At 42.3% G+C, this 72089-nt stretch overlaps 2 protein-coding genes and 1 long non-coding RNA gene across 6 annotated transcripts; 2 read left to right on the top strand and 1 right to left on the bottom strand.

Moving 5' to 3' along the window:
* Positions 1–20228: 20228 nt before the first annotated feature.
* On the bottom strand, positions 20229–24825 carry LOC119034408. Its single transcript, XR_005079559.1, has 3 exons — positions 24691–24825; positions 22809–22900; positions 20229–22404 (listed from the first exon to the last, which is right to left on the bottom strand). It is a non-coding gene; the product is annotated as an uncharacterized LOC119034408 (long non-coding RNA).
* A 17039-nt stretch (positions 24826–41864) lies between these two features.
* aipl1 (aryl hydrocarbon receptor interacting protein-like 1) lies at positions 41865–48194 on the top strand. Its single transcript, XM_037125335.1, has 6 exons — positions 41865–42137; positions 43926–44105; positions 46194–46382; positions 46507–46683; positions 46769–46910; positions 47292–48194. Exons 1-6 carry the CDS (start codon positions 42033–42035, stop codon positions 47489–47491), a joined length of 993 nt encoding a protein of 330 aa, XP_036981230.1. The 5' UTR covers positions 41865–42032; the 3' UTR covers positions 47492–48194.
* Positions 48195–49444: 1250 nt separating this feature from the next.
* On the top strand, positions 49445–69971 carry trarg1a (trafficking regulator of GLUT4 (SLC2A4) 1a). 4 transcript variants are annotated; one of them, XM_037125354.1, is made up of 4 exons: positions 49445–49542; positions 50459–51553; positions 67806–67932; positions 68458–69971. In XM_037125354.1, exons 2-4 carry the CDS (start codon positions 51134–51136, stop codon positions 68466–68468), a joined length of 558 nt encoding a protein of 185 aa, XP_036981249.1. In that variant the 5' UTR covers positions 49445–49542; positions 50459–51133; the 3' UTR covers positions 68469–69971. The 4 variants fall into 4 exon arrangements, with proteins under 4 accessions (XP_036981249.1, XP_036981258.1, XP_036981251.1 ...); XM_037125363.1 differs by lacking the exon at positions 49445–49542 and having other exon boundaries at positions 50148–50825; positions 51125–51553; XM_037125356.1 differs by lacking the exon at positions 49445–49542 and having other exon boundaries at positions 50151–50825; positions 50937–51553.
* The last annotated feature ends 2118 nt before the right edge of the window (positions 69972–72089 follow it).

Genomic DNA, 72089 nt, shown 5'->3' with positions numbered 1-72089 from the left:
AAGACAAACACAGCGTCTTGTTTCAATACGCAGCAATGAATACATAACGACTCAGTGAAGTCAGTAATTAAAGCAGATAAATCAGCCAAACAGAAACTTTTATCAGCACATTATAATTTCCTGCTGCGTCTTAATTGACCTCACTCAGCGAAATAGTAAGGGACTGTCATGCTATAGTTCTTTCCCCGAAACCCCATTTATGATATTGCTGCTCCTTCATGTACTATAATACCTTGATTCTGAATGGCCAGGGTGGTTTTGGTAATATCCACTGCAGTCTGTCAGCATAGAAACCCTCTGATTTATGGCTTCAGGCTCTTAATATCATCTGCGGGAGTCGCCCTCACTTACTCGAGGAAAGAAAGTCTCCCACCTGTTGTAATGTATGGCTATGCTTTGGAGAGCTGTGAACTGGTAATGTCTTGGCAGAGGTGTTGATTGCTTCTTGGCCGCGTGTCCACCACAGAAACTTTCTCCAGAATCTAATGAGGTACTATTTTCCAAAAATGATTGGTTGAGCCTTTTGCTCCCGCCTCCCATTTTCAAAAACCTGCAGATGCAAACCAATCCACCCACCAGCATGGGGTTACAGAAGCAAGCATATATGGTAGTCGATGTGCAAAAATGATACAGAAATACTACCAAAAAGTAGTTCCCGGTACTAAAAGGTGCAGGTACTTGGGTGCAGAAATGCTGCTTATTTTAAGGAATTTATGTATTGAACAGGATCACAATTTGGCAAGCAGAGGAAGAATGAGAGACTGGACACAGTGAAGAGGCAGAAGAGAGCTGCATGTATTGATGGGAAATGTGTGGCTGTAACTCGCAGGTTGTACTGAAGCACTTAAATCAAAGCATTGCTCTTGAGTCTGTGCTGTGTGGTTGTGAGAGACACAGGAAGTAGCAGCATAATGTTTCCACACGTCACACCGAAGGTTCACTTATTCTGTGATTCGAGTCTTTGTCTAAAGGAAGGAAAGCAACGCATGCTGCTCTCTTCTTTGTTGGTAAAAATGCTGATTCTCTCAGGGTACAGCGTGTTTGTAAAATCAGTTTTGCTTGTTTGCATGAGAAGGTCTGAGGAAGTACCCACTTAGGGAAATTAATGTTTCCAGGAATTAAAATTGTGCCCCTAATAATTGAACACCTTGTGAGTAAAGGGTTTTGCAGTCACACTTGGCTGATTTGAGCTGGTGCAGAAGTTGACTCACAACTTGTTTGCATAGACAGAAATTCATCATGTGATCATATATTTCAGAAGAGTCCTTCAGTAACCCAGAGACTGAGGGAGGTACACTGTGTACTGTACATTAAATATACGATTATCAGTATTTGATCATGTATTCTAATCTATTTCAATCAACCTCATGCTACACTTTGGAGCCGCACTAGGCAAGAGCAGCCGTTAAACGTGTTACAGGCGTGAATGTGTGCAGCTCAAAGGCTGCTGATCAGCAATTCAGATAATCACAAAGCAAAGCAATCTGATCTTCAATTACATTTTGCTTCATGCTGCAGTTGGTACATTTGTTCTACACTGTCCGTCTGATTCCTTGATCAACAGATTTCAAAATCAGAGTGAGACTGAGTGAAAGTCTTTCATGGCCAATTTTCATCTAGCTAAACCACAGCCAGTGTGCATCTAGATGAGCAACACAGAGCTTCTGGTTAGACACAGGTTTCCAGTTATTCAGAGCAACTTAATCAAAATATCCACTCCAGTGAAAGAGCAAACCACCTTCAGTGTGATGCAATTAAACATGCAAGCCAAGGTCTCAAATATTACCACAGAGTTCAGCCAAATCCTCTGACTTAAACATGTTGTGTCTCACAAATGTACCGCAGAACTCTTCTGTTTGACTGCATCATACAGGGGCTTAAATTTGACTTCCGGTTTACCAAGATTAATTATTTAGAAAAGACGACGCCACTCTGTTTGGCAGGTGGTGATCTGAAAATTGAAAGTGAAATTTAAGACAAATATTTAAACCATTTGCTTTCGCACAGCTCTGACTGAAAGTACCACTAAAATGTCATAGCACAGAAAAATCATTGCTGTCAGCACTGAGGTTTAAGGACTTTTCGAGTGCAAAGCGCTTCATCCAACCGCACTCCTCCTTCAACCTACATGCAATGCAGCAGATTTCACAGGAGTGGGTCTGTGGGCAAAGTGTATGTAAAGGGAGGAGGAGATTGATGGACATTTGAAACATTTTGCAAATTCCTTAGTTTCTTCCACCCCTGAATATATCGACACTGTCAACTAAGAGATACCATTTCAGAAACTGTATGAAATACCTACAATCATGATAAATCTCAGTCATACTCTTAGATTGACCAAATAAACACAGTGCAGCTTGGCTCAGTACTAGTACAACTCGCCTACGGCAGGGTTCAGTACTCAATAGAGAGGTTTTACTAAAATTCTACAAATGGTTTTTTTTGTGTGGAGCTAAGCTGACCTCACAAGTTCAGGCTGCCTTTAGAAGTAAAACATTGATGAGTGAAGATGTTGTCTGACTCTGTATGAAGTAAAATACCCCCAAATAAATCTGTTTATGAGTGATGAGAGATTAAGCACAAATAAAATCTCTCATCTGAAGATAAACTCAAAGCGACACTTACGAGGGCATGTTACCTGAGATATGGTAAGTATTTGGACATGAGGGTCATGTCCTCGATGTATATTTACACAGGACTCCAGGATGTGTGTGTGTGTGTGTGTGAGTGCATCAGCCATGACATGTGAACTGAGTGCTTCATCCTGCCTTAAGTCAACAGAGACAAAGGAAGGGTGAGGGGCAGTCAAGCCATCCGATTGCAAATGAAGACAAGTACAATACAAGTCTTGAGTATGAAGGATTTGGATCCAACAGGAACTACAGGAACTTTTTTGTAACAGGAACTTTGAAAACCACTCATGTTACGGTCTTCCTCATTGGCTGAGATATTTCTGATTGGCTGTGAATTAAACATGTGATTATGTGCCATTACACCTGGAAACTTTGTGATGCAGAGTTACAGGACACACCTGTCCGCTTAAACCTTTAATCTAGTTTCCCGCTGGAGGAGTCTTAGATACATAGATACACTGAGTAACAGAACACCGATAAACAAAACCTCACTGTTGCCCCGATTAAGATGGCTTCCTCTTGGTTTTGTACCTAATATGTTTGCGTTGAATCAAATATACTTATCTAGGATTTAAAATTGATCATGTAGAAAACACAACTTCCTTTGACGGCGCCTGTGGCGCATTCCTGAATCCTTGAATGTATCACCATAAATTGAGGCAAGGAATAAAAGCTGTGTCATTGTGCTGAGGCGGCATTGTGTTCCTGCCTGTTTAAAGTATGTTACGCCAAAACAGTTGACAGGTTGTTGCCTTTGATCTGTGGAACTTCTCTGTTCTGTGCCTCAGCCAAAATGGCCTGATACCGTGCCAAACAAACTGCTTGTTTGCAATTGATTGTCCTCTGACGTGAACATGCACAATTAGAATATTGTCCATGGATATGTGTAGATTCATACAACTGAACGTAAATCTAAACATCCATCCTGTATGTGCACAGGAATCTAGAGCCAGCAAGTGATCCTGACCAGCTGCCAGGATAAAATGTAGGTAATTAATGTTTCTGCAAACCACGGATGTGTCTGCACATATGTGTCACAGGTCATGTACCGCGCTGATATTTGTCCAAAACATTCCACGTGTCGGGGATAGACTTGAAGTGGGAAGACTGCGTTTGCGTCATTTATAAGTATGAAACCACACGGCCTCGTGGAAACCAAAACTGGTATTTCAAGCCAAGCCAGGTTGTTTTCCTCTCCCTAACCAAGTGGTTTTTGTGCCTAAACCTAACCAGCATGTAAACACAGCGGTGTGAGAAGTAGACAATACTCGGGTCTTCTCATGCATGCATGGCTTGAGAAGACTCCAGGTATCTTCACTTATGCGGCACTGGGCACAGCTCAGAGGTATCAAAGACCCTTTAGACTCTATTTCAACAATAAGCCTGCTGTTCATCTCTTCATGTCATATTCAATCCTCATTCTCCACTGCTTCGGACAGAAGCATGGCTACTCTTCTCTACGAAGGTCTTCTCATTTAAAATGTGTATTTTTATCTTACCTCGTATCCTCAGCGCAGAGTTATCTCCACAGCTGGCGTACTAAACTTTTCTATTTCTTTCTCAAGTTCGAAGGGAAAATGTCGCACTCTCAGTTCTCTCTTCCAGAGGAAATTGTAGTGACTTCAACAAACAAGCCTCCAATTGAGGTTTCCGTCCACGATAAGTGCAATCACTTATTGGTTAGTAGAACCTGATTCTTATTCCACTCCAAACCACAGGAATGCTGTGTTTGCTTTAAAAAGATGCTAAACTCAATCCTGAAAAAAAAAAAATGCGAAGGAGCTTTGGTTGCTTAAGCTTTGCTACTGCACTCTTTGGATTTTAAGGAGACTTTTAAGGAGACCGTGGCTGGGCAATGCACTAATGTAGAAGAGTTTGACAAGTCGTCTAGCAGCCTGCTGCGTCTGTCTGACGTAGGGCACCATTAAAGACCAGAAAATGCATCTGTATCTCAGCTTTAAATGGACTTTATCTGACTTCGAGGTGACGTCTCACTGCTTCATTTCTTCGAGTGTTTGCACCTTTTATCCACTCTGCAATAAATGTCAAGAGCAAAGACCAATGAGTGCGTGTCGTAGTCCTGCTGCCTTATGGGACTGAATAAAGTAACATAATGTATAGTAAGACCCTACATCTAGTGGCACTTTTAATACGTAATGGTAAGCATTTGAATTTGCTTCCAGTTGCAGAAAACAATACGGAGTGAATCTGTAATGTGCCTTTGAAATCTTTTTCATGCAAGAAAACACTCATCTGTGCCAAAACCTTGACACTGTTGTTTGTTCAATCTGATGATAATGTAAGGTCATTTTTAGATTTTTTTTTTTCTTAGACTTGAGAGGAGGGAACCAGAAGTGCAAAGATGCTAATTGATTTCCAGGTTTCAGGACTACAAAATCCCTGACACCATAGGGTGAGATATGTGGTTATATGATGCAGCGTCAGGTCATGCAAGGCCCGAAATGTCAACTTGACTGCGGAGAAGATCACCAGAAGTCCGCCGCCCTCTCTGCAGAGTCCACCGGAGAGCTGCCTCCATCCAAGACCCCACCCACCTCCAGCATGGACTGTTCCACCCTCAGGCCGGAGGTACAGAGGTGAAAGAACTCTTTCCTCCCCACTGCCATCAGACCCCTAAACAGTAGATAAGAGTTTATTCTAGTTCCCAACTGTCCCTACTGTTTACATTTTTGCACATGCAGGCACAGTTTTCAGATTTGGACTGTTTTATTGTTAATATTATTACAGTTGTTGCTGCTTTCTCTATTTATCACACGCGCCATGTGTAAAAGTGCTTTGAAAGTGCTTTACTTTATATATTGTATATTTCACATGTTCATATTTATTTATTACACCGTTTCTTTGCAAAGGAAAGGAATAATTTCTTTGCATAATTGAGAACATGTTTCTTCACTGTGCATATGACAACTAACACTGAACCTTGAATCTTCAGTCTGAATCTTGACTCATGGACGTTAGAAAATAACAAACTGAGCCTTCGATAGAACAGAGTAGAAGAGAACTGAGGAAAAGACAGTGGCATATACTGCACAGACAGTAAAGACCTCTGAAACTAATTTAGAATAAAATGGATTTGATTTGAAAAGAAGTGAGTGTAAAACATTTGACTTTGACATTTTGTGTGTTGATTGGTGACCTGTCGTAACCCACAGCAGACATTCTATTACTTCAACCCTTTATGAATATTAAATCTCATTCTGTGCAGTTTCATCCTGCTGGTGTAGAAAAGTTCCTCACACTTCACACATAATACTTCCCGACACCTGATAGGTCAGAGGATGAAACGCCTCCCATGGGCGGATGTAATGCCATTGGCCAGCGCTGCCAGTGCCCGCCTTGTTTCTCACAGACATCCGCGCTCCCATTGGCGGACGCACTTGATCGTCATCGTGCGTGCACGGAGGGCGTCAGCGGGGATTTTTCCGGTGCGTGTCTGATTGGCCGCTTGTCGGCGTTGACGTCACAGCCCTGCCAGCTGATCGGAGTGAGAAGCCGGTTTGAAGAGAGGAGTTGGACCGGAGAGAGAGACCGGGGAGGGAGCCCCGAGGAGCAGCGAGCGGCACGGGGTGGGACCGGCCAACCGGATACTCGCATTGGACCGTTTTTACATTTTTCATGTTTTTTTAGACGTTTAGACGTGATCACCGGAGCGCACCGGGCGCGCAGAGCGACAGTCTCGTCGGGGTGAACTTGCGGGGCTCCGCGTCTCGTCGAAACCACTGGAGCTGTCAGAAAGAAAAAAAAAATTGATTGAGAGTTAAGGTGTGGCTGAGGGTTTCTGTGAGGCTCCTGCACTGAAAAAACTGCTACAAAACCGACTGTTTCTACTCGACAGACAGCAGCCAGGGCTCACATTCTTAAACCAACCAACCAACCGCTTTACACATTCAGTCATTTTCATCAAGGAACATATTACATAACAAATGTATTGCCATCTTGACGTGCGCACCTTTTTGGCTGACATCCCTCGCAGTAGCCTAGATTGATTGGGACTATTACACAGTTAAGTAAGTCGAAGCAGCTCGGCAGCTCAGTTTTGTTTTTGTTTTTTGTTTTTTTGGTTTCATAAGTCTGTGAATTGTAACGGACGTGGCAACTTTACAGTAGCCAGCCCTGCTGAATGCCACAGGCGAACTGGGCGTGGGGGGAAACAGTCCGAACCAGAGCCTAATAATCCTCAAATCTCATCCAGGCACGGCGCAAATTGCGCATATTTGAGAGAGTGTGAGCGCAGTAGAGACGAGCGTCTCGGCGGAGCCAGTGGATTTACCTGAAGCGAAGTAAGTAAGTGCGACTGTCAAATGCATTTTGCAAACTTTTTTTTTTTTTTTTTTTTCTTTAGCGGAGGTGACATTTGGAGGCCACAGGAGAGGGCGTGCTGCGTGTTATCACCACAGGCGTCTTTATCTTTATGTATTCAGAGGAAAACTGGATGATTTGGCACTAATGGTTGTGTCGCTCGGCTGAGGCCCTTATTATATTTTTTTAAAAAACCTTTTTAATCTCTGTATTCGTCTACGATCCAGTGAGAGGAGGATCTGACTATGGGATGGGGCGGGCGTGTCTTTACCAAAGCAGACGTTTGGGGCGTTGAATGAATCTATAAAACCCAGCGAGGAGAATGACGAGGGGGGAGGATGTGTGAAGAGTTGGCTCTATATTACAGCACTTGTCAAAGAATACCGAGGAGTCATTCCTCACTCTCGCGATGCGTTCAAAGCCCGGTGACTCAATCATAATTGAGTGCATGGGCAGACTGACCCCGTATAGTCTAATTAAGATAAGCTTTAAGTCGAGAGGAAGGCAGATAGAGTGAATTCCTCAAGGCCCCACCCTTTGTAGCGCAACATGGATGTGGAGAGTGGCCCCCACCTCCTCCTCCTCCTCCTCCACCTCCTCCTCCTCCTCTTCTTCTTCTCTCTGTCTCTCCCACCGCGTCATTCATTTCCCCTTTCAAGCTTGTCTTATGCTGTTTCTTCCCCCCTCTCAGTATCTCCAGGTGCCCACAGTAGACCTCCTCCTCCTTTTTACCCCAACTTCCACCAGGATCTACTCTCCAGGAATCTACACCAGGTGTTAATTGGTGGAGGTAAGTTGTGTTTGAGTCAACCTGTGGAATGCTCACAGCTCTGATGCGACAGCATAGAGCAAAACGGTTATTTTTCTGGGGTTAAATGTTGGTGCCTGTTTTTTGTTTTTATACCTCAAAGCTTCTTAAATGTTCCTGTTTTTCTTGTGCTCATCAACCTGTTGCAAGTTCAGACAGTCTTTATACTCTGCCCCCCATTTTCTATCTGTCCTAGCAGGGGGATTATGTAATTTTATAGGCTGCCCTCAGGGGCCCCTTTGCTTATGCAGTCCCAATTTTAAAGATTTCAACATTAAACAAGGCAGCGGGGTTTAAAATACAAAAAAAAACAAAGCCTATCAGAGTTCAGGTTCCAAAGCCAAGATTCTTTGGTAGAAAACAGCATCGAGCCTGGTTTTAATTCAGAGAGGACTGGCTCCTCTCCCCGTTTTTCGCATTCTGTTTAGCAAACGCTGGCTTGCTTTGGCTCCGTGTCAGCCAAACGACAGCCCAGACCTTGTTGTCTCTGATCTTTGCAAGGCATTAAAAGCCCCTAATGGATGACTTGACCTTGTGCAAATCACGGACATTTCTGCGGGCCAATGACTTGCCTTTATTTCCCCCGAGACTGCACTTCTGAGCGATTCATAAGAGTTTCCCATTGCTGCTCATTTTCCGAGGGCCTACTCGATCCTGACAATAAGTAATAATGCCTATGTCTACACGATGTCTCACAGTAAATGCACTTTCCAGGCTGGAGATGCTCTAAAAATGCTTGTTAGTTGCACAGGGCTGCCCCTTATTCCTCAAGAGTGCCCGGCCTGCAGTAATTACCTCCACTTTGTGTATGAATGGTGAATTATACATGATGCTGCAAGCCGGTCAGAGCCCGGGCCACTGGACACATCTGGACTATCAGGATGCTTCCATTTGAATGACCGGGCCCAGGGTTGTTTTAAAGAGAATTAACCATGGTGGTAACGGTGGCCTGACCGCCTTCCGTACAGGAAGCGCTGTATCGGGACTTTTTTTCACATATAGGAGCGCGATAATGTATTTACAAGGCCTCATTGACTTCGGTCACAATGACGCTCTGTGAGTGTTAACAGACTGGTATGCGGAGAGGATGTGATGTTGTTGCTATTGTCAAAAGGGTCACAGGGAAGTTGTGCATGAAATCCTGGCCAAGTTAGAAATGTGTGCATCAGTGTCACATTGTTATTAAATCTGCAGCCTTCGTAGTTGCATTCTTGTGATCGGTGGTGATTTGTGGGGAAATGAATGACTTTATTAGTTCTCACTTGAATTGCTTTCCATCATTCACCGTTGAGGTACAGTGTTCCAGAAGTTCCTCCCTTATGTCCTCTTTTCCGCCCTCTGTCTCTCCTTCTCCCCTTTGCCATCTTGTTGGAGTGTTTGCTTTGTCTGGGCTCTGATTGTTTAACCACATTGGATTGACCTATGTGTGTGTGTGTGTATGTGTGTGCTAGTGTTCAGCCGGCACAGTCGTTATCTCCGCGTTGCTTGATGTGATTAATACAGCCGTCCAGCGGTGACGTCCATTGCGCCACTCCCCACACATAGACACACACAGAGAAAGGGCACGTATGAGAGGAGAAAGACTGGAATCTGAAGCTCGTGCCAGGCAGTTTTGTGTGCTTGTGCCCTGTAATCTAGAGTCAAATGTCAAGTCATGCTGAAAGTCATTATTTTGAGTGCATACGAATGCATTTATCTTCGTGTGTGTGTGTGTGTACCATATTTCATGCAAATAAGTGTATATTTGTGGGTCTGCAAATTGGGGATGGCTGAGCCTGACTAACGGGCCCTTTTACTGAACTTTCCAAAATAACCACAGAGAGATCTGGAAGCGTTTTGACCCATAAGGGCTGCTGACATTGATCGGAAACCATAGAATAAAAATGTGTTATTTGATGACTCACTCATCCTCCGCTAACTCAGTCTTGTGAACCCATCAAGTGAGTTAGTGTAACCGAGCGAGGCCGAACATTGACCGTTATTGATGGCCAATCAAATAGGGGAGGATCTGCGGTGGAAATGCGGTAGCTGCAGTGAGGTTGCACATTTTTATGGCCACACCCAGGCAGCTTCAGAAAGCTAACTTTGACTAGCTTTGGCTAATTTTTTTACATTTTTTTTTCCCCCAAGCTTTCAGATGAAACCTGCCGTGTTACTTCAACATTTAAAATGCTTTTCCTACTATCCATACACTGTGGCAGGAGGTCAATGAGTTTAGAGAGTGTGAGTGCGTCTGGTAAAGTCGACCAAAGCTATTTGGCAGGTGCTGTCATAGGTGTGTGTATGATGTGATGGAGAGGTCTCTGGGTTTGCATGTGCACACATGCACAGGGCAGGGATGCGTAGGCGTGTGCAGCGTGGCGCAGTCTGAGATATAGTAGTCAGTGATGCAGCGCTAACACACTATATTGTATTTGCCTCATATGGTGTGGGATGGCGGCCACTCCTCTGCAGGCCTGCGTGTGGTTTTACCAGACCAGCCCCATACTCATATGCACAACACATGTTGCATTATGTGCTCCTGCCCACTGGAAAAAAGTTCTCTCTGGCAGCAAAAATGCAAAACTGACAACAAACGACTGGTTTTATCTGCTAAATACAGGCGTGGTGAGTTCACCTGCACCTGCATGTTGTAAGTTTTCCAGATGGACAGAAAGTATTTGAGCAATGAGATGACTACCCTGGTGTGTGTCTGTAGGTGATCCGGTTAAAGAACAGGGTCTATTGTGAATTGTAGCATTTGCACACATGCACAGATAGAGCTAGTAGCCTGAGGGAACAGATATACAGAAAAAGAAGCGAGCCAAATGAAACCTCGCTGTGGGCTCAGGTTGTACCTTTTAGTTCTGCGTTTTGATTTGTGAGGCTGCATGCGCAGGCTGAACTGAACTAAAGCTGCGTTGAGATTATTTTAGACTGGAGCAATGCCGTAGCACGCTCAGCATTGGGCTGGTCTCTGCAGGGCCAGCGGTGAGGAGCGGTGGGCCTCTCAGCAGACCGGCTGGAATGTGGACCATATGTAGCAGGCATCCCAGGAATGTAACTCGGCCTTGCTGAACTGACCAACCTAAAGACACAGAGAGAGCGGCGCAGGATAAGCAAGGGTGGAAGGGAAAAGATGGAGGTAGAGCGAGGGGGATGACATTAAAGGACGAACTAGATCGCGGCGAAGGAAAATGAATGCTCGCAAGGCAGAAGAGAGCTTAACGAAGCGCATGAGAGACGAGTGTAGGAAGGATGGGAGGGTGGAGAGGGAAAAGGGCTAATGGAACTAACTAAAAGGAGACAGAGTAGTAAAGACAGGGAAGACGCTTACTCCTTTACTCTAATATTTTATTAGGTTGACGTGAAAACAGAGGGAGGATGAAAACCTGACATGTAGCTCAATACAGCCTACAAGTGTCATGATGGTAGTAACTCAAAATAAAGAGTATTTAGACTCCAGCTAGTTGGTTTTACTTGATTAAATGTGTCAGTAATTACCACAATCTAGTCACGTAGTAACCTAGGCCGTATTTAATATCCAATAATTGCTGCACGGTAATGTTATGTCGTATTAAATGTATTCAGTAAACACCCGTGCACCTGTGCAATGTAAGCGAGGAGGACATTTAATAGGATGTGACTCCTGTGGATCGGTATTATTGTGTGTCAGGCCACAGTGTTCTTCCAGCTCACTAACTCCGGGTGAATGTCTCTGTCTCGTCTCTGTTAGCTTAGCACACTGTGCTCTCAGGCCATCTGGGTACAGCTGGGGCCAGAACGGCAGGAAACACACTCACTCACAGATACACACACTTATACAAACATTTTTTTTTTTTTTTAGTCTAACATACCCCAGCCATGCCCTGTACACACACACACACACACACACACACACACACACGAATACACACCTCGGTCAGTGAAATGTGATGGCAGTTCGCCACAGCTTTTCATTGACCGCCCAAACTCTCATCAAATCTCATCTTCTGCCGGGCGCAGTAGGCAACAGCTCTGTCATCCTGTTTCGATCTAATTAGAAAGTTAGCTCATAAAACCACAAACAAATAAACCAAATTACGATCTCTACATTGTTCGGGGACCCGCCCACATCATCATGGTAACCCTTTATGGGTGCCAGGCTGCAGCTCCACACAGATGTGAAAGGCAGAGGTCAAAGTTCAAATCAGCTTAGCATGGCTGGCCAGGTAGATTTATAAATTAAAACTGTCAGGAGCAAAGACAATCATTGCAAAGACGGATTTTAACTGACAGGAGTAGAAAGGATTCATAATAACTTAATTTGGACCGTTGCTCCTCTTTCACCGTTCCTCCTGTAGTCACAAGTTTTGAAGTGACTACAGGAGCAGTTAGCGGTTGTAGCGGGACAATAGCCATGAATCCCTGCAACATATTCTCTCCTGAAACACCACCTCACATCATCAGAAAATCCATACTTTTTTACATTTTTGATCCAGTTGATTTCCTCTAGGATGTCTGTACCCCCCAAGAGTCCTTTCTGCAGTGGCCCGAGTTAGATTCCAACTTTCTCCTATTTCTCTAAAGGCAAAAGCCGATAAAAAAGTTAAAATATTAATGAGTTCACGTATTTACCGTGATAAGGCATTTTTTTCTCCTTAAAGAAAGCATAGGTAACTGTTAATACATGTAAAGTTAAGTCTGTCTTATTCTTAATTAAGCAATGAAAAATCTATGTTAAGGTAAATAACATAAAACACAAGTCAGTTTAACACAAGACTTTACCAGTGTTCTTGAGCGTCTATAAACTATTGACACATTTCTTTTAAATGCATATACATGTCAAACTAACTTATCTAAACTTTATTTCTCTTGTTAATGTTAGTTAACATCTTGTAAGGATTTAGAAGGGCCTTATTACCCATTAACTAATGGTTAAGACAAGAACTTTCATGTGTAGCTTTTACATTTTAGGATATATGATTTTACTGCTCTGGTTGCACCGCACACTACCTGCCTAACAGCAAACAGCAGACAGACACAGTTACAAACCAAATTCTGAACAGTGCGAAGCATCTGTATGCACTGTATGTCTCCCTCAAGAGGTGGTGGAGACCAAAAAAGGAGCTAAAAGAAGACAGGTTCTTCAGGTGGCCAGAAACACGACGTTTGATGAACATGTTTGTTAGCAAGCTAAGCCAGATTGGTGAAGGCAATAAAGGATCAGTGAATTTTCTTTTGGAAACCACACATAAAAATATTTCTTATTTATTTTGTCTTCTTATTTTGTCCACTCTCAGTCCAGTACTTCCTTCAACTGTTATGCTGTTGTTTGTATATGGAAGATTGTGCTCCTTGTAATGTAAAGCACAGTGGTGTAAAACATTTGAATGCATTTGAAGATTTGAAGTAAGGTGTGACGTCACCTCACAGAGGTTTACTGGGTCAAACAGCTGCCACTTCTATTCATTTACCCTACAGGCATTTCCTGTCTCTCAGCACCCTAACTAAACTGCTAGTTAGAGGGGGAGGGTGACAAAGGATATATATATATAGAGAGAGAGAGAGAGAGAGACAGAGAGACAGAGAGAGACAGAGAGAGAGAGAGAGAACACATTTGTGGAGACTACAGGGGCATTTTGCCAGAGCAAGGGATGGACACGGACAGATACATAGAGGGAAACAATGTACTCTTTGACACACTTCTTCGCAGTGGTAGGAAGGGAGATGACAGCCGGAGGAAGCGCACAAATCTTTTCTTTATGTTGGGCCTCTTTTCCCGGCGTTCACACCCCGGCTTCCACCCCTCTGTTTCTTGGTCTCAGGAGCTTTCTCCCTCCCTCCTGCTCAGTTATATTTTCCAAAGAAGGATTTGATGATTTGATATGTGCATGCGTTTCCCTGTCCTTCACAGGGAGCTTGCATCTCTCTCTCTCTCTCTCTCACACACACACACACACACACACACACACACACACACGCACACACATCTGCAGTTTCAGAGTCATGCTGCGTCATTGTCTCATCTGAGCGTGGTGGGAACACCGGGATCAGGTTGTCTGCGTCTCGCTTCGTGACATCACAGAGGCGGATACAACCCCTTCCTACACACACACACACATACACACACACACACACACACACACACCATACTGTTCCCATGCATTCCTGGCTACAGATGCTTGGTATCGCTCTGCAGGACTTTACTGGAAGGGCCATTTCCTCTTCCTCGTTCCCACCTGCTGACTTCCTGCCCGTTGACATCACGTCTTCCTTGAGCAAACAGCATCCTGCACATGAAGAAAAATCAATGCGTTAACAAGCCGTGCTCAGCGGATCAAAGAGTGCCGCAAAGTTTCACACGTGTGTGGATAATGACCGGGGCGTAATTGTTGTCAGGTTGTCGTCTTTGAATGTGTATTTTTGGGTCGAAAAATGCCTTGTTGAGGTACAATGGTATGTGCATGCATGTGTGTGTGTGTGTGTGAGTGTGTGAGTCACTTGTTTGTGCTGTGTTTCAGGGCCCCACCCTTACTGCTGTCTTTCTCTGCATCCCTCTCCTTCACCCCCAGCCCTCCAGCTTCCGCCCCCAAAATTAGAAGAAAACCTCTTATTACTGCACGTTGGGGCATTACTGGATGTTTCCTACAAGGGGAACAGCTGGACCAGACAAAAGCTTTTATGAGGAACACATTAGGTTGCTGCAGAGCTTCAGCTTTACATTTTAAAGAGCGCCTCGTGCACGTTCCTGTTTTCTACCACTGGAAGTAGTTCTCCCACCTCCACTGGTTCCACTTTGAATCATTAATTCGCGTGCAGATAAACATCAGCCGTGGGCACAAATGCAAATTACACAATACAGATTCGCGGCGCTCGTGCACTCGCTCATTTCTCTGTCAGCGGTGTCAAGTGGCGTTTCATAATTCACATGGCGTGAGCGTGTGCGTCGCGAGAGAACCGAGCTGGTTCCATGAAACAGGGCGTGGACTTTTTTTTTTTTCTTCTTCTCCCCCATCTCCCCACGCGTGCATACATTTGCCTGCATGCATACTTCATGCATTCACATTATTTCACCCGCACACACACGCGCGCCCGCTCACACACACTCCCAGTGATCGGTTCCAGTCACTTCCAGCTCGTCCCCTCGTTCCTTTTGAGAAGCAAGCGGTTCGAATGATGAATGTGCTCTGACAGGGTGCGAGTGTTAGCGTGCCTCTCTGCTGGAATTACTCCTCAGCAATGTTTGCTTGTCTATGTATGTGTGTGTGTGTGTGTGTGTTTGCGTGTGCGTATATGCCTCTTGAAATTCACTTCCTTTCTTCTCGCTAATCCCATTCAAGGCTGTAGGAGGAAAGCACTGGCAAATATATTGATCCACTCTTGACTTGAAAGCAATTTGTCAATTTGGCCTTGGGTAAAGGATTATGGGGGTTGGGTGTATGTTGGCACGTATGATCAAGTGCAGATCAGCCAAAGTTGGGACAATGATAGGATCCAAACACATGTACATAATGAAGGGATTGCAGGGGTATCGAATTTTAATAATAACACAGTTTTGATGGAGTTTTCGCAAGGCGCATAATTTAAAACCTTGAATGTGGCCATGAATAGAGATTCTCAGCGCAGGATTAAAACGAACATGCATCCTGGATTGTGCCTGGAAGCATGAATGCAAATGATGCTGCGTCATGTCCAGTGTGATCGGAAGTGAAGGAGAAATCTGATCTGTATTTAACTGTAAATGAGCTGCTCATCAGGCAAGAACACAGGAAGTGTGTTGATAGTTTGGGACTGGATTGAGAGATGGCGTTTTTTCTTAGATAATACAGAATTTACCTTATCAAAGGTGTGAGAAGTCAGTTTGAATTGTTTTTGGAGCCCACAAAAGCTGCATTTACATCTGAACGCAACTTAATATTCTGACTATCGAAGCGTTGATACATTTGACCATGTTTGAAAAAGAATGCTGCAGAAGTGCCCTCTCAGATGCTCTCATGGAAGATACAGCATGATGAAGTTGCCCTTTCAGTGCCCTTTTTGCAGGCTGGTGCCCTTTAATTTTTCTCCGCCCTTGCCCCTCAAACATCTTGAGTGCACCACTGCTTCTGCCAACCTTACCACATAATGTTAACTAGGCACTAAATGGTAACTTGTTCTGTCCAAGGAGCAAGCAGTTTTTAGGATTTGTCCCTGTATCACTATGAGCGTCCGTAGAACCTACCGCCAGATGAATTCATTTGACGTATTAACAGTTCTCGGAGAGGAGATTTGACATGGGACAGACTGGATATGTGTGATCACTATGCTGTTATTCAACTAATCACTCTTGGGTGTGCCGTCAGGTTACCATAATAAAGCTAACATTAGTTCTGCCAAGTTTGTGGCTTTCAAGGGAAAATAATTCAGATTACTGCGATACCAGAAAAGACGGAGGGCTGGGTGCCACTGCTCGTAAAGTGGATATTGTCGATGCCCGATGCGAGGCTTGCCAGAATCTGTTGCAAAGCTGCTCTCATCCCCGTTACACAGGGAGCACATATGTAAGCTTATCCAGCCTGTATAGAGAACGACTATGCTATAGTCAACTGTGGTATTAGCCCTGCATTTACATACAGCATCATGTGCAATCCAGCTTAAGTCTTTGTGTGGTGGTTTCAAGTGTCTCCACCAAAGCATTTTGCTGTGTCATGCTGCGGGAGGAGTGTTTAGCTTATATTACCACTTATTCCCATGATACTAAAACTGTACTAATGTCACAATAAACTACTGGAAGGCAGTTCCTGCAATCGATTTTGGATTTTTTTTTTTCTTTTTTTTTTAAACTGCATTCTCGGAATGATTCACAGGGCTTCTCATTCTTTTCGCATTGGCCAAGTCATTCCTTACACGGCCCTCCGAGAAACAGTATGTTGTTACTGGCAGGCATTCCTCGACGTGATCCATTCTCCATCCTCTGTTTTTAATCAAGCTTCAGCAGTTAGAGATATCAGTCAGATTTACTGAGAAAGACCATTACAGTTCAGAGCAGACCCACAGCAAGTTCGGTTGCACGGGAAAAACAAATGAGGGTGTTTCCCATCCCCCCGGAGAGAACGCTCTCCGTTCTCTGAAGTCAAATCACCGACCGTGTGAGGGTAAGTTGATACTCGGCTGTTTTGCAAAGTGTCAGTGGGCCATGATTGATTTTTAAAGTCTCACAGTGACTTTGCATTTTTCCAACACTTAGGTTAAAGTGTTACTTTTAGTCCTCACTTCAGTTTAACATTTACCCCTAATCAAGTTAACCACCGCCATAACCCCATCGCCACTAAACACACCTTTTTGGCCTATTGTTGCGTTCCAGAGCTTTATTCTTTTCTTTTGGAGCTTTACCGATGTTTAGTCTCCAACGCGGTCTCTGTGCTGCCTCAGGAAAACCCCTGTGAGCACCTGAAGCACAAACACTTAACAGGATGTTTCTCTGTGCATGTGCAACCTTAAAATAAAGACTGAATTTGGGGACAGGGGGCCTTGTTCTCCACCACCTAAGTTATCGGTCACGCACAGCTTGGATCTGCGCTTGAATCCCTCATGCACATATGCCCCGTGTTCGTCTTGTGTTTGTGCATACACACTCCGAGGAGCCATTTTCAGCCTGTTGCTCAGGCTGGCTGTAATTGTCCTGGGAATCGTCAGCTCTGTGTAATAAATCACTCCTCTGGTACACTGTGTTCTCCACTCTGGGATGGCCTCTGTGTGTGTGTGTGTGCGGGCTGTGCAGTGTGCATGCTTAACATATCACAAGCAGAGAAAGAACATAGCTAAGGAATAATAGGGGGAGAAAATTACATTAAGTAGGAAAAAGCTGCAGCTCTCTGTCACAACAGGTTTTTTTTTTCATCCGCCAGAGGCACAACTTCATTTTTTATGCCATTTGAAAAAGCAACCAATGGGTGTAATTGGACTATAATGAGGATGTAAATTAATTTCATATAGCCTGCTCTGTTTTGCACCTTTTGGTGCTCATTCGCGTGTTTCCTTTTCAATTTCCCCCTTCAGCCCTGCATGTCCAGACAGTATGGAGAAACAGGTTTCTCATTTTTAATTCATAAGCACATTAAAGAGGAAGCTGCAGCAGCGGCATGTGACAGCGATCTCAGATTGTATCAAGCTAAAATAACTATAATACAATTTAAAGGTGCACTACGTATTTTTAGGGGAGACATTGTAGTAGAGCGATTTGTTTATGCCTCAACAAACTAAATAAACAAGCTGTCTTTGTTTTCATGACTGAATAAACTGAATAAACAAACTGACCTTAAAGGACAACACACTTTCATACTGTTTAACTTTGTTTATATTTGGCGGACCCTGCCACCTTCAAACAGCTATTTTCCTCTGAGAACAGCTTGCTTATTCAGTTATGGAAAATAGAATCTGAATTTGTATTATTACCTCCTTATCTTCCTCCTTTAGTGTCACTTTTCCCGCTAATTCACTCCACTCTTTGGTGTGCAGCAGATTTCCCCTCTAGCTTGGTTTAGCGAGCAATTTCAGTCTAAACATGAAGCTCTTCTTTGATTGCGCATCGTGTTTTGAGCCGAAGCTGCCAGATTGGCCGGAGGGAGGCTCGTTGATTCATCGTGTCATGCTGGGGTTATTACATGGTCACCAGCTTGTTTTATCGGAGCAGTGCCGATCTCTGACCTCGCTCGTGTTTGCTGTTCTCTTTTCATCCTTTTCCTCTTCCTTTTATCTGTTAACCTCTTGCTCCAGCCTTCTGTGGAAATGTGGTTCTTCTTCCCAGTTTAAACACACCAGAAAAAAACTTATCTCCTCACTAGTAACAAAGGCCAGAGGAGCTATCAGGTGCCTCTTTACAAATGTACTCACAATGGAGAAGCCTTTGACCTGGATCTCATATCCAAGAATACACACCCACAATGGATCCCACTGGATTCAGTCGGACCGCAAGCTCATTCAGAATTCTTGCTTCAGTGGAAGGGGACCGTTCGGTCTCATTGAGAGGGTGTGTGTGTGTGTCTGTGTGTGTGTGCGAGCGCAGAGCTTTCCACTGTTGCTCAGAGCAGCGTGGGGTTCGTTGAGTTTCCAGGGGTTGCTGGGTTCGCGGTGCTGCTGAGAGCTGGTTTGCCCAAAGTCCTGTCCTTGAACTGTGAAAGAATATGCTGCTAGGGAAAGGCTTTTCAGACCGACTGACTGCAATAGTTGAAGCCAGGCCAGCTGAACAGAAGCCAGGCAAGACAAATCCTGGGCTACTCGTAAGTATTACACAGTAGCCAGCTGAGAGCTGAAAATGTTTAAAGTGGTACATCACATGAAGGGTTTTCTTGTCACTTCTAATTTCTGACACTTGATTGGACCATGGTTAAACTCTCAAAACCATTTCATAGCAGAGGAGATGATGGACCAAATCGGCTTTGTTTAGTCCTCTTAAGGGCTTCATCCTTCCACCGAAATTTCTCAAACTGTCATTCACTGGGGTGGAAATTTGCGGGGTGTTCTCAAGGTGAAATAACAAAATACTTGACATGTTGGTGGAGCAGTCACACACCCAAGGGAGTGGATGTGTCTAAACTGCAAGGAAAATTCCTTCATTCAGTCCTGCATGGCTGCTGTAAACTGAACTGCCCCGCAGGACAAGAGCTGTTTTCTATCAGGAGTTCCAGGCTGTAACCAGAGGCCGAGATATCTCGCTAGCAAAGACTTCTGCATTCAATTAAAGCAAGAAAAAAAAAAAAAAGCAGCGAGAATGCTAAAACAGTAGGCTGGCATGTCTGATGCAGGCGGGCTCGCTCCGCGCCGGTACGTGCACGCAGCTTGTTTGTTTATGCGCGCACGCACACTTAAACGCGCTGCAAACCGCAGTATTCACAAATAAGGACAAAAGAATGTCATAAAGTTTTCCTCTCTGCCATCTTTCTCTCTACTTCCTCACCTCTCTCCCACAACCAGGTCCCTTTAAAGCCAACAGAGAAAGAATGAGAGTGTGTGTGTGTGTGTGCGTGTGTGTGTGTGTGTGTGTGTGTGCCAAGCAGCAACCATCATGGCCAGAAGCTGAAGCCAATGTGGAAGCGCCTTAAGATGGAGCACAAGCAATGGTTGATAGATGCTGCGGCTCCAAAAAGAAATGGTACAAAACAACTTATTTAAATGCTAATTTGTGCCTCGCTGGTGATTTTGAAAATGAAGGTTCCATTAAGGAGACACTAGGACTTTAACGGGAGTATGTTTAAGGTTTGCCTCAGGTGTCTCATCCTCTTAGCCTCAGTTAAAGTCACAGATGGCAGCAAATTAAAATACAAGCTTCTAAATGGTTGACTTCACCGGCTTACGTCCGTACTTTTCCTCAGGTTGTGGTACGTACGAGGGCGTGTCGGGTGCTCGTTGGCCGACCTACAGCAGTTCTTCACTGGCAAGCTTTATGTCCTCATGTACCAGCTAAAGCTGCCAGCTGAAGAACTGTTGTGGTCGGCCCCTTGCTGCACTGAAGACCCGTCCACCCGGAGGCACACAACGATAATGACCAAACGCATCCAGCCTCTCTGCACAAAAATCCTGTTACTTATGCGGCACGTTCATGCGTTGAGATTCATACCATGACACTTGCTGTATCATGTAACAAAAGCATTGCATCATGGGGACTGCAGACTCTGTCATTTTGGGTTAGTTTTCATGATAGCTGTGCAGTTTAGCATTTGTATTTAATGACATGTTATTATGATGTCGTTGCACAGTGTCGGTGCACAGTTTCACCTGGCTTGCATCATCCTTAAGAAAGAGAAAAAAAAAACACACATTTTAGTTCAGCATCAGCAGTCAAATCCAAGCCCTTTTCTTTTCCTCATTTTAGAAATGCAGCTCCTTGTTAAAATTGGAAGGAAAGACAAACACCTGGAAAGGATTTTTGGCTATACGAAAACTTCCAGTGAACCATAAAGGATAAATTAAGTCATAATCTACTCACCTCCATGCCAACTGAAAGTCGAGTGAAGTTTGGTAGCAAAACGGTGTTGCAGCATTCTCCTGAACAACTGAAGCAGATGGGGACTTGTTTTAAAACAGCTGGAAAAATACCATAAAATGTCTACACTTGGCGTAATCCAGGTGAACTAAAGCCCCAATATCCCTCACACCCTCTACACGTGGACAGGCTGGATGCTAACACTTTTAGCTTGGCCGCCACAACTCAAGTTTCAGCTTGAAATGCTGTAAAAACATCTTTTCAGTTCAATTTGGTGATGTCAGTGCTTTCAGAAACTTGGGTTACACCAAACAAGCCATTTTATTTATTTATTTTTTATCAGGTGTCGTTTAACATTTTGATACCCATCTGCTTCCGTCCTCTACGAGAATGCTGCAGCTCTGTTTTGCTGTGAAGCTCAAAAAATGTCTTGCGGACTACGAAGCCTCACTTTCTTTGAGCATGGCGGTGAGAGGATTGATGTTATTTTCATTTTTGCGTGGATTTATCCTTTTAACGTAAAAACATGGACAAAGCAGTTCAGATCAGAGAAATCCTAACTGCTACTGGTGACAGTGGGTAGCAGGCATCCTCTTTTATGTCTTTTTTTATTTGTGTGCTTCATAAACAGTCAGAAAAAAAAATACCCAAATGATGACACTCAAATGGGAAATAAATCAGCTGATCAACTGGCTGAAGCCTGCTGTCATCAACGTCCTTCTGCTTTTCCTCCTCTGTTTCATAAAAGACACGCAGCGTCTCTCGGCTGAGTGTCATGCACAAGAGCCCTCATATAATCGGACAGGCAGACATCTTGCCCGTGACCCTCAGCGGTCATAAATCGAACTTCAAGAGAGAAGGCGATGCCCCGAGCAGGATATGAGAGCGGACGTGTCCCTTTAAAAGCTGCCAGCCAGAGTCGAACAGAGGGAAGGAATGTTCTGAGGCCTTAACAAAACCAGATGCCCCGGCTTACTCTCCCTTGCACACATGCTCTCCGCTGCCTCCTCGAGCTCTTACTTAACGCCGCAGATGGAGGCGAGAACTGGGCAGCCTCCTCTCCTCCGCCCGCCTGGAGTACATCGGCTTCTTTTCCGACTACCTTTAACGCGGCCTGGCTCCCGGCTCCCTGTCTGTGTCCCAATCTCCTTATCTTCTTGTCTGCTCCTCTTTACCGCCTTGTCCTTTATGCTTGGCAGACCTTTTCCTCCTCCCTCGCCACCCCCACAATCCTCCTGCACTCTGGTGACACACACACACACACACACACACACACACACAAGAGACTCACATAGATGCGCACAAGGGAAACATCATGCTGGGATTATTCCACTCTCTCTCCTGTACATCCTCTTCAGGTAGCACTGCCAGTACCTGCATTAATGCGCCACACCGGAGCATCAAAGGGTCACACCTTGACCCTGTGTGTCGCGTGGGTTAGTTCCAGGTCAGTGACTTGTCTGCCTGATCCGCTGCCAGGGAATCGGCCTGTGAGTGCATTAAGAGATGAGCCCACCTGACCAATCAACGGGATGGAGCCGTTTTGCATCTCTGTCTTTACGTTTGAATTTGTGTGTGTGTGTGTGTGTGTGTGTGTGTGTGTGTGTGTGTGTGTGCGTGCGCCCCTCTCTTCCTCCTTTTCCCCATATCCAGATGTGCCACACCCGCGCCACCAGACCCTGGGTGGCCCGTACCTGTGCCTGTGCCAGCTGCCGTGCCAGCTGTGCAGGGTGAGGAAGCAGGGCGGCGTCGCAGAGAGAGAGAGAGAGAGAGAGAGAGAGAGAGAGAGAGAGAGAGGTGAACAGACAGCTGCTGCAAATAGAAAGATGGAGGAGCACCATCAAAGGACTGAGTCAACCTACATATATCAGTTATAATATATTCATCATTGGCTCACAGTTATTTCACAGCCAAGAACTCAATATTAAACAGAAAACGTTTCAAATTACACTGAAGGCTTTTTAATCTGTATGATGCTGCAGTCACACACTTTAAGATATAGTAGCTTCCCTTTTAATCAATAAAACAAATGGTTGTGATCTCCGCAAACATTTTTACAACATTCTCAAGAAGATTGTCAACATTAAATCTGGATCTCTAATTGGACCTGGCGATTCAGACTCACATGCAGGTGAACCGCAGCACTTTGGTCGGTGTTCTAGCCTCCGGGCTTATGGACTTAGCGAACTCACGTCCTGTTTGGAGACGTACATGAAACTGCTGGAGGGAACGTAAACAATAATCTCCTCAAGGTGAGCTGCTCCGTGCACAGTAACAGCAAGCCCTTACCCAAGCAATGTACTAAATGTGGAGATAAGATGGTGACGAGCAACGGGTTGTTATGTGACGCTGTTATCTTCTCGGACGGTTTGATACTCAACATGCAGGATTATTACTATTACTTTATAATTACTACTGTGTTTTTGTCGTTTTTAGATTAAGATTGACTTCTCTTAATACCTACACAGGTTTGAGTTGTTACAGTTTCGCATTATTGTTATTGAGTGGATTTTTCAGTTCAGTTTAGTTATATTTTTGTTTATAATTATTTAAAATAAATTATGATATACAGGGTATTTTTGAGAGGCAAGATTTAAAGGTCCAGTTTGTAAGAAAGCAGATTTTTGAGTCTCATTCCCAATTTGTCTTATTCTGGTGCTTTGGGACGGCGGTCGACCCGATCCACAGTCAGAAAGCGCCAGTTTTTGACAAGTCTGGGAAGGACACTCAAAAATCAACTGTCTTACAAACTGGAAATTTAAGACGTTTACAATAGATTTTGCAATGCAAACAAATCATAAACAATCATGGAGACATTTCAGACTTGATATAAACATGCACACCACCCTTGTGCTTGTTTGGTTAACAAATTTTGGCCAAATTGACAAAGACTAAAGACATCATCTGTATATTTTTACTCTATTTTAACTGGTTTTGAAACAACATCGCTCGAGTTAGTTTTCCAAGGAAGACATTGTCCTTTTTTATCTCATGTAACTGATTTTTATGACTGAATTAACTGAAAAGGAAAACATGGTTTGCATTTATTTCTATATATTTGTGTACAATAGTGTTATGACGACTTGTTATGTTTTGGAGGATGGCTGTTTATATGGAAATACATCAAATAACAATTTCTGAGTATGAATTTCTTTTCCAAAACTATAAAGCACATAAAGTTTAATTATATCTTTATACTCACTCACTATAACTCAAATGTTTGTTTTTTTTAACACATTTAGTAAACTATAATAAACTTGACTCAGATATCAAAGCACTGTTCTCACTTCTCTTAATCTGCAGACAACTTCCTCTTTACAGTGCACACTTTGACCTAGAACACAGGAAAGCAGAGGTGAGAGAAGCTGATCATGTTAATGGCTCCCTTAGGTGTCCGGTGACCTTTATCAGAAAGGTCCTCTGTCCTTAAATTGAAGTTGCTGTTTGTTAGCTAATGGCTTTTTTTTACCAATAGCAGCAAACTTGTCACTATTGCAGCTTTTTTGATCAACATCAGGCAGGCATCTGCAGCGGGTTAGTGAGCGCACGAACAGCTCAGCAGGCTATAATCTGCCTGAGCTGCTGAGGGGCTGTGTGAACTCAGTGAGAGATAAGAAAAAACAAAATGAGGCTGAGGAAAAAGTGGATACCAGCGTTTTTTTGGCAACTCTGTAAAGACAAAAATAAATACGTTCAAATTTAAGAGGCCAGCTGAAAGACCAGTCTCTAATTTGAACACGTTTTTTATGTTCTCATCTCATCAGAACACCCTCAGTTTTGTGAAAGATCGTTTTTCAGTTTTAACGATTAGTATCGGCAGTATCTCTACGCTTGTAGTTTGGTTTTTTTTCAACCTAAAAATGTGCAAACAACAGATAAAAGCATGAAAATGTTTCAACATTTTAATCTTTTTAGCGAGACCTGACAAAACAAACCATTTTTAAATCTGATCTGCTGTGCCATTAAATGCCAAAAGTCAGAGCTTTGCGTGGATACATTAGACTCACCGAGACAGTTTTTCCTACAAGGATTGGGTTGCCAGTGCCCTTTGGAACATGTAATAGCAGTCACATCTTTGCACAGCATGTATAGACATCAGGCCGTTGACTTTGACCTCTCACTGTTGGTAGATTAACTTCATCTGTTCCAGTTCTCTGACCCTCGCAGAGAAGGTCGCAGAAATTTCCTACAGAAGATAAAGTGAACTCTGCTCTCTCTCTCTCTCTCTCTCTCTCTCTCTCTCTCTCTCTCTCTCTCTCTCTCTCTCTCTCTCTCTGCTGTAGTTATTCTCCCTCCGGACAGCTTTTATAAGATGTGATCTGAGTTCCTTATCGCCTGCCTTCAGTGTAATGGCTAATGGAGCGATAGGCAACATGTTTTGTGCAGGAATGAATCAACAGTAACTGAGCAAACACCCTAAAGTATTCTCCAGTGTGGTGTCTGCTGACCAGCCCTTGTTCACCTCTTAAGTCAAAGCAGGAAGAAGCTCCAAGGCCAGGTCTGAAGAGGTTTACAAACCTCCCCTAAATTCTTCCCTGTGGGTAAAATCATGTGAAAGCTGCTTAGGCAGATTATCCCTGCCTCGACGGCAGCTGGCAGCGAGATCCTTGGGAGTGCACCTGACTCAATACTGCCGGTGACGCAACCGCAGCCTGTGTCGCAGTGTGCTCGCACAATCCTCTGTGACCTTTAGCCCCGGAGGTAAAAGTGCATTGTGTGGTTTAAAGCAGGCAGGAGGTCACACACAAACACATATACACCTGACAGGTGATCTGATGACACAAAGTTCAGAAATGTCAGTTTATTGGATGGTTCAGAAATGTGTTTGAAACCAGTAAGAGTGCCCATAGGAATAAATGCTGCATGAGTAGTGCCTAATGTGTGTTTAACCTTTTTATTATACATATTATATTTTTAATTTTAAAAATGTAAAAAAAAAAAAAAAAACATATGACACATTCACTGTGTTGTTTTTAATCTTATTAAAATGGCGTCAGTTGCGTCCTGGTATGAGCCAGGAAATTGAATTCTGGGGTCCAACATATTCTGAATATTTTGAAATTCCTGTATTATTAAGCAACCGAACTCTACCGAAGAACCAACATCCTGTCGCCACTTCCTGGACTTATTCCCATCATCGTCCCTGCTGTTTACATGGCCCAAGAACATTTATCAAGGCAAAGACAGACACACAGTGAAACAAAGAGCAAAAACCAATAACGGTTTAGTTTGATAAACAATCAGCAACAACAATTCCTAATCTCTTGTCAACAAAACTCAAAACAGAAATAATGTCCTACAAGACATCAAGAAATAAATAAAGGAAAAGCTTCATTTTATAAGAGAATACCATCTTGTCGAATCCTTTTATAATGTAAAATTTTGTTTCCTGATTTAGGGGGAATTCAATACACTGTCCTCTAACTGAAGGTCTCTGAAATCAAGAAAGTGAAAAGAAGTCTTCTTACTGAAATATTACTCGCAGGTAAAACTACTTCTCAAACACTATGCAGAGTATTAGCTACTTTTTAACCGATGATGTTTAATGCTTTACAAATCACAGACATTCAGTCAAAGTTGTTTCTACAAATTTTCAGCCCAAACCTGACAAGCCCACCGCAGAGCTGTATTGTTCTGTCTGTGTGTCAGGGTTTTCATTGGCCCGCTGGTGATCAGAGAGTAATGCAGATGAAAGGTTTAGATGTTCGCTCAATTAGGTTTTTAAGAGTAACCAAGTGGATTACATGGTATAATGCCTGTGATGGTCAAATGGAAAGTTTATAAAAGTGGAGAAGCTGCTGTGAGATAAACTCAAAAAGGATTCTCTTTATTCTCTATATTCACGCGGATGACAGACAAAATCAAATGTGGTGATGTAAGACTTTATTAAAAGTCTCCTGCTCTCTGCCAGCTTTCGTCCCTATCGAGGATGAAGGGTAATAGAATAATGTCGAGTGTACTGAGTGTTTTGTCCTTCATCTGGCCTGTTATGAAAATAGGAAAAGTCTCAGACCGCGGCAGCTGCTTTAGGACATTTCGAAACTGGGGAAGTGGATTTGTCATTGACTGGAGATTTGAATGGGGAGTGTTATTTGGTCTAATTTAGATGTGGGCGTAAGTAGAAGAATGGTCTCCTTCCATGTTTTAATGAGGTCTCAGGTGCACTGTCACATCCTGAAAACACAACGCTGTAATAAAATGGCCCATCACACTCAACCACTGAGGCTAGTTTTATTAGCGGTGAAGGGACTTCTGCTTCACAGCGATGGTTTCCTGAAGTGAGATTTTTTTCCCTTTCGGCTGATGCAGAGGTAAACTATGGGGAGCTGCTGGAATACTCTGTATTCTTGAAAAACTACAATTTCAGGGACCATTACACAACCCACGAAGCTAAATATACCAAACACACTGTCTAGACGACAGCTGTGGTCTTTGATTTGAAAACTTGAAAAAATATATTTTTCTGCTGTGAATCACATAAATTAAAAAAAAACAGAGGACTGACTGTCTCACGACTGTCACTGAGTCCATGTTGTGGAAAACTTCCTGCAAATTTTCTACACATTCATTTTTTCTTTGTTTACGACCTTTTAAACTGTCCTCACTCCATAACTGACAATTATGTCAATTTAACAAAGTTTAAAGCCGGCAGAAACATAAAATACAAGAAAAGTGATGCAGATGCTCGTAAAAATGACCAAATCTGTAACGATAATCACTCAAAATATTATTGCACGGGAGATAAACGTAAGAATTATTGTTACACTATTTAGATACACAAATATGGCAGAAAGATGTAAGAAAACAAACTTTGATGTGAAGTGATTTTTATTGACATAATTGTGTTGCATTGTGAATTAAAGAAAACAATCATCATTTTACATTAATAATGTTTTTAATGTTCAAAAAATGAGATATGATCTGCATACATAAAACCAGATACTGTGTGAAAGCCTCGCATCAGCAGTTGCGTCTGCATGATATATATAAATAAAGATATATCACTATAAATAAAACATGCTCGGTGTATTCACAGACGAACAGACGCACTCCGGAGGGTTTTTCTCTGGTTTCGGTTCAAAAAAACAGGAAAAGCACAAATATAAAAAAAATAAACACACTGGTTTGATAAAAGCATTCACTTGCTTGCAAAACTGGTGAAATGCATAAAAAATGTCAGCAAGTCGCTCGCGAGAATTTAAGCGTAATTGCAGAAATGTCAGCAGCTGAGATGTGGTGAGGTCTGGTTCTCCTCATGCAGTCTTTTTTTTTCTGGCTTGTATGGTCTTATTTAAAATGTCGGGAATATATCACCGCCATCCTCTGCTTTGTCTCATGCAGCCGGAGCCGCCCAGCTTTGATAAATGACCGTTTTATTGAAACAGTCAATACTGTAGCTGCCTTCTAAGGGTTTTTGTCATATTTAACTGTGTAATGGACCATAAATCATGAGAACCTACAGTATGAAGAGCACATTACTGGCACCAGTGACTCAGCTTTCGCAGGAACCTAAAATGTCTGTCTTCATGAATGTGGAAACGCACAGGTGAAAATCCAATCAGAGGGGAGGAAAAAAATGAGGAAAACTGATTTTCAGACCTGCATATCAGATATGTTAGTTGTCTGATGGCCGAATCAAAGACAAAATCATCATTAAATGTCAAAAAAAAAAGTTTTAAAAATCTGATCTGAAAACCAAAGTACAGCCAGGGATTGAGAGATTATACAAAGTAGCCTACACCCACTTACCACTGTGCTTAAGCCAGAACGCATCCTGTCTCAAAGGGGCCCCTTACTCGTGATGTGTTCTACACATTGCAGCCGATACTTGGCCGGCATCGAGCTCCCAAAATAGACGGCAGTTCCAGATAGGTGGGCTGCGCAGCGAACAAGAGAAGAAAGTGGGAAAAAGGCAAGTGAGAGTGGGACGTAGGATAGTGTAACAATAGGAAAGAGGAGCGGTATTGTGTGTCTGCAATCTGCTGCCTGCACCCTGCACTCCTAATTCACTGTGCATGTCCGTGTGTGTGCATGTGTGCACGCACGCGCGTGTGTGTGTGTGTGTGCGAGGTGACGTCAGCAAAGGTGCTCTTGTCAGTCTGCTGCTCTTCACTGAAGGCCTATTATGTAATACTTTGGAAAGTCTGACCAGTGGTGGCCAGACAGTCTCGTTAAATGGCTGCGATGGCCACACACAGACTGAAAGATACAGTATCGCAGTATTCTACACACACAGCCAGAGCGATGTCGACATAATAAATCAGAACACAGAGGCCCATACATGTCTATGAGCCGGAGTGGGCTGCGGAGAGTGGAGGCTTACCCAACAGAGTTATAAATAACCGGACGGCCTGCACCTTAAGACAGTTTTGTCTGGGTGGAGGGCGCTCAGAGTTCAATGTAACCTGACAACTTAATCCCTTGTAAGAGAGAGAGGCAGAGGGACTGGCCGGTGAACGTGGGGCCGTCTAGGATTTCCAAGCTACTGTTACTTATTAGCACTTGGAGAGGAACAAACAGGGGATCTTTTTTGGATACGCTTCGGCCTGTAATTCACGTTTGCATACTGTGGTCGCATTCGCTTATGAGCGGATGCACATTGTCCTGCTATGCTTTTCATCTCACCCTCGCACTCAAAACGTTACAGTGGTTGGACAGTATGTTTAGCACCAGGAGGTGAAGACACATCGCGGGATTTCTGGAAATGTTGTCACGTTTGTGTAAATCTGTGTAAAATGCCAACAGCTTCAAACAAGGTTGGTCAGCCAATAGCGTCACTCCGTTGGTATCTACAGAATGCGCCTCGCACATTGTAATGCCCTAATGTTGGCTAGCTAGAGTTAGCAATAATGATGTTAGATGGATTTGGCAATGTTAATGTTTGCTAGCTAGCATTACCAATGTTAGCTAGTGCGGCAAACTGGCAGCCACTTCGGGGGGGCAGATGATTCGAACAACAGCGGTTTTGCGACATGAATGCAATGTTTGGGAGGGGATGGCATGCCAAATTTACTGGAGGAACGTTTTTGTAATAACTTTAAATATGCAACATTCACTAGATACATTGCTAGAGTGCCAGCATCTCGGACTAACACAAAACACACGCTATGTTAAGTCAAAACGAAAGCATCATCCGAACACACTCTGCCCCCGAATCTTTGATCACACTAAAAATAATGACCCGAATTTCTGTTACCACGTTATTTCTTGCCTCAGTGGTTTAAGAAAACATATTTTACTGCGCTGTTTAGCTGTATACATCTGCGTTTTTCTACAAGGTCACCATGTTGGGAACAGATGTGGTGAAGAAAGAGAGGGAGTCTCATGCTACCAAACCAAAGAACAGAGAAGCCTTTACAGTACTCCACTATCTTATCATATCAGACAATGTTTGCTCCTGCACTATCGTACAGAATGATATATATTAACCTTTATGAAGTGTAAGCAGGCTTTTTTTTTAACCTTCAGACGTCCTGGCTAGCTGTTTCCCCCTGTTCCAATCTTTGTGTTAGGACGAGCTAACCAGCTGCAGGATGTATTGATCATGAGTGGTATCAATTTTCTCATCTTACTTTCAGAAAAAAAAAGCTGAATAAACATGTCAAACAAACTGATAAATGACGACTTTAACACATTATTAGATTGTTCCAAAACCTGACCAAGTACACTTCAAACATGCCTGAAGCTCACAGTCCTTCAAGTTCTGTTCTTCTCCCTGTAACTAGTGAACGTAGACCACCTACAAGCTCCCTGTAATTTTACTCGAGTGAAAAAGTGGAAGCCGAACCCACCCTCTGGTTTCATCCTTTGGACGCGTGCCCATGACCAGAGGCAGTTTTTGGGTGTTTGAAGTGGGGAGGTTCAGCAAGCAAGACCTTAGCTGTAACCACTATTTTCTTTTCATAGATAGATAGATAGATAGATAGATAGATAGATAGATAGATAGATAGATAGATAGAGTGTGCATGCAAGTGTATAGTGTGTCTGCTCGCCATGTGGGAGCGGGCTGACCTTTGATTTTAGCTGCATGCGACAACCTCTCCAGGATGGAAAAAGTGTGTGTGTGTGTGTGTGTGTGTGCATGCATGTGTGTTTCTGGGAGTGTCCCTCTCTATGTGCATCTCACGCATACTTGAGGAAATTGTCAATAGTTGCTCATGAAGACCAGGGCCGACTCAGCGCCGTCCTGCCCTCTGACAGCACATGGTCCATATTAAGGCCCCCGTCAGACGCTGCCATCTCCCGCAAGGGCGTGCTCACCATCAGGTTCCTCCAGTCAAACATCCGCCTATTTCAGTGGTCGTCCTTGGTTAGGAAATGACATTGCGTTTGAAATAGGGCTTCTGAGTGGATAATCTCTCCCGGGAGTGTTAGCAGAGACGTCCAAGTTCACTGGGTTTGTGTTCAGTCATGCGGAGTGTAACAGTGGACTGTGATACTGTAAGGCTGGGATCGATGCATTATTCACATAACTTGGTTTAGCTCCAGAGCTCCAAAGCAGCACAGCACAGTCTCCTTTTAAAGATGTACAGTACAGTGCGCCTCAAGGGTGGCAAGTTACAATCAAAAGAAAATGCGCAGAAGTCAACCTGCAGGTTTCACATTTCTCGTGTCCTTGTTTTTATGATCTTCACATGTCATGTCTCAGTATCAATTCTATGAACACTGTACATCGTGATTAAACAAAAATCTTGCTCTGCATCCTCAGCTGGGCCTTTCATAAGTTTAACATCACTCTCTTCCATTGCAGAGTTCCTGCTTCTTTTTCCAGCTTTATCCATCTGCTCCCAAACAGGTGGACGATTTATCTTAAGGACTGGGCCAGGTTAAGTGTATTGAGGTCAGACAGGATGGCCCCTGAACAGCACCCGTTTAATCCCTTGGCCCGGTCCAACCGACAGATTAGACCAGCTCGTTGGGGGAAATACTCAGGTCGATCCTGACGCTCTCTGTTGGCTGCACTTCAATCGCATTCAATATCTTACTTCCCCCCACTCTCATATCTCCGCCGACCCCGGCAGAAAAGGTCAATACGGCATCGTCACATAGCCTCATCACAGAGCAGGACTACTTTAAACAATGAGTTGTGACGGAAAGCACAGGCAGGATTTTGTAATAGGATGACCTCATGTCAAAAAAAAACAGAAAAGGACAGATAATGAAACCATAAGCCAGAGCAATTCCATTAATCAAGCTGCCTAACACCACAACACTGACACAACCGCGGCAGGTTGAATAACAACCACAAAACACAGCATAGAACTAAATGTGACATGCCTGCTATTTGGGTAGGCTGCATATACACTGATAGGTCAAGGGTAAAAAAAGAGGTCAAGGCAGATGGAAATGAAGCATCCGGCCGCTTTATTAGTTTTGATTATTTGCAGCTGAAAGAGCCGCTGCAGGCGATGGCAGAAACTCATCTCTGTTGCTGAAGTGACATCAGTTAGGAACGTGTTGCTATAGATAGTTGAAGCATAATACATGAGGCTGGGTCAGAGAGGTGGTTCAAAGAAAAACACCTTTGTTACAAAGCTAATGGATCTGGGGTTCTGTGCTTGTCATTAGCTGATCGAAATGGGCATTAAAAGCAGTGTTTTCTGCCTTATGTGGATCCGGCGTGTGTCTGCTGCAAGAAGCAAGTTGCTCAAATGGCAACATGTCCATGGTTTCTGAATCTCCATCAGTATTTGGGCGTCTATTACATTTTGCTGATGATCCAGCTGGTAAAGAGACCTCGTGGTAAGTAAATAGCAGGATTATGTCTGCCCAGGGCTGTTAGGTCAATCAGCTCCATTAACTCGCAACAGGGGCACAGGAGGATTTGTCCTGTCTTTGTCAGTGTCTCATCAAAACAATACTGTAATTTACCACTGACACCATTGACAACTTAAGAGACATCCCGCTACGTAATCAGAAGCTCCTCTTTGTAGTCCTGCCGTCAATTCCGTGACTTCGTGACATCACACAACATTTGTGGGTATCCAGGAATGGGGCTCTTAAAGAGACAGGAGCTAAAACAGAGAATCTCAGACTGGGGGGGGAATTCAGAGCTGCAGCACTGGAGAGTATGAGAACACCAATGTGTGTTTTGGCACCAAAGCGTGTAAGCCTATTCTAGTAGTAACCCAAAATACAACTATGAACTTGATAATGAGCATGATATGTTTCCTTTAAGGAAGCTATAAAATGATGCCTTAATGGCATTATATACGGGTGTAGTGTGATGAAGTTCCGCACATGGCTGTTTTCATTGTTTTTGTACTAAGAGCTAAGTACAAAAGTACTTAGCTCTTAAGTACAAAAGTACTTACTTACGTACTTAGGAACACTGATTTTACATGTTATACTGTATTATACAATATCCAAAATGAGGAAATTCTAGTCAGCCTCTGAAAACAACCAGTAAGAAAAATCTCAGTTTAACAAGGACATAGGACATTGAAACTACGTGGATATTTATAAGGCTTTTGAAAGATAATATCATGTTGCATTTAGGGAAGTGTTTCTTAGACCTGACACATGTAGGGCCAAAAAGAGAGGATGCCTTTGACAGTTGCTGTTTTCTGTAATTACTGGTCCCTTTTAAGTCCGCCATTTTTATGACAGAAATATATCTTGATATCTCAAGGTTGCAGCTAAAAGTACAAGTATGCCAAAACATTAAAAGCAAAAATTATGAGGCAGCAATAAACGTGTAGGATTTATGACAGTTTCAGTAGAGTATTTTTTGTTTTTTCCCAAGATTTTGGGGTAAAGCAAGAGGTTTGTATTTCACATGGGATGGCTGTCATTTATCTATCAGCCCCCACATTTACCCCAGAATATTCCCCCATAGCCAGCTGGTAACCCTGGGTAACCCAGCTCATGTGATAGTGTGAACTGTGAAGGTGGCTGTGTCAGCAGCCATGCTGTGTGTGTGTGTGTGAGTGTGTGTGTGTGTGTGTGTGTGTGTGTGTGTGTGTGTGTGTGTGTGTGTGTGTGTGTGTGTGTGTGTGTGTGTGTGTGTGTGTGTTCCATTGAAGTTATATCCCCCTCTTGTTGCACATCACGGACCTCAATCCAATATATCCTGTGCCTCAGAGGGCACCTTTGCATTAGTGTGCGCATAAGAAACACAGAGCCGGTATGTACTGTATGAGCGTGTTTATGCGCCGTGTGCATTTGCCCTTTGTCCTGGCTGCTATGTGTTCTGGTATGTAGCTAAAGGTCGGGGCCAGGCGCAGAGCAGGACGGCAGGGGCCCGGTCAGGGGGAAGCTGTGGCTGGGGAAGAGCCGCAGAGCCAAAGGCCAGCAGCTCTGACGAGAGCGGGGATTAGGACAGAGCCGTGAATATCAGAGCAAAACAGTCCTTGTGCACAGCCTAAAAGATTACAGCCCATAGAATGCAAAAGGAAATAACCTGTTAGTGAGCTGAGTATTTATAATCCCCCTCCACGGGCATGGCATTGAGTAAAACCTGTAGGTAATTTAAGACCTGCGATTGATGTGCACACCTCGGGAATCTGAGCTAATGTGTAATTCCAGAAACTTCCCGCCTGTCGTTGCCCACTGCATGACTTCACAGGACTTCAGTGCAGGCTGTACCCGAGAATTTTGCAAGTCAGGACAGCTACAGCACGCACACACGTACACACACACACACACACACACACACACACACACACACACAGACAAACACACAGACAAACACACACATTATGAGCTATACAGCAGCCCTTCTATTGGCCAGAAGAGGTACTGCAGGGTGCTCTGTCTCAGTGCTCTATAGAGTGCAGAGTCTCTGACCTCTGACCTTTCATGCTTGGGCTTGTGGGCTGTTTTGCACATGTCAGTGTTGTGCTTCTATTCATGAATCACTTGAATTCACACAGGGATGCGAGTGGATATCACTGTTGGTTGTATTTGGAAACACTAATATATCAATTCTACATATACAGTAAGTGTAAACCTACAGCGATGCCACCCAGTGATTTGTTGAATTTTTCTTTGAAGCCCTGAGTTTAGCATTACAGCCACTTCCTTCTTGTTTTTAATTTTGTTTTGTTTTTTTGCCAGAAGTGGCCAAATTTGGACCAGAGAGTAGGTGGTTGCCTTGGTAAGGACATATCACAAGCTAGCCACACCCTTAAACATAATCTCCTTTATTATTTTGTATTTTACTGTCAGTGGGATAATTTACTGAGTGAACATAATGCTGTATAGAAGAAGGCCAGAAACTAGCAATTAAGACCACAAAGACATTAGGAACAATCTCCTGAGAAGGGATGGAGCTTGGATTTGGTGGGTCAAACAAAGATTTTATTTGTAGAAACTATTCAGTGCAATTCAGGAATTGTTACGTATTGAAATAATTTTTAGAAATTGTTGCAAGAACATGAAAGCTAGCTAATTATCACGCAAAAGCCGCCTTCAGTTCACAGCAAGAAATAAAGTGTGTTCTAATAAAAGACATTTCAGCCAAAATTAATAAAACATACATTACATTCTGACCAGCTTGCCAGGCTAAATTTATTCCGGCTATGGTCAGTTTGGTCCAAGTTAAAGTAAGATCATTTTCTCATAAGCTTACATACAATCCCACTTCTTTTTGAAACCAGTAGAAAGAATGGCATTTTAAAGCACTTCTGCATTGGCTTCACTTTTCATATGCAGAACCTCCAGCCACATTTTATACAGTCAGTTGGTTAATAATCTATTTTGTTGTGTTTGTTTATCCGGCAGTAGAAACATGTTTTGAACTTTGTTATGCAATCCTTTCAGTTCTGTGACCTACAAGGAAATATGTGCAAGTGGAACATGACATATCACAAGCACCGGTGTTATGAATGCTGTAGATATAATGACATGGATACATACCGACAAGGACCAGAAGAGTCTCATTTACCCCTGACTTGTCCGACACATTGTTCGGAGCTTAGCTGAGCAGGTGATTGTTCGAATTCTACTGACATCTGTAATCAGTGATTGGAAGTTGTGTGCACAGCTTTGATTCATTTTGGTCACTGTGATAAATAAGCCATACGCACAGTTTAAAAAGTTGAATTGAAGCTCCAACTACGAAATCCCCTGAGCCTGGAGGATATGACTGGCTTGATTGAACTGCTGCCATCTCCCTTATCCTTTTCAAATCTTTGGAGGAAATATGAGGGATGGACTGGAAATCTTACGAATTTCACTTCCTAATCCAGTGGAGTAGAAGAGCAGGAAAGAACACATTTTATTGTTCCCATTCATCATGTTTGTTTGTTTTTTCAGACGTCCCTATGAGTGACACACTATGGTGAAATCTGGACCTTTAGTCTGTTTAGCGCATCGCTAATTAGTCAACTTGTGCACTAATTCTGTTGATTTGGACAAATATGAGTGTGTCATATTTTTGTGCACTGCCTCATATGACTGTGACATCAAAAAGCTGTAATTGGAAGAAGATAGAGGAAAATAATTGATTATAAACATTATTTCATGTACTTGTCTGATGATGTCCTTCACTGGTTTGTCTTTTTAGATAAGGAACTGCATTTTGTTGTACACCTTGACAGCTTTTCTCACATTTTATTGGTGAAATAGAATTACAACAAGACATAGAACAGTTAGATATTAAATCATACAGACAATAGGACAGTACAGTACAATAAACAGTTGACTCTGAACTGGGAGGTTGAGTTTGTCTAGTGTTTCTGACACGACATGTAGGAGTTGGTACAGTTGTACGGCTGACACTCAGTTTCCTCACCTGTTCCAGCAAGCTTTCATAGCCTGTGACTAATGGCAAACCATTGAATGGTGTTCAGTGACTCAACCACAACATAACGAAATGAAAACCTTACAGGATGACTCTTGGTAAGAAGAGAAACACATTCAAATGTGTATGTGTGCACACATGATGGTTGAGTTGGTGTTTCTTTACCATTCCTGAAAGTCAATTAGTGTCATAGAACAGTGCAGCACAGGGAAGTACCTACAACTGATATTTATTTTTTTTTTTCATGATTCCAAAGCAGCTGGCATGAAAGAATTGCTACGCCTATTTGTTCCACACGTTAACACTACATACTGATGCCGCTGGCCTGAAGGGAGAAGGTGTGACTTTTATCAGATTCAGAATCAGAAATACTTTATTGACCCCCGAGGGGAGTTTGGTGTGTTACAGTGGCTCCTTCTAGAATAGAAAAGATATAAATAGTGATGACAATAAGAAGTAAGAGCAAGTAGAAATAATATTAACAAGTGATAGACATTTAAAAAAACAAAAAACTGTAATATGTGCAACTATATATTTATTTACCTTTAAGAATGGAGTTTCTACTAGGAACTGAGATGTTAGATATGTGCCTTTTACTGTGACTGTCACTGCGACTACAATGGGGATAATATTGACTAATATTGCAGTATGTAATAGCAGACTGTAGTTCACAGTATAAATAAATGCTGCATAAATGTTTCAAATGACAGTATTGCACAGGAAAAAAATGAACAGGTGAGTTGATGTATGAGGCAGTGAAAAGGTGTAGGAAGTATTGTACAAAGGTTTTTTTTATGACATGTTTTACAGTCAGATTGTGAAATATTTGGATATGTATGAGGAGAGAGGATGGGCAGATAATTTGAACATAGAGAATACAGTGGAGGATTAAGCAGTGAAAGATATTTCTCTCAGGGGTGTGGTGGAGACCCAAAAAGAGCAAAAAGCCAATCGAATATCATACACAAGAAAACCTGTCTCCAACTGAATTATAGTAAGTAATGTGTTCCATGAGAAAAAGGTACCTCATCACACCTGAGATTCAAGAAGGAAACAGTCTATATCAGTGTTGCAACAAAAAAAAAAACAAAAAAAACAAAATCATGTTCTGCAATTTTGAGTATAACCAACTACATTTACTCAAAGTAGTAACAGACAACTTTTAAAATTCTCACCTCCCAGCATTCCCCTGTGGTATTACTTTTCCGAGCGTTACCAACATGGATACCACTACCAGCCTGCCTACTGTCCAAAGCAAAAGAATAACCATGAGAATCCCAATTTTGATCGCAAAATCCTGATCTCAGGCAGAGTCAAACATCAGGTTGTCTTAATAAGTGTGCAGGTTTTGTTTCTCACTGATCTTGTAGACAGAATACTCACTGTTCTCTCCTGTTTTACCTAGATTTTTTTCATTTTCCCACCTTGTCTTCTTGGCCTCCCCCATACTTTTTCTTTTGCAGTGCAGAGTTCTTCAGCCCTTACCTGGGGATAGCGACCGGGGGAAAAATGTCTTCTTTCCTGTTTTGGTTGCACAATGGAAGATTTGTTTTTTGTCGCAATGAGTCCCTAATTTTTATGGACAAAAATCAAACCCAGTGGACAGACAGGTGAGATTTATGGTAACCCAGTCTATATGCAGATGGTGTTAATTCCACACTCATTACAGTGTGCAATCGGTGTTTACTTCAGAATAAGGTTAAAGCAATAAAGTAATTGCCTCTGTCAGTGTTACCTGGATTATATTTGTCAATGATTTCACATCTTTGCATCCTCTTTGCTGTGGCTGGTCATGATGGTCACAATACGATCACATACATCATGTTACAATACACATAAAATTCACTGGTTAACACTAGTACTGTGGTCATTGTACGCCAAATAAATGTGTTGGTGTACAAAAGTAAAAACATAAGACACTTTGTGTGTGTGTGTGTGTGTGTGTGTGTGTGTGTGTGTGTGTGTGTGTGTGTGTGTGTGTGTGTGTGTGTGTGTGTGTGTGTGTGAGACCTTGCAGCCCTGCATCCTGACCCTCACTCTGCTCTTTTGGCTTGATCCTCTGCCTTTCAGATCTGCTGTGTCAGCTCTGTGTCAATCAGACAAGCAGAGAAGGAAATATTCTCTGTCTCTCCCCCCCCCCCCCCCCCCTTCTCTCTCCCTTGTTCTCTCCCTCGCCCGCTCCGAGCCTCATTTCCCACAGCAGTAGCACAAAAGGTTTACACATCCATAACATTATGCTATGTGCGTATATGTTGTGCGTCATGGAAGGAGCCCTCCCCTGAGCGTTTATGTATATGAATGAATGGCCCTTACACAGGGAACGGCTCCTCCCCAGGAAATCCATGACTGTACTTTCCAGAAATAGAGTATGACTTGCTGAAAGTGGAACTAATGCATCAGGCGACAGGTTTCCAGAAGGGCTAAACATGATGGAGACCGAGGTGTACCTCCCGCTGGAACGACCGCTTGTAGCTGAACCTGTTCTCAAAGACGGGTGAGCACGCAGTTCAGCAAACTGGCACATTGGATTTCCCACGCTACAGTGTATATGCAGCAAACCTTAGATGTGCATGCATGCATACACACACAAATGCACCCAGACACGCACAGGCAGAGCGGCAGAGAAAGGTGTAGGCGGTGTGACGCAAACAATGTGAGTCACTCTGACACAAAGCCTGCGTTACGACACACGCCATTGTTACAGTGGTTACCTTCCCAACAGGTTGGATGGATTGTGGCTCTCCCTCCCTTCGCAGGTGGGAGGAAAAATGACCAGAGTGGAGGACACAACTTTAAATAATCAAACCGAGACGGCACAGCAGCTTCATCTTTCAGTGTATGATAACAGACAGAGGTCCGACGATGATTAATCGCACCATTTTATTTTTATATTTAACTCACAGATATGATAATTATGTAAAAGGCTGTAACTATAGCAACACAAACCTGTCGTCCAAAAAAAGCAAACCCACCATATGCCCAATTTTCCCACAGAGAAGCATGGAGGAGGAAAATCCAGAGAGAGGAGAAACAGTTTACCTCTTCTTTGAATTATTCAAGCATGCGGTTAATGGCTGCGTTAACACAGACCTTAAAAATGCCTCATGAAACCACCTCAATACACAATGATTTAATGTTCGATCTGATGGAGAAGGGTGGTGTAAACCTTTGAAAATCTCTTCAACAGACAAACATACACATAATCGCACATAGTAACCTCCTGTGTTTTTCCTTGGCAAGAATGCAGGAAGGCAGTCGTTCACTCATTCATCGACATTCATGCTTTTTGTATCTATTTGAATGGCCAGGATAACTTAGTTATCCTCAATAACAATACTGTGCAACGAAGTCTAAAAACATCTTGCATTACAGCAGACAGCAAACATGAACACCTACACGCTTCAGGTCGAAGCAGCCACGGCAACTGCAGGCGACACCAGCAAGGAGATGAAGAGGGAGAGAAATTCCCCCATAAAATCTCTCAGTGTTGTGAGTTGTTGAGTTAGGAGACATCTACACTTTGTGAAACGCTTTCTCTGACAAATTCTGAATTATTTGACCTTCTTGTAAATTCAACAAATGTTATATATAAAGTCATAGCTGTCCTTGTGTGAATGAATGAGTCTCAATAAAGTTTGACAAAAAAATATTATTATTATTATTATTATTATTATTATTATTATTATTATTGTTATTAATCTTCCTGTATTTCTCACAGCAAGTGACACATCAAAAAAGTTCTGATTGAATGCTTTTGGGAATAGAAACGTGTGTTTGTGTCCAGTCAGATGAAGTGTATTTGAGTCTCTCAATTTCACACATAAATGTCTCATCATTGGGCCCGATGTGATAAAGAACAGAAGGGGCCGACTCCTGCTGCACTGCCTACCTCCTCCACAAGAGAGCGTACAATCTGTTCACTGCCTGTGCCTGGAGAGCTGCCAAGTACATACCAAACTGTTGCCCAATCCTGTTTGTCACATCAGTGGAAAAAAAGGCAAACTTGACAGTACATTGCAGCACTTTCCAGGGATATAGAGGACTTATTTGAGTAGAGATAAGAAGGCAGCCTCGCCTGATAATTCATGATGAAATATCCCTCCACATTGCTTCACAGAGGAAACACAGAGCTGTAAAGTTATACAATTGTGAGCGCTGCCAAGGTTCAGTTATGGGGTTTTCTACTTGTGCAATTAGTAGGGAATAAAGCATTAACACTGGGTAATGTTAGAGAATAATTGCCCCCTCAAACTGCTTGCAGACTTTGTTAGCAAACACTACAGGAGCCTTGGATTAGACACACACACACACACACACACACACACACACACACACACGCTGCCCAGATGGGAGACAGATGTTTAATAGACAAGGTCAAGGAGTCCATACAGTAATTGTCTGCTCCACCGTTTCTCAGTATTCTCGGCGTTGTTCAGATCACCACATCCACATAAATCCAGGAAATTTCCTCTGGAATGGAAACCATGTCCTTACTCTCACAGACATATTTGTGTTTGTCTTCTCTCTTTCTCATACTTTCTTTCTCTCTGAAACATACACACACACACACACACACACACACACACACACACACACACACACACACACACACACACACACACATTTGTTCTGGTCTCTGGAATAGCCGGGGGTTGGATTCATGACCCCCACAGACATTTATATGTACACCTCAGACAACAACAACTTAAAAAACTATAGACTGAATAGATAATAAAAATGTGCTTAAAACTTAGTTACTTTAAAGGTGAATTAACCACCACTTCATATTAAAACAAATAGAAAGCAGCATATCACCGGTGTTACCACTAACCGCTGTTAACACTCGCTACCTTAGCTAGTTAGCTCACTTAGCCATGCAGTTAGCAGTTCGGACTGGGAGCTTTGGATTCGAACAGGCTGAGGCTAGCTGGTTAGCATGCTAACTACAGTAGATATCCCTGCAAAATAATACACAGACATCATAATGTCACAACTGCCATTAAATACTCTGTTGATCATTTTAATTTAATTTCATCGTTTTTAACTAACATTCTTACACATTGCCTCTTTGAGGGGAACTTCTGTAGAAATGTAACGTGTTATTTTAGCTTTTGATACTCAAGTATAACTCATAGAATTGGGTTATATCTGTCTCCTATATTAAATATCACCTAGAAATGTAATTTATTCACATAGACTCAAGATGATAAACTTTACATTGAACTTATTGCATCTGACATTCACTTATGGAATATCATTAAATGCACAATTAAATACTTAAAGTCAATGTTTAAGGCAAATTGTACAAGAAACTGAATCCACTTCACGTTTGTTCCATTCTGACTCTGTTTCTCCTCCTTTCTGGATGTTTCTTTGGTCTGACAGCATTCAGGGAAAGTGCTGATGATGAGGGATGATGAAACGTAAGGAGAAGTTTCTAATCTCATTATCCCTATCCTAACCTAATCCACCAGGAACACCACCTCCGAGTCATCCACACCCTTTTACATGCGTTGTACTCCACACAACATACAGACGGACCTACTCATACTGTATATATATGCATGGTAATGTGAGGTGACCCATATCAATAAAGGAACAAAGATGTCGGACATGCAGGATACGATGCTGCTGGGTTTAGAGGGAATCAAGAAAACCATTCTGCATGGAGGGACTGGAGTCATCCCAAAACTCATCACGGGGGCAAAGGTAATGCAGGCCTTCACTGCTTCATTTACACTGTCTGGCAATGAATGTGTCTATTTCTATTGATTAGACTTTTGAATAACCTCTCCATCAGTTATAGACTAAGGAGTGCAGTTCTTCAGACAAATATGAGTTTATGGTCTTTCTTTTGGACACATTTTAGAGAATATCTCAGATTAGTTCTGTTCTAAATATGCACACAGAGCACTTAGTAACAGGCTTTTTACAGGAATGGTTTTGGCCTGCTGAGAAGCAGAACCGTGATACATTCTGTACAGGTTTTGATGGCTTTTTTTTTTTCTTTGTTCAGTTTGCATGACTTCATTACTTGAGATTTATGGATTACATTTTTCCACTCATTTGCGCCACTTTTAGGCCATTTCAGCTGAACAGGATGGATGAAGAGAAGCACATTCATGTTGCCGCAGTTCCTACTGGCAGCCAGTAGAGGCTGATAGAGAACATAAATCATTCAGTGCCCCTTTAATGAGAACAATATTTTAACAGATTAATCAATATCCTCTGAAACATCTGCATCAGGTTTGCAAAACAGTACAAGCTTTAACACCCTATTATGCAACGCGTGTGGGTTTTTGTTAAAGAAGGAATGCTTTGACATCTTTGAGAGATTAACTGTTTTGAAAAATGTTGTATTCATTGGAAATTTACTCTTGACTGCTCCTGAAGGTTGTCTAATCATGTTCGACATCATCCCAGGTTTATAATCCGGCCTTCATTTATACTGGCTCTGCGTATGAGGCCGCCATTATCATGAATTATGGAAGGAGCTCATGAAAGCAACACAGTGCGTACCCAGTTCTGTTTAATGATTTCACTTCCCTTGGAGGTTATACAACCATTCAACCTCGGCGTGCCTGCCCTTCCTCCTGTCTGTCTGCCCTGTTGAATAACTGAGCTGTGAGAAGCTGCTGACACAGCATTTTTTTGTTGAGGCTCATGTTCATTTGTGTTTACTCCCCCTGTTGCAACACGTTGCATGTTGCCTATCAGCGAGTATTGGCTCGAGACCGCACATTCCCTTGTGCAATCTAGTTTCATTGTGTTTGCGATCACCTGCATTTCACGCACCAACTGTTAAGTCACTTTAACTGCCTTGAGCTGAAAGAGTCATCACCCATTTCTAAAGCTGCCAAAAGTGTAGTGAGTACTTTTCACCAATTTATGTCCAGTTTATTAACAAGCCAGCTTTGTGCAGAAAAAAAATAAATCATGCCTATCTTGCACATGTCGGATCACACTGTAAAAAGTAATAAGCTGGTCATGGAATGAAACAGCAATATGTTGAAAAAATGAAATCATTTTTGCATCAATCTACATCAAGATCCGTGCATTATTCCCTGAGGTATGATTAAGAGAGTCAGGAAAAAAAATCCTGGATGTGTCCTTTTACCAATTGTTTCTTCTACTCTTGGCCGAGACCCATCCTCCAACAAGGTTTCATGGAAATCAATAGTTTTTGTGCAGTCCTGTTGACAAAACAACCAACCAACACACGGACACAGACTAAATCATAACCTCCTTGGTGGATGTATTCCTGATATACAGTAGTGCTGGACATGGATAATCATATGCACATATTTTGAATTAAATATTTAAGCTGGTATAAGTAAAGGCAAAAACATGAAAATGCAATCAAGATTACATACATACAAAATATCTGAGTCTAGTTTCATATAAAAACAAAGTCAGTAAGCAGAGGTTCATATTTCATCGTCTGACTCCACAGTATTTTAACAAGTACCTTTGTCACTGATGTCTTTTTGTCTCCAGGTGACCTTCCACTTCCGCACCCAGCTGTGTGATGATGATCGTACAGTGATAGACGACAGCAAAGTGGTGGGGACGCCCATGGAGGTAGTGGTTGGCAACATGTTTAAACTGGACATCTGGGAGACCCTGCTGTCCTCCATGAGGATCGGGGAGGTGGCTGAATTCTGGTGTGACACCATTGTGAGTGCTAAAGAAAAATGTTAATATATATACAAGTGCTTTGTGTTTTAGTTTGCTGCTGTGTTACCTTGTTTTGTTTGAAAGCACAGTACATCAGAGTCTCTTCTGAGAGCTTTGATTGTTCACTGTGTACAGAATGATGTCATGCTGCAGATGCGGAGGTTAAAACAAGCATTACAAAAACACATTATGTTTTATGCTTCAGTTAACAGTGTTATGAAAAGTATCCAAAGTCATCTTTGAGTAAAAGTGAAAACAGCATCACCCATGTGAACAGGAATGAATAAAAGTCCACATGAACTGAGCATCATACATCTATTTTTTTTTGTATGCATATGATATATACTAGAGGGCGGCCGATTATTGATTATTGGCTGCCATATTGGGAATTTGTTGTAATTAGACTGCAGATGAAACAAATTAAATTTAAAAAAGGACCACTTTGGCTGTAGTGCAGCATTTAATCTACAAGGTAACTAGCAGCTTAAGTTTGTCAAATAAACTTAATGAATTAAAAGTACAATATTTGCTTCCAAAAAACAAAAAGTAGTACTAAACAGAGATACTAAAGAGAGGTTCAAGCAGGCTGGGCAAGAAACAAAATACATGGAACAGGATTACATAATGGATGATGGAGGAAACAACAAAAAGATAACTGTATTCCATTAAGATTACAGAAGTAAATATGTTCAAGGTACAATACTTTATTATTGTGATACTACATTTTTTTTAACAGACAAATAATAACTTTATGGAACACACTTTTCAGGTAAACATCCCTAAACATTGGTACAAGTACCTCAAAAAGTACGGTACTTGAGTAAATCTACTTAGTTACATCCCCTCAGTACCAGCTACATACATTATACATTTAAAGCCCAGACAAAAATCTCAATATATATTTAACTCTCCTGTCCATAAAAAAGAAAAATGAACACAGGAGCAGATAATAAGAGAAGATGTATCACTGTCTGGCTGCCCAGAGGTGACACAGAGCAGACTGGGGTCTTCACAACGTCTTTTAAACGTGGATCAACAGGCCAAAGTGGAAACACTCACAGAACAATAACACACGTGTTTTATATCAAACATTCAGATATTGAAAAACACTGTCTCAAGGACATCTGATTCACTTTTCAGTTTACGGTCCCTTTGAATTCCCTGCATATTTGTCCCTGGATGAGTAATGTTTTGTCTTGCCGAACGTTGTCTGTGTGTGTCCTCTCCCTGTTATAAAAGCTGCTGTCTCGTGCAGATACCTGGTCAACAGACACGTACATGCCCCCCATATCAGAGGCGGGTGTTACGAAGCAAAAACACTTCCTCTGAATATGTGTTAAAGTATGTACGTCTTACGTAAGCTATAATTTGTTTTGTCTGGTCTGTGTTTCTGTGTGTGTGTGTGTGTGTGTGTGTGTGTGTGTGTGTGTGTGTCAGAGACAGATGGGTTGAGGCATACTGTCATTAATCTGCGGCAGCCTCACTTTTCCCTAATCGGCTCTGATTCCTGCTGAATCAGCACCACCGACTCCCCTCCACTCTGATTAGATGTGATGGGGCTTAGAGTGCCTATTCACCCCTCTGAACAACATGGCCGCACCGCACGGTCCCCTTGCATATGGTGTGCAGTGTTACTCCCATCCAGAGGAGGGCAAAGTTGGCATATCGTAAGGAGGAATGAAGACTGGAGATATTGTGAAGCAAGTCAGTTTAGATTATAACAAATCTTTAACATATTTAATGTGAAATGAATCAGATTTCCTGTGGAGGGTGAGTATGAGTACAGTACAGTCCACATCACTCTTTATATCTGTTATATCTTATCAGGTCTAGGTATAAGACACATTCTTTTCTTGTTATCCACTGATTCAAACTAACAAAATGTATTATGTAATATGTAATACTAAAAGCAAGAACACCCTGTAGTGATGTCGTTCAGAGACAAATCCAGGTGCTGCTTCATAAACAGCCAACAAAAACTCACGAGATTGAAAGGATTTGAACATGACGGTGAGGCATGACGCTCACTGTGCAGGCGCTCAACTTCTACGACTCTCTTTTAAATTTTAACCCCTCTCTCCTTGTCAGCACACCGGTGTTTATCCGCTTGTTGCGAAGAGCATGAGGCGCATCGCGGAGGGCAAAGACCCGGTCGACTGGCACATCCACACGTGTGGCATGGCCAACATGTTCGCCTACCACAGCCTGGGCTACGACGACCTGGACGAGCTGATGAAGGAACCGAAACCCCTCTTCTTTGTCCTGGAGCTGCTCAGGGTGAGAGAGGACAGAGACGTCCACGCAGATCTTTAGAAAACTGAGGAACAAACTCGCATTTATATGTGTGTGGGTATGTGTGTGTGTGTGTGTGTGTGTGTGTGTTTGTGTGTGTGGCTGACAGGTGCAGCAGCCAAGTGAGTACAACAGGGAGACGTGGGCCATGAGTGATGAGGAGAGGCTGAAGGCCGTCCCTGTCCTGCACGGCCAGGGGAACAAGTTTTACAAACAAGGGAACTACCAAGACGCCACGCAGAAGTACAAAGAGGCCATCATCTGCATCAAGAACATTCAGACCAAGGTGAGCGTCTTGAAAAAAAAAAAAAACAGAAACGCATTCACTTCTACACAAAACGGACGTCGATCTGAACTGCTTTCGCCTTCAGGAGAAAGCATGGGAGGTCCCATGGCTGAAGCTGGAGAAGATGGCCAACACCTTAACGCTCAACTACTGCCAGTGTCTGATGCGCATGGAGGAGTACTACGAGGTCATCGAACACACCAGCGACATCATCAACCAGCACCCAGGTCTGACACCAACACACACTGATGATGGGGAGGGTCGTGTGGATATTTTAAAGAAGAAAGTAGTTTTCTTTGCTGAGTAGGTAATCACATTCCAGACGGTCTTATGTATGAGTGTGAGAGACTGTGACGCTGCGTAAACATTAAAGCCTCACAGTTTATTCAGCCTTTAATATGCTTGGTGTGTTTTCACTGTGTGTTTGTGTGTATTTTTAATAGTGGCTGTAAAATGTCTAAAAGTTGGACCCTATAAACGCTTTTCATGGATGCACATGTGAATCTAACCAAGCTGTAAAAGACACACTATACAGCTACACAACTATAGGTGTCCCTCACATGAGCGGCTGCTGTCAAACATGTATGTGTTCGTATTGTGTCCTCCAGGTACAGTGAAGGCCTTCTTCCTGCGAGGCAAGGCCCACGTGGAAGTGTGGAACGAGGCGGAGGCCCGGCAGGACTTCAGCAAGGTGCTGGACCTGGACCCGGGCATGAAGAAGGCCGTGAAGAAGGAGCTGGCTGTGCTGAACATGCGCATGGAAGAGAAGAACCAGGAGGACAAGGACAAGTACAAGGGCATGTTCTGATGGGGAGAGACTGAGGACAGAGGATCAGAGGATCAGAGAGGAAGAGTGGAGTTGTTCAAGATGATACATGTAACATTTCTGCATTAAAGCAAATTTTAAAAAAGCAGTGTGTACTTTCCAACAATCTTCAAATCCAGAGCAATCTGTCATTTTATTTAATGGCTATCTGTATTTCTGTATTTACACAGCATTCTGGGCTGCTGTCCTTCGTTTCGAGCATTTATGCTAACTTAAGCTAGCTGGCTGCTAGCTGTAGTTTCAAATGTACCGCACAGATGTGAGAGAGGTATCTTGTGAGGTGAGAGGTGTCTTTTTTTTTTTTTTTATCTATCTCTCAGAAAGACAAAAAAATAAATAATGTAAATAAGAACATTTCCCAAAATGGCTAATGATTTCTTTACTACTGTTCTGATTTTTTTGTACTGTTTTGAAATATTTCCTGATATATAGCAGAAATCATCCATACATCCCTTTTTGATGGCCAGTAACAAACTGTGTTTACATATGTTGAACCAGATATTATGTGAGCGAGTGGCATTCTCTCATACATGATGTCACACTTTGCCACTATTTTCCCTAGATGATTTTGAATAAATGAAGCAGTGGTTGTTGTTAAAGGTGCACTACATAGTTTTGGGGAAGAATCTTCATTGACAGATTTTTTTTTATGCCTGAACAAACTAAATAAACGTGACTGATTTCATGTTTTCATGACTGAATATAGGGAATAAACAAACTGACCGTAAAGGACAACACAATTTCATATTGTTTTACTTTGTTCATATGTGGCAGACCCCGCAATCCTTCTATCTTCAAACAGTGTTCTGGGGACCTTATTTTCCTCTGAGAACAACACCTTCATTCATTTATGGAATGAAAAATCAATATGTCAGTATGTTAAAATTCGGAGTTTGATCTTGTCCTCAAAACTACAAAGTAACCCTTTAAACAGATACAATTTTTATCAACAATTTTTATAAGCTAAGACTATAGAAATACATTTTAAAAAATACAATAATAAAGGGTATATTGACCTTAAAGGTGAGGGCTGAAGATTTAACTACCCTTGTGTAAAATCAAATCAAAACCAAGTCAGTTTTCTAACGCTTGCACGCACACTGCCTTCCCACAAGGTGGAGCTCTGACTACAATTATTCCTCTGCTCCTACCTGAACCCTGCTGGGGAACTGATCCTGAGTCTGTAGCGCCTGAAGAGTATGAAGAGTATGGGGGCACATACAAATAAACGAGCCGTGTTGCTTCCTTCCTTTGTTCAACACAGGGGAGGGAGGGACAGAGTTTGAAGGGCAAAGAGATCTGACTCACACATATGTGAGAAATTCTCATCTTAAAAACACATTTGACTGCACTCCAATGAAATATTAGATCAATATCACTATGACATCACAGAGGGAGGTCAGTTTCATTCAGGGAATCCCCACTCATCACTGCACTGCCGCCCCCACCCGGGTCACAGTGCAGTGTAGCAGTCACTCTGGGAAATGAGGCTGATGGTAATGCACCAGTCTAATGATGAGGAAAATCAATAAGAGCAGATCACAGGGGGAAAAACACACACACAGAGGATCGTGATTAAACATTCAAGTCATATAGCCTCCATCCTCATAATGCAGCCGTGAGGCAGGTGGACAGGGGGACTTAAAACTGTGTTGTTGTTGTTGTTGTTGTTGTTGTTGTTGTTGTTTTTCAAAGACTGCGTTTAAAAGACAATGTGTATCTTTTTCAAATCCAGTAAAACATTTTCTTTACCTTCACACCTGGAAATGTCCATAACGCTATTTGGAAAACTGACGCAGAGAGAGTTCATTTATGATGTCGGGCTGTGCCATTAGAAACCATTGTTGTCCCGGACCAGATTCTGCATAGCAGCACAAAGCGCCGCTGGCTCACCTCCATAAACCACTGGTGCTGATGTTGAGGAGGAGGAGGAGGAGGAGGAGGGAGGAGGAGGGAGGAGGAGGAGGAGGAGAATGGGGAAGATGGAGGAGGCTCCGCGCCAGACTGCCCTGCTCCATCGGGAGATGCATCAAGTTAGTCAAAGAAAGCCAATTTCTTACCGGCAGTAGGAAGATGGAGTTTTCAAAGTAAAAAACCTATTCATTGCATTTTGTAAAAAAAAAAAAAAAAAAGAAAAAGAAAAAGAAAGAAAGAAAGAAAAGGAAAAAAGAAAAGAGAGAAAGAAAAAGTTTTTTTTTTTAAAAGGAATTCATTACTCTACACAAACAGTAATATTGTAATGAAATATATCACTTTAAAATGAAAGTAACTAGTAATATATAATCCACTGTATTTTGAAAGTTACTTGCCTAACACTAGTTATTAGCCTTTAATATACACATATAATTTCACTGTAAAAAGTCATCACAAAATTTAGTGGAATCAACTTTCATAATTAATTTAACTTGAATATACGAGTTAATTTGTTTTCAAGTTAATTAAACTTAAAGTTTATATTTCACACTTCATTTCAGTCTCTTGACTTGAAACGATGAGTTGGATGAACGTAATACACAGAGTTCAATCGACTCATACGAACAAGTCAAATAAGAAAAATGATCTGTCTACTGACAGACTTCCCAGCATCCACGGTATAACTCTCCAGACACCCTTCTTGTTTTGTGGTTTGATGAAAACATACATCATAGATACTACATTGCTGTATGTGGTTGCGTTTAAACGTGCAATATGTAAGAATATTTTTGTAAGGCGTTGCCCAACACCAGTGATAAAAATAATAATTAATAATAATAATTCTCAAAAGCGTTTTAAAACAGGAAATTGATTCTAGGTCAGGTGGCAGCAGACGCACAACTACTTAGATGAGCTTTAAGAATGACAAGAATGATCATATTTCAAATTTAACACAAGTAATATTAGCTCATTAGAGGGTCTTGGAGTGCCTTTTATTTTGTGTTCCCTGACCGGAAGTGCCCTGCATGTTGCTAGGTAACTTGAGTTGTCCCAAGTTGAGCAGAGCGGCGCTGCTGCGGCTGCAGGACAGACAGAGCGGAGCAGAGAGGAGGAGAAAGTGCCTCATGTGCCGGTCTGGTCCACTCTCTGACGGAGACGCTTCATTACAACCTGCTGGCGTTTAAAAAAAAAAGAAAAAAAGAAAGAAAGCACACTCGTCTATTTTTTTCGGGGCCACTTTCCAACGAGCGAGGCGGACTGAAGAGGGGAAAGTGTTGGGACTGGATGAAGGCGGCGACAGGAGCTCCTCTGAGTGGTCTGGTCCTCCCCGGGTGTCTGACAGAGGAGGGGAGGTTGTCTGATCCGAGCCCCCCTGCGGGACGTGAGCCGACGTGAAAGGAAGGTGAAGGGGAAAAAAAGTGACCGAGGAGAGCAGGAATGATATCTACAGGAATTTCTTCATCTCCTCTCTGATTTTAATCTTCTTCTCTCTCTTTTTTTTTTTTTTTTTAAGGGGATTGGGGTTGAGCTTTTCTGCATCACCCTTTCAGATAATATAAATTCCACCCTCCACTTCCACCACACCTTAAAAAAAAGAGTAGTTGTGAAAACTTACTATGGGATGTCGGTGTGTTCTTAAACCATTTTAAGATTTATTTTAATAGTAACACTTTTTTTCTGATCTGATTTGACGCGACTGAGAGCTTGAACATGGCCATCAACACGGACACCGACTTCCTGAAGTCCAACTTGGGTGAGGGTGGAGGAGGCGCTCCGCCCGCGGACGCCCAGGAGACGGAGAAACTCCTGGCGCTGACCGCCGAGCCCGGAGGCAACGGGGTGAAGATGACCACCTCCTTGTCCTCCTCCTTCGCGGTCAACATGGACAGCGACAAGGGCCCGGAGGCCGACCAGAACGGCCACAGCGTCGCCCTGAGGTCGGGCTCCGCCGGGCAGCTGGCCGCCGCCGCCCCCCTCTCCCCCTCCAAGGTGAGTCTGAGCCGCTCCTCCACCGGGAACGCTACCGTCCAGGAGACCCCGAAGCCCAAGGATTACCTCATCCTCGTCATCCTGTCCTGCTTCTGCCCCGTCTGGCCCGTCAGCATCGTCGCACTGGTTTACTCCATCATGGTGAGTGTTATTTTATTAAAATGTGCCTGTATGAAAAAAAAAAAAAATGAAAAAAAAAAAAGGTATTCTGTAAGTGTATTCTGGGCAGTATGGATCAATGAGTGAATGAATGAATGTGATGGATTGTCAACATGCTGATGAACATGTCTAAATCTGACATTAAAGGGGCTCCATATTTTGTAAAAAATAATGCAAACTTAATATTGATATGTACAATATTAATGAGGACATTTTACAAACTCAGCAATATTTGCTTCTTCCATAAGTGCATAAACAAGCCACTCTCAGAGGATAAGAAGGTCCCAAGAACCCTGTTTGAAGCTACACAGGTGGCAGGGTCCGCCACATATAGACAGGGTCAAGCAGTATGAAATTGTGTTTTCCTTTAACATTGGTTTGTTTATTCAGTCATGAAGACAAAGAGAGTATGTGTATTTAGTTTATTTAGGCATTATAAGATCAGTAACAAAAGATCTTTCTACTAAAATTTCCTCCCCAAAAATCACATTGTGCACCTTTTAAGAAAGAAGAAGACATCAGTTAAAGAGTCAAAACTATGTTTATTTTACATCCATGCAAGTCTGTGATTTCAAATTTCATACATTTAGTTAAAAAGGAGCGTTCATGTGTAGTATCTTTGTTGAGCAGTGTGTCAAAATTGGTAAAAAGTATGTTTGACGTGAATACAATCTGGTTCAGGGATGTGAAATTTGTATAACTGACTTAGGCAAGACGTCTGCTGTCATTTTTATTACCTCCATTCCACTAGAGCCAGACCAATACATTGGTCGGTTGTTATTATCTGCCAATGATGCCAATATATTGATGCCAATATAATACCAAGATATCTTTATATCGATGTACAGTAAAGATAGCTCGATATATGAAAAAAATACTGTGATAAGGTTATTGTTAACTTGTATATCCTGCCTTTGTCACAAGTGTTTGATAACCACGTTTGACTGATCATCACCTAAAATGTGTGTCTCTCAGCTGATATTTATTGATATCTGTCTACTTATGCTGATCAGCTTCGGCCCTAAAATTCAAGTGTCAGTCGAGCGACACATGTCACTTTGATGTTTCAGATAAATTGATGTATTGCTCATAACTCAGTGAGCTGAAGGTCATACAACTCTTTGTATATCAGTTTCCTTTAGTGGGGGTGATATATCAATATTTTTTAGTAAAAAAAAAAAAATACTTTGAAAAACTGGCCATCATAAGTGAACAGAGCCCAGGGCGACATCTTAAAATGACTTAATTTGTCAGGCCAACAGTTCACAATCCAAGAGCGATCGATTCACAGTCAGATAAAACAGATTGAAGCAGCGAATCAACACATTTCAGAAGCCAGAAGTGGAATCACTGGATAAATCACGATCAAGGATTAATCAGTTATCAGTCTCTCAGAAATGTGCCTTGTCTCTATACTGTCTATCCCAAGTGAATGGTATTCAGACATTTACGTGTTTAAATCTAATTGCGTCTGGTGACATCCTCATTTATTTAAACATGAAGCTGTTTCCACCCTTAAAGTAGCTTCATGTCAGTGTTTTATAAGAATCATTTCAAAATCCTCCAAATGATTATCATATTTCATTGAAAGAAAAAAGGTTCACCTCTTTAACTGCAGCAAGTACAGTGCAGTTGGCACTGTGGTCCCTGATAATCTCACACACACACACACACACGCACACACACACACCTCGGGCTCAGTGCACCATCAGCTTTCCCGGTGCTGAGGCTTTAAACGATCTCTGGCTTGCTGCTGCTGCCACTCAGCTGCAGGTTGTTCTGGTTTAGAGACGCTGACACTTGATTAATCCTCCCCCCTGAAAGTTTCAGGACGCAGGAAACGCTGATACAAGATGCCGCTGAGACACTGAAGCCACAGATGCTGGATAAGCTCCCACTCTTCATTCAGTGAACGTTTCGTGGAGACACGATCCTCAGTCGGTGCACTCCCCACACGGTCCACAGTCATACTGCAGCACACGAGTCCGTAGATTTATGTCCAGGGTGCGCTGCGTTAAAATTGAAAGCTCACACTTTGATGTTGTCACCGTCTGAAGTGGCGACAGGTCTGCAGTAAAATGGTGGATTTTATTGAGGGCTGTGAGAGATTGTTGCTCTCTATATCCATCATCCAGAGATAAAAGGAAGAGACAACAAATCAAGATATAGCGAGATTCATCGAGATCAGATAAAGATGAGTGAAGATGTGGCGTGGAGGTCAAGTGTAACCTGAAGAGCAGAGATTGGTGTCTCTTTTGAATGGTGACCATACTTTATAGCACAGGTAAATACATAAATTATATTTTAGTTTTAATAAAATTTGATACATTTAAATAAATGTTGTTTGATTGTAAATCAGGGTCAAATCCCCTGCTGAATCATATTTAAGCCCTTTGTCTGTTGATACTGACGGGCCATGCAATTGTCTGAGTGTGTACTTGATCTACAGACTCTTACAATTGAATTATGCTCAATCCCAGGTCAGAACTGTAATGGACAGAATGTTAAGTGTGTAGAGACTGAAAAGCAGACCTTTTGGTTCTTTTAGAAGTTCAGAAAGTTTTTCACTGATTGAATTTATTACAAAATCAGTGAAATTATTGAGTTAAAAAAGAAAAAAGGATTGAACCCCGAAATAAAGAATAACACCTAAGGGGAAGAGAGAAGGTTTTTCATTAGGTTTGAGCCTTTAACTAAGTTATTTTGTGAATTTTTATTTATTATTGTAAATGTGAAGGAAATTAAATCCAAGGTTTTATAGAAGAGCAATGAAGGATCCAGTGTGGTTGCTACAGTATACCTTTTACAGCACTCATATCAAAGTCTGAAATGAGAAAACTGAATTGTGAACACGCATAAACTGACAGGTTTAAGGTCTGCAGGAGTGATGAATGAAGTATGGCTCAGTGAAGGTTTGTTTACATCCTTGGAGCTTAGACAAAATATCAGGACCACTTCAGGCTTTGCCTCCGTTATCGAGCCAGAGGCCGTGTTACATCTGTTGGGAGTTTCTCCAATCTTTAACACTGTCACCATGAGATATCTAGATCATTTGTTTTTAATTGGAGGGCATAAAAAACTAAACAAAACAAAAAAGCAAAGCTTGCACAAGAGTCTGAAACTGCAAACTGTCATTCGTCAAGTTTTATCAATTAACTCTGACATCCCGGATCATTCTCTGCTGCTTTCTTTAATACCTCCGAACACAATAAAAACTTTGAGCAGCACATTCAGGTGATAAATCACTGAATCCATTTAGCTCATCCAGATCTGTAACAACCAAAACCAAACCAACCAAAGTGCAAACAGAGGCAGAGAAGGTGATTCATTCTAAGCATACAGCGCAGATGAATCCGGCCTGGCAGTATTCTACCAGGAGCCGCTTAGCGGTAGGCCTGTCGCGATCAGTAAATCAATTAATCATACAATAAATAAAAATGAGCTCGATAATTTTGCCGGTCTCGATAATTTCCATTTGCATGCTTGTTTGTTTTCCTCGTGTCTCTCACATGAACCCTCTTGTCAGTGACTCTTTGTCTCTGTGTGGGGAGGCGGGGTCCTGCCCCTGACATGACGCAGAGTGCAGCATGAGAGCCCCGTGAGGAGTAGCAAGCCAGAGGTAATGCTAGTTGATTTTTGGCGGAATAAAAACAAAGATGGAATTAGTTTCAAAGCTGAATGTGACAGCTGCAGTGTGGGAGCACTTCGAACTGAATGACCATGGTGAACCACTTAACCTGGACGAGCTGGTACGTCGCATTTGTTGTAAAACAGTTACAGCTAAAAGCAGCAATACAACAAACATGCATCTGCACCTAAAGCATAATAATCTGATGTAGTTTTCCCAGCTGGGAAAAAAAACTACAACTAAAGCTACAGAGAGTCCATCTCCGTCTTCCCGACAGTCCACAATCACTGGCATGTTTACACGTCAACAAACAAAATACAGACAGGACGGTGCAAAATGGTGCGCGCTCACAGACGGTGTAGTTCACTACATCGCTAAAGAGATGCAGCCCTTTAATACTGTCAAAAAGCCGGTATTTCGACAAATGCTGCAAACATTTGACAGCCAGTACAAATTCCCTGGGAGAACATATGTGTCACAAACGTCTTTAGTTCGTCTGGTTGTTTTGTTACTTATTTTGGGTATTTAAAATGTCTTCTTCAAACTCCAATTCCAAAAAAAGTTTATTGATCTTTGAAAGGGTGTACTTGCATTAGTATGCCATTATCATTATATTAGTTGAAAAACTGTCTCAAAGCGACAATATTATCGTTTATCGCAATAATTTCTGGGACAATTTATCGTCCAGTAAAATCTGTTATCATGACAGGCCTATTTAGCGGCAACTCTCCTGTGTACTGATTTTAACTCCTGTGGGCTGATGGCAGCGCGGTCTCTATTGGCACAGCCGTTTGTGTTTTTCAGCGCACTTTACTTCTGACACTGTACAGCAGCCAACACTCAGATCTACAGAGAAACAAGGCAGAGGCAATGCAGCAAACCCATTAGTTCTGTAATATCACTCCTGTGGGCACTACACACCAAAGGGAATATCAGGCAGTATCCACGAGATAGCCTGTACTTCCCCGAGCCATCATCATGAACCCACTGACATTCACAAGTCAGCCGCCTGCTAATGGCACACAGTGTGTGTGTGTGTGTGTGTGTGTGTGTGTGTGTGTGTGTGTGTGTGTGTGTGTGTGTGTGTGTGTGTGTGTGTGTGTGTGACAGAGTGTGTGTGTGAGAGAGAGAGGGAGAGAGAGAGAGAGAGGCCCTGACAGAGGACATAAGAAACAAAAGTGAAGGAGGGAGAAACTGGAGCCGGCCACTAACTCAATAGAAGGCGAGAAGAGTCAATTTAGTTTCTCTGCAGAGGGCAGATTGCAGCAGTTAGCCAACTCTGTGGCAGCGCTCAACATCCTCCCTCTTTCCTGGACGTATGGAAAGGGGATACGAGCCTTGCAAACGAAGATCAAAACATCACTGGCTAGAAGGGCAGATGGGTGCAAGAGAGACAGCAAATGGCTATAAAGTAGTTCCTATCACTGGATTAGAAAGGGGTTGAATCAGATACCGCAGTGATGTCAGATAAGTGCGAGCGAGTCAGAGCAGGAAAACAGAGGTTTTTACAACACGCACTGTGAGCAAATGAATCAAAAGTAATGCGGTTGATACCACAAGATACGTAGCCCGAGAGTGCCGGCTTGCTGCTAAGTGCTAATATTCCCCTCGCCCATGTGAAATGGATACTGCTGGAAAGTTGAAGAGAAAAACAACAAACTGATGTTGAAATTGTATTAATGAGGAGTCAGAGGAAACTGCCCAGATGACAGGAAATTATATGAAGAAAAAACAAGAAACGTGACTAACGTGTTTTTTTGTTTCCCCTGAACGTAAACAGTAGTTTGTATATATGTGTACTTTGTAAAATATTATTCACATAAATTAACATCTAATCACTCTCAGCTTTTAGTGGTTTCTAAGCGTAGTCAACTGTCAGCTCAAGTCAAGTGTCAACTACATTTCATCTACATTTCTCATACTGACAACTGATCTGTCTGCTTCACTGCCCTCTCTAGCATTAGCCAAGTCTGCCTACACATCAATGGAGCTTTTTTTTCATATTTCACTTTGGATCATTTTGTTTTGTCCACCAACAACTTCTGCACACTCACATAAACCCTCCTTTGAGCAGCAGCAGGCAACTCATTTGAGCAGAAAAGCTCCAGCAAATCTACCATACACAAAAAAGCCCAGCACCAAACAGCAGGCAGACAAAGTTATCGACTGGCCAGAGAGAGCAGTGGAGCATTTAGCAGCTGGGGAACACAATATTTACTTGAGGAGTTGGTCGAGGCCAAAGCAGAGCTAAAAGGAGAATGTCTGCCTGAACTCTATTAGGTGCCAGTTGGTCAGCTTTGTGTTTTCAGGTTGCTCCACTGTTCCCAGATGCCAAAAAATGTCAATGTATGCAGCTGGTTCTGTTAAAATTAAAAAGCCAAACAAAGAATGATAAACTGTTATGGCAACTGACAACTGAAAGCAAACCAACTAAATACAGAAAGGACTGATTAACTAATGAAAAACAAGTGAAAGAAAGCACGCTGGAAAAAGACAAAGGCAGGAAGTTTAACAAAACAGACTATAAATAAACCGCAGAACTATGACATTATCCTTAAAGCTCCAATAGTGTGTTCATTTTCAGGTTAATACTTTTGATGGGTGTCTACTAAAAAAGTTTACTTACTGTCAATTGCTGCAGCACCTCTATTCACACTCTGTCTCTTTAGCCCACCTAGGGAGGACCAGCCTGCTGTAATTGGTCAGCTCTCCCAGGCGTGAGCAGGGACTTGCCAGTGCTCTAACCCTGCATATACTGTATATGTCGCTACTTGACATGCTTTATAATCAAAAAATTACAGGAAAACTCACTTTCTACAATATGGTACCTTGAACCAAATCCTCTTAGTTGTCTGCTCCTCCCATGAAATGGCCCTAAACAATTTTAGCTGTCACATGATCCATGGTATTTTGGCGGTGACAGGGATGGCAGCTTTCCTTGTTTTAATTCCATAAACAACTAAAATGAACAATAATTAAGTACAATGTGTTGAGGCCTCATTTAGCCTTGTAAGACTCAGCGTCTTTCCGTTCTGGCAGATGGTGCCTTGCTAACAGCGGGAATGCCAAAAAGTCACATCCATCATCATCCACCACCACTTCCAGCAGCAGGACCACCTAAAAGCCAACTTCCAGCTGGCTGCCGCCACAGATCCCTGACAGATGCTCTGATGGGGAAGGCTTGTGGCTGGCAAACACGGAAGATGTGCAGTCAATTACGGGGATTGGAGAGGCAGGGGTTTTTACTGCCCCGACCAGCCTATCCCAGTAATGGGGGGGCCCAAACTGCAGGAGCATTATTGCACGCTCAGCAGATTTGCCTGTGAAATATGGACTCGCAGTGCTGCACTGGATGGATGACTGTGTGTGTGTATGTGAGTGTGCATAGGTAAATGACTTCTTATTAGCAATCTAATACCGCAGTCATGGTGGAAGAGCACTTCATACTGTAGTTGCCAATAATATGAAGCCTATCAGAGAGAAAACCAGAGACTGCTGCTCACACTGTTGAAGAAAACATAAAACCAGGGACTGCCGCTGGTATTGCATTTGAAAACAGATTTATTTATTACTTGCGTAGTTAAACAAGTGATGATATTATCATTCTACAGCTGATGACATAGAACATATAGGAAGGGTGTGCTGTCATGTTGTGGATTCAAGTAATTGCATTAGAGCACCACCCAGGTTTTTGATGTGTGGGGGGATGGGTGCTGTGTACTGTATGCATCCTATAAGGGGGAGCTTGAATATTAACATCGAATGAAAATGTAATAGCACCATAATAAATAATATTTACGTGTTGCTACATGTTTTTAATAGCTTTGTTATTACGGTAATTTATAACGCAGAAAGCAGAAATAAGTAACAGCTAGCTGCCTTTTTATGGGATTCTGATGATAAGTTTAGTTTTACATCAGTGCAGTATTTTTTTTGTATTCTCTTATAGTTTAATATTACCTTGCAAGGCAGCTGGATTTGCAAGATCACGTGATGGTCTCATCTTGCAAATCCATCTTGTCAGACTTCAAGCTGTGTGCTTGCTGAACCACAGTTGTTGAGGATGAGGATCTACTGGCAGCAGTGGCCAACGTTTGGACGTGACAACCAGCGAGAAAAGGTCAGCGTAGATGCTGCTAGAGCAGTTATATCAGAAGTGGAGAGTGTATTTATTTGAGAGAAGAATAGCAATGGAGGCTCTTTTTTGATGGAAAAGGTGTTTTTGCTCTTCTCTCAGCTGGCTTTGGTAACGGTAGCGATTTGCCAGCTGGCTCCACTGTGACTGTGAGAGACAGCTGTTTCATCCTGTCAAGTATGCAAATCTGCATGCTCATTTTGCTAAACTGAGACAGTAAAAACAGTAAACATTGTATCTAGTTAACATCAGTAGTTTAGCGTTGTCATTTTGACATTGTGAGTGTGTCACCATCATGTTTTTACAAATTCAGTCTGACACCACGCTGAGGATGTGAGGGACTCTCTTTGTCTGCTGATCACTTTATCATCTAATTTTCTTTTGACAAACACATTATGCTACTAATAGCACCACGCTCTGTTGATTTTGATAGCTGTATTACGGACGAAATTGCAAAACTCATATTACAGATGTGCAACATAGAATGAGGCATAGCATATGCCATTATGACTCTGGGGGTCCGTAGCGCTAAACCCAGGTTATTTTAACTGTGTTTCCAGTTCACAAGCCAACAAAGATATAAATACGATTAAAATTTATGAGCTTCCAGCAGCTGTTAGAATGCATTTTATAGCTTCCAGAACGAGAGCTTTGCCTTCATGGGTCTGACAGATTTGATCATCTGACTACATTGAGTGGTCTGAAATTTTAATGGCGATTCTAACGTAACAAGACTAAGTCTAAAAGCCTTGTTAGCAGCCCCTAGAGGCCGCAACGCTCCTCACACCCAGCCAGACCAAAGTGGTTAAAACCGACAGACCAATGAGACCAATCAAGCAGAATTTCTTTCTTTAGGGGGTTAGAAATTACTACAAGTACTTAATTATGAATCATTTTTCAACATTTACTCTTGAAAACATTTTTAAATGAAGGTTTCTGTGTTCCAGGCTACAATGGAGGGGCATAACATGGTAAATAAGATGAAAATGAACCCCAAAACTGAACGTTTAACAGGAATTAAGGGTGTGTGGATGCAAATAAACCATTTTAATTAGGTCAAAATGGCCACTGTGACGGGCATAACTATACACTAGCTCCTGGTACTGTACAGTGTCCCTCTCCACTAGGCTGCTGCTGGCTCTCCATTATTAATGACAAGAGAGAAAGGGAGCACTTACTGACTTACTAGCTTCCACCTTCCTCTGCTGAACACATGAACCACAGAGAGAGAGAGTAATGTGTGTGTGTGTGTGTGTGTGTGTGTGTGTGTGTGTGTGTGTGTGTGTGTGTGTGTGTGTGTGTGTGTGTGTGTGTGTGTGTGTGTGTGTGTGTGTGTGGTTAGTGGGAGGCCCCTCTCCTGGCTGATGAATGTCTATATTGATTCACAGCAAGAGTAAGCTTGGTCATATTTGTTTTCTGAATGGGAAATTCTACCCTCAAAGTGTCTTGTCCAGTGTTCATTGTGCTACCAGTGCACACACGCATGCACGCACACACACACACACACACACACACACACACACACACACACACACACACACACACACACACACACACACACACAGTAAATCTCTTGCTGCCTTGAGGCTAACATAAAAAAGCTGAGTATATTAAACAAGAATGCTGACAATGAAATTCTCTCTTTCCTTTTCTTTTTTTTGGTTTGGATGTAAAGTATTACAACTTTTTCAAATCTTTTTCATTAACATTTTCTCTCTTAGCCGGCTAAAGAGGCAGTGTCTTCTGAAAGAGGCCTCAATTGATTGAAGGTGCTGATGTTGCCTTTCTCTGTGATGTGAGTCCGGATCAATACAGGCTCCAGTGGGACTGTGTTTGGACCATAGCTTCACATCGCAGGTCCTGGAAGTGAAAAGCTGAGGTGTGTGTGAATGAGAGAAGAAAATCTCTTATTTTAGTGTCGGGAGCCCAGATTGACATGTGCATTGATTAAGCCTTTGTGTCTTTTCACTGTCACTTGTAGCGTTTTCATGCTTTTGAAGTAATTAAAGGACCAGTGTGTAGGATTCAGGGGGATCTCTCAACGAAATCAATTAAAACTGAGTACTGTTTTGTATCCTTTTCAGCCATGTTGCACCAACATGTTTCTACAGTAGCCCTGAATGGATAAACCAAACACGGTCCTCAGGGTGGGCCTTTCACCATTTTCATGTTTTTAGCTGCCACTGTAGGAGGTTGTGTTTTCACCCGTGTCAGTTTGTTGGTTCGTTTGTCAGCAGGATTTCACAAAAACTGTTAAATGGATTTCCACAAAGCTTGGATTGAGGATGAGTCTCAACCCAGAGTAGACAGCATTGACGGAGTTATACAGTCTACTCATTGTCATTCTAATTTGAGTATGTTTCTTGAAGTGGAAACAGAATCTCTAAGTGGTATTTTTGTTGCCGCAGCTGTCACAAAGACAACAGGATCATTTGAGTTTTCCTAAGAGTCGCAACTACCAATAACACATGACAAAGTGCGAGTTTAGTCACCTGTTTAGTTTATAATGGAGACGGTAATGGTGCCAGTCAGTCTGCTTTTTCCCAGGAGATGTTATGCCTGTTGTTACACTGCATGCTGTTAGCCAGGTTTTGAGGGAACCAGTCTAAATGTCAATATTGTCATTATGAATGTTTGAACCATCATGATACTTTAAAGCGGGGAAAAAAACGTCTGTTGCCAGTTTTGTAAAATCAATATACATACACTCACACAAATATACTGAATCAGACTGGAAAATAAGTGTACTCAATGCTGATTTTAAAAAAAAGGCATTCCCTCCAGTGCAGCACCCCAGGGTTTGCACCGTCCCCACCCACCTGTACTAACTGCACTGTGGGATCTGACTCCACCAGAGACAGCCTGGAGACAGAGAGGCTCATGGGAGTGGGAGGATGAAGTCACTTGTAGAGATCTCTCTCTCTCTCTCTGTCTCTCTCTCTCTCTCTCTCTCTCTCTCTGCAGTGTAATCTTATCTAATACTGAGGCAACCCCAGCTCTGCACCCTCAGTATTGACTGCATGAGTGAGAAGAGAAGACACGCAACATATTGTGGTTTAAAATGCATTGTTTAGGATTTTCTATTAACATCTCTGAGGTATTTGCTCAGGAAGTCCCTTCCGTCTGTCTGTTGAAATTTAAGGAACAATACCAAACCCCATGTCTCAAAATACTAAATGGAAATTACTTGAGTTGAGCCAGAAAAGATTTGCTCGTGTCATGACAGACTAAACTTTGTCCACCGAAATAACGTCTCACCTTGACTGCACTCCACGTCACATTTGCTCTAATTACAACTCCCTCTCCTCATGTCATCTTTGCTATGATTCTTCCCTCAGTGATTCAATTAGACACATTCATCGAGGGTCCATGTACGAGGTAAATCATTGGATAATGATGTCTTTGTGCCGCTGAAGTGGCTTTAATGGGCCACATTTTGTCCTTGATACATTCATTTCAGGATATGTGGGGTGATTATTCCATGTAATACCACTCTATATGGAGAAACACACCCCTACTTAAATAAAGCTGTGTAATTTGATATAGATGAGAGGAATGGGAGGTCCATTTCCTGCTGTGCTGCACACATACAGCCTCCAGTTTGAAAAGATACATTCAGCACCACGGACAGCTCCTAAAGTTTTCATCTGGCACAAGAGTGAGCACACAGCCTCGCTGCTTTCTCTTTCTCTCTCTCTCTCTCTACAACATGTGACATTAAGTCAAAAACATAAAGCACAATGGCATTGTAATGATATAAGGACAGCAAAACAGCCATGATTTCCATCTTAAAAGGACAATTGGCCAGCAGCTAATTTGCATCTGCTGTGAAAAACAGCAAATTTGCTGCATTAACAGTGCAACACATAAAAGTCCATCAGAGTAACTTTAACTTGAATCAGTTTTATAATATAAGCAAGACAGTCATGGGAAATTACAGTTTTGTGCTTATTGCAGCTAAACTTAATTGCCAGAGTCTCTAATGTTTGTAGGTAAAGAGTCCCACTTCTTCACCACTGTATTCAAAACCAGCAGATTGACCAAATTCTTTTATTCCGAACAAGCTACCCAGTCACCTCTGATAGACGGTCTAGTCTGAACAACCCTGCCACAGCTGGAATGGGTCAGGCATTCTCTAAGACGGGTTCCCAACCACCGGGTGTTGGGTTCTTCGACACCGGTCTGCAAAAAACCCATTAAGAAGTTAGTGGACCGATGTAATTGCCATATTGTATATGTACTGCATCAGGATTGTAATTATTATTAGTTATTTTCCTGAAAATGCCAAGCTTTTGTTAGATATCACAAGCTTGAATTTTAAATATGACAATGAAAAGACTCTACTGGTTATGTCACGTACAGGTTTTTTTTGTTTTTTTTTACCGGGACTGTAGAAATAAGGTCCATAGACAGTGAGGATTATGGGGAAACTTAGCACAAACTAACTAAATACAGCCAAAAATATGACAACAGCTAAGGGGATGCAATCGCTCCGAATCCCTTGTGTGTGTCGTGTTGGGAGAAGTCAGCTAATGAGGCTTCAGAGCACAAAAGAGTTTGTGACCAGGTCATGATGCAATAAGGCAGCAAACGATCACAGAAACAGCTTTGTCTAGTGGACACAGATAACTGATGCTTGAGGCTCTTGGAATTGTTTAGATTAAGTTGTTAGATGTAATATAGTAACCTCACACTAATTGTGGGCATTAGGTCAAACTTCTTGCAGCCTAATAATTATGTGAGCATATTTCTTATTGCTTATGATTTGGACACTCAAAGCACTTCTTGAATTTGATCATGCGAGTTGAAACCACAAGAACTTGGCTTTATGGATATGAAGTTGACAATCTGCTGAGCCTTCTGTTTTTTGTTTCCATAGTGTTGTATTACATCCTTGGCCTCAGCCTGAATATTTGGTTTGGGTGTCTTCCAGATCCCCGAGGTGTGCTGACAGTCATGAAATACACAATGAGCTGATTTTTACTCTTTTTTTTTTTTTTTTTACAAAACAAATTTGTTGGTTGTTTATTCTATCCTTTGAAAAGTTGAGGATGCTCATGTTACATGTGCTCTCCCTTCACCTTCTCTCTCTGCTCTTGGTTTTAAAACAGAGTATGAGTGACACTTTTTCAACACTCTTTTCCCTCAGAGTCTGACCTCTAAACAGGCCCAGCTGATCATGTCATGGACCCAAAAGGTAGTAAAAGCCCCCCCCCAACAGGGATGCTGACCCAGGCTGACACACACCAGCTGGTATTATGTGCAGAGTCCAAGTAGCTTGACATTAAAAATCGAGTGAGAACGGAATGTCCTTCCTGGATAGTTTGACCTCCTGGAAACGTGCTGTATTATCCTATTAAAAAAAATACTTGGTAAATGGTGACACTGCTGGGACAAAGGGCCGGTCAGATGGCCTGCAGCATTTAAATAATCATTATAAAGGGGCTCAGTGAGATGTAATCAACGCCATCACACCACCACCAGACTGCGACGTTTTGACTCTGCGTGACGGATGTGTCGAGTCACGCAACCAGAGAGAGACAGCAGGAAGTGAAATTCACCCGAGCAGGCAGTGTTGTTCCAACTCTCCAGTGTCCGGAGTTGTTGTTGTTCTTCTCCTCGGTACGACCTGTAATTCTTGTTTACTGCGGAAAGAAACTCTGTGTGGTCATTAGCCGTTACACTGTGTTTGTTTTCGGACACAGAGCAGAACGGGTCATGCACCACAAATGCTTCGCTCAGTGAAGTAATTGCAGATGTTGTGATGCTCTGCACGCTTCATTTTTGCCGATTTTAATGTCTAACTTGACTGTATTTAATTTTCTGTCACGTCTGTTATGTCGCATTACATATGCACACAACTCTTGTCTTAAAGGTGTTTTGGGGGCGTGGCTGAGGGCAGCAACTTCATATGTGAGGTGTCACACGATGACAGTTTGAAGGCACAGTTTCTTATCATGGGCTGCGGCTATTTTTCTCCATTGTTTTCACAGTATCAATATAACACCAACACCTGTTTGATAAAAAGAAAGCACCTTTAAAGTAACATTTTGTAGAAATTTGCATTTTCCATGATGCAGTGAATATCGACATTTTATAAAATTAACCTTTGTTTTACGAAAAAATCAATGACGAGATGTCAAGAATCAAACTGCGTGTGTGTTGGCTTTTCTGCTCAGGGGTATGTGCCTTGTACAGTGGTGTGTGTGTGTGTGTGTGTGTGTGTGTGTGTGTGTGTGTGTGTGTGTTTTGCAGAACAGTATCACAAATTACAAGCAGCCTCAATAAATGCAAACCAAGGTTAATAAGACGATAGCAACATCAGCCGTTTGAGATTTGTTGTTTAGGGTCTCTCATATATAAAAGCATTGAACGAGGACTGAGGATCCATCCGTCATGGCTCACACACATACACATAAATCACCCTGTCTCCATATCTACAGCTTACATAAAGCAATATACATACAGCATTAAGTTGATCTATGACCCCTTCACAGCGCCACGCTGACGTACTCCATCCAGTCGGCTCCGCAAGTCACATTCTTCCATCAACCCCAATACAGCGATCTGAAATAGACCAATTTGACTGTTCATGACTGGGTATAAATTATTGTTGCTATTTTCCCTTAGAGGAAGGAGAAGTGAACATTACTGTACTGTATGTGTGTCGTCTCCCTTTAAAATAACTGTAGATGTCGATTTACAGAAAACCTCCTGATGAATATTTGAACTCTCTGAGAGCCGGAGAGAGTCGAGCCCCCACACTGGCTGTGGAGGGAGCGGCCTCTGAGAGCCAAACTCGATATCCCTTTAATTTGTGTTCATTTTATGTTGCGCTGGTAATGTCGATATGATTCATGGACGTATGAAGGTTTTTCTTTGTTGCTGGAGGCTTATATTGATAAACTTAAGCTCTCTGGGGAGTTGTCTTTATTATCTTTATTATAAGTCACCAGATATGTGAAATATGAGTGTCATAACCAGGGCTGGGTAGTAATGGACCACATGTAATTGGATTAACACAATCAGTTCACTGAGAATAAATTACTGTGATCAGCCCAGATTACATTTGAAAATATGTGTATTTAGATGCCACGTCAAAGACTACTTTATAACATTTTTGCATAAGCGATCCATTACTTTCAGTATTTTACAAATGGGTCATTTTGTAGACTTAGGCTGAAAGATTTTGAGCAGATATTCACCCTGAGCCGTGAGTTTGTCTGGAGTTTTGCCCAGATTTAATATGACAAGAGAGCAATCAATTCCAATTTTAAACATTTTTCAACATGGTAAATGTTCTGCTCTTTACCACACACTCCACCCCTTCAAACACACACACACACACACACACACACACACACACACACACACTGAAAGCAACGGAGCTACCGTGCATTGCATGCCCATCGGGTGTTGAGACAGGAGGATCCAGAGATGGAACCACTAACCCTCTGATGCTCCGTGGCAGTTTGGTTTCACTTATCTTGTCATCATAGGAACCACATTCACAAGTCAGCATCTACAGAAAGTTTATAAGAAAATGTTTGAGGCAAATCCTTTTGTCTTTTATTGATGTGAACAGTTTGTATTTAAAGTCATCCTCTCCCTCTTTAAGGATTATTGATATTATTGCCTCGCTTCATGATTGGGTTGTTTGCAGATGAAGCTCCTGAGGAGCACTGCTGTTACTTCAGGCTTGAATGTCTTGTATCATTTGGCCATGAGACTGTCAGACTCAGGTGTTTTGTTCAACTGGGCTGGACTGATCAGTCACTGGGAATGACTGTATTTTGGGAGTACTTCACACTTTTCTGGCCTTTCTTTAAATAATCTTTGTATAAGCTACCACTGAGTGTGCTGGTGTTAACGCTGTCTCTTCGGAGGTGGATCCATACATTTATAATCCCATGTTCCTTCAAAAGCTTTACCGTGGGTGTTTCCTCTTAACCATACACATCTAATCAAGTACTTTCTGTACAATCTGTCACCCTTAAACTAGAATATGACTTTCCTTATCAGTAATCTAGCTGTTGTCTGATTGGTGAGAGGAGTAAAATGTGCTCTGAGAGATGTGAGTCAACGCTACTTCTGTCACTAGATAAAGTACCACATTCACAGGGAGCGTTATTACCCTGTATCCCCAACAGTGCATCTACCGCAGGTCTTATATGCTTTGATTGCCCATTGCAATATTACCCCCACTGTGGTATGGTTGGTTTCACAATTATGTAAACCGGTGCTTTACTTAAAAGGTGCACAATGAAACTTTTTAGTCCTATGTTCTTGAACTGTCAGACTTCTATGATCTTTTTTTTTTTCGTCCCAACATAACTCAAATACAAGCCATGTTTACAAACATATGGCTTTAAAGAACACCAAATCCACGATCTGATTTAGGCCTGTTAAAAAAGCATAATCTTTCAGGTGTTTGTTCCTGCTAACACACTGTGCTGTTTGTGTGTCTCCAGTCCAGAAACAGTCTCCAGGTTGGGGACATCGACGGGGCCAGGAGGCTCGGCCGACTGGCTCGCCTGCTCAGCATCGTCTCTATCGTCCTGGGCGTTGTCGTCATCGTCGTCTACGTCTCAGTTTCAGGTACAGGAACAAAGCCAGGACGGACACATCTCAAAATACAATGATGTGAAAAATAAATAAATAAATCCCTGTACATGTTGACTCACCACAGCCTGTTATAGACTCACATTTGAATATTTGGTGAAGCCTCCAGTGTGCTGTGCTTTAAAATAAATTGTGTTCGCCGTATTGTAAGGGGAGAAACGTTTGGGAAATGACGTACGGTGTGTGTGTCCGCTCACAAACACATACGGGGCTTTTACAACAAGTGTTCAACAACAAAGACTGCATTACGATTACAGGGTGATATATGACACCACCACACAAGCATGAGATGTGTGGGGTTTTTTTTCTGCGTCCAAACTCAGCACTTTTCCAAGCCGTGTGCAGATTGATTTAGCACTGCAGTGAGTGTAGCAGGCTGACTGTGCAGCGAGGGCGACTACCGCTCACAGCCTTCGACACTTCGAGCTTCAGCAGCCAAAATAATGAAGCCATCTTGGTGCCGGACCTGATGTTTTCTCTCCTCTTTCTCTTCTTTTGCAGCAAGCAAATGACACGAAGGAGCCGAGAGAGGAACGTGAACCGTCAAAACCAAACAACGGGTGAAGGAGGAAAGAAAAAAAAAAGCCTATTCCAAAATAAATAAACAAATGAGTAGTACGATTCTTGAGTTTATGCTGTATGGTAATCAAGTCGTGACCACCCTCAGAATGCGAAAAAAAAAAGATAAGTAACTAGTGAGAGTAGGCACCGCAGCAAGTAAACAAATGAAAAAAATCCTTCAGAGATGCATGCATTAGAATCCAGTAACATTTGCTTGACAAAAAAAAAAACCTGATGTAGAATTGTTCAGGTGAAAACAGAGGAAAAAGTAAATGCAGATATGTGTATGGTCAGGAGGACTCATAAATGTCTCCTTTTGGAATAATGGACTTCTTGAAACGAAGAGGAGGATCAACGCGTGAGGACAGCGGACGACTGCAATGGGGCTCCTATGGGAAGAAGAAGAAGAAGAACAGCCTCTGGGTTTGGACTTCCATCAGCTGCATATAATCCTCATATATTCCTTACTGAACCTCTTGCATTCAAAAGCATAATACAGCTACAAATATATTTGAATTATGGATATATGAATATAAATATATATAGATGTACATTTTCTAAAAACGTTTGTATGCCAAGTGGTGCTGGGTTTGTTAAGACTGTCACAGCGGCTGCTCCGCCAGCGTTATTAGTAGAGACAAAAAGGGTTTGTGAAAAAGGGGGCAGGGAACACATTTTTTAATTTTTGTTATTTATTATTATTTTTTCAAACTGAACAAAAAAAAAAAAAAAGAGAGAGAGAGACCAACTGCATGCCCTGAATGTAGATTACCAAACTTCTGCCTTCCGTTTTGACTGTTATTGTCTCTTTTTCTTATTGAGGAGTCGGGGAGGTGAACTGGTTTTGCACACACGGGAGTGATTTGTGTACATTATGTGAGCCGGGCCACTGTAGAATGTGGCCTTTGTTGTCTTCAAAAATCTCTTTGCTGTGTTTTGGCAGAGGCTGAAACGCATGCCAAACACTCCTACCATCTTTAAATTCCTGTATGTTCCTTTCACACGCTTGATTCTTTTTCACAAAACCTGCTTTAGTGGCTATGTCCATTTTATCTATTTCCTTTCGATAGTATTGAACTACCTTTCTACGCCATAGCTCCCCATTCTTACATTGTTACACTTGGACTGTTAGATGCCATTGTTTCACTGAATGTTTTCTTGTCCGCTCCTTGTACTGGTATGAAAATGTAATTTATATGGGAAAATATATATGCAATATGTACGCATGCTATGGGCCAAACGGGCTCACACACATCTATTTTTTTGTAAATGAACAGGCCGGTGAGTTCGCGTTTGACCGAGTAACAATGGATAGCATTTAAAAATGATCTTTCTTTCTAGTCCGAGCACGGCAGATTGATGACGCGGGACTGTTGTATTGACACATTACAGGCTACAAGCACAGGTGACGTCACTGTTAAGACCATGTGGCGTTGTTTGAATCCACAGCTGTTTCCTTTGGTTGCATTTTTTTTTTGTCTTGTGCAAATCAGGAATCATCTGGACTAAGTTCCTTTTTTTTTTTTTTTTTAGTTCTGGTGGTTGTTTGTTCAAGGGCTCATACAAGAGGAGAAACGCCAGCTAATTACGACTGATGAAGGGTGAGATTTATCAAACTATGCAGCTAAAGTGATTCTTCCAAGTCCTAAACTGAACATCACTGCAGTCACGTTAGCACTGTATAGCACAAAGTTCTGTGCAAAAAGAGGTTTTTATCAATTCCTTTTCGATTCACTGTTATATATATATAAAAATGAAAAAAAAAAAAATCACATTCTTTATCCAAACATCTGAAAGCAGCAAAATCCAAAGAGTACAAAACAAATTTTCCATTTCTGAAACTGGTGTTTAAGAGCCCGGTGTTTCGCCTGCAATCTCTGCTCTGTCAGTAAAACAGTTCGAACCTTTCATTTCATTCTGTATATTACTGTTTTCCTTTTCCAGTATACTGTATGTGCCAGTTTCACAGTCATCTGTGTGGTGTACATTTTGCATGTCTGGAATAAATGTTACCATGCATGGTCCAAGTTTTGCCTTTTGATGATGCCGTTTATGAGTTTGTTCATTTGTGTGCCGATAGTCCCCTGCTGGAAAATCCAGCATAGACCAGCACCAGAACCAGCACCAAAACACAACATACGCTGGTCTTGCTGGTGACCAGTCACTAGCAAGACCCCATAAGTTTTTGGATAATCCACGAAACAGTAGTAGTCCACAACTAGGTGTTCACGCTGATGCTTTTAGCTTAGCAGCTACAGTGGAGATTTCAGCTAAAATAAGGGGCCTAAATATTTTGAGAATTGGCAGAATGTGCCTCTAAATCTTTACCACCCATTATCTTTTCAGCTGCTGATCAATTGGGAAGCTGTGAAGTGACAACAATTTATCAGATTACTTACATTTTTACGACTTGTGACGTGGTACACAGCAGCGTTAAATCACCCAACATTCGAGCGCCTACCCTGCACCTGACGTTGGAAGAAAATGGCCACTGTATGAATAGGGATAGTGTACTTCTGAACAGGCAATCGATTTTGTAAAAAAAAATATATGGAGAATGTCCTCAGTGATGCAATGTGGTAGCGGGCACAAAAAAAAAAAGACCAAAATTATGTAAGTAAGCCGAATGTCTTTCACTTAGCTCAGCATGAGAGCGACATCTGTAAAACGTCTCTACATTTGCGAGTGTGCTATTTAAGCGTAACAAATGAATCATAGATTGATTTTATTTCCATTAAGGCTGCAGTCTGCAGTGCTGTTGTATTGGATTACACTATATTGTACAGCTGTTGCTTTTATTACATCTGAACCATCTGCGTTCCAGCAGGTCCTGACACACAAAACGCCATTTATCATGGTCGCCACTACCACGGGTTGCAGATGGCCTTGTGGGGAAAAAGCAGGTTGGAAAATGAAGAATTCATGACAGATTTTGCAATTTTAAAGCCCCCCACCCCCCATACACACACACACACACACACACACACACACACACACACACACACACACACACACACACACACACACACACACACACACACACACACACACCTACACATTCTGCAGAGTAGTGGTCTGATGCAACACCACAATCCTGAAACATCTTTCCTTCTTTGCAGCACTTTTTCTGGCTTCCAATTTGCCAAACAATGCTTTTGATTCAGAAAGCCTTTCAACTCATCAATAATCACCTCCAGAAAAAAAAGTGATATGAGGCCATTATGTCATCAGATGACTGAAGCATCACAAAGCAGCATTACCAAAATCTGCTTTAAATAGCCATCTGATTTCTTCACAGAAACGGAGGACCGGGCGTTTTTTTCCTTACAGCTATTCTTCAGTTACTGTGAATAAACAGACTCTGTGCCTGTCAGGAGTCACTGTGGCGCGACCCCTCTAAGCGAGAGGATCTGATGCTTAGTTCTGCCTGGGTGGGGCTCAGTTTGAGTGGCTGAAATATTCAAGAGTTCGACGCTTCAGCACCTCTGCAGCCTAGTGGACAGCGTGTACTCATGTCCGGGACCAAATTTAGACTTCGGCCCAGGGTTTCCCTCCTAAAGCAAGTGAGACGT

The sequence above is a fragment of the Acanthopagrus latus genome, chromosome 2 (assembly GCF_904848185.1).
Source record: "Acanthopagrus latus isolate v.2019 chromosome 2, fAcaLat1.1, whole genome shotgun sequence".
Lineage (NCBI taxonomy): Eukaryota > Metazoa > Chordata > Actinopteri > Spariformes > Sparidae > Acanthopagrus > Acanthopagrus latus.
Note: the sequence above shows the minus strand (reverse complement) of the source record. Positions and strands in the feature narration are given on the sequence as shown.

Bases quoted from the DNA above. Each gene is read 5' to 3' on its own strand.
- trarg1a (XM_037125354.1), top strand. From the start codon at position 51,134: ATGGCCATCAACACGGACACCGACTTCCTGAAGTCCAACTTGGGTGAG. The intron at 51,554-67,805 runs GTGAGTGTTATT...GTGTGTCTCCAG, and splicing joins CACTGGTTTACTCCATCATG to TCCAGAAACAGTCTCCAGGT.
- aipl1 (XM_037125335.1), top strand. From the start codon at position 42,033: ATGTCGGACATGCAGGATACGATGCTGCTGGGTTTAGAGGGAATCAAG. The intron at 44,106-46,193 runs GTGAGTGCTAAA...TCTCCTTGTCAG, and splicing joins AATTCTGGTGTGACACCATT to CACACCGGTGTTTATCCGCT. The intron at 46,684-46,768 runs GTGAGCGTCTTG...TTTCGCCTTCAG, and splicing joins TCAAGAACATTCAGACCAAG to GAGAAAGCATGGGAGGTCCC.